The following is a 65,593-nucleotide window of genomic DNA, read 5'->3' as shown; positions in this document are numbered from 1 at the left end:
CAAAGTGCGAAGTTATAAAATTTGCGGATGACACAAAACTCTCCGGTAGGGTTAGATCTGTAGAGGAATGTAAAGAACTTCAAAGGGACCTGAACAAACTGAGTGAGTGGACAAATAAATGGCAAATGAGCTTCAATGTAGAGAAATGCAAAGTCATGCACATAGGGAAAGGAAACCTGATGTACAACTACACGATGGGGGGGATGATATTGGGGGAAGGCAACCTAGAAAAGGTTTTGGTGGATATAACAATGAAACCGGTGGCACAATGCGCAGCGGCCTCGAAAAAGGTGAACAGAATGTTGGGAATTATCAAAAAAGGAACCAAGGACTACCAGAACCAAGGAAGTTATCCTCCCGCTGTATAGGGCGATGGTGCGACCCCATCTGGAGTACTGTGTTCAGTACTGGTCGCCGTACCTTAAGAAGGATATGGCGATACTCGAGAGGGTCCAGAGAAGAGCAACAAAAATGATAAAGGGCATGGAAAACCTTTCATATGCTGAGAGGCTGGAGAAGCTGGGGCTCTTTTCCCTGGAAAAGCTGAGACTTAGAGGAGATATGATAGAAACTTATAAGATCATGAAGGGTAGAGAGAAGGTAGAGAGGGACAGATTCTTCAGACTGGCGGGGGCAACAAAAACTAGAGGGCACTCAAAAAAATTGAAGGGAGATAGGTTCAGAACAAATGCTAGGAAGTTCTTCTTCACTCAGAGGGTGGTGGACACCTGGAATGCGCTTCCAGAGGAGGTGGTAGAGCAGAGTACGACTTTGGGTTTCAAAATGGGATTGGACAAGTTCCTGAGGGAAAAGGGGATTGAGGGATACAATTAGAGGGTTATATACAGTAATAGATCACTTACAGGTCATTGACCTGAGGGGCCGCCGCGTGAGTGGACTGCTGGGCATGATGGACCTATGGTCTGACTCGGCAGAGGCAATGCTTATGTGCTTATGTGACTGTCTATTGTATGTTAAAATGTACAGTGCTATAGAAATAATAAATAGGAGGAGGAGGAGGATGCTTGGTTGAAGTCTCTCTTTTCTAGAGTGCCTGAATAAGCGATGCCTTAAGAAGCATCGTGGCCCAGGATCATTGGGTCAGGGTCCTTGACAAGGGGTGTTCTGGGCAACATCGCCCCAGGGGGAACATAAGAGTTGCCATACTGGGTCAGACTGAAGGTGGCCCACCCAGGTCACAAGTACCTGGAAAGATTCCAAACAGCAAAAGAGATTTTATGCTGTTTATCCTAGAAATAAGCAGTGGATTTCCCCAAGCCTATCTTAATAATAGTTTATGGACCTTTTTCTCTTTTTTTAAGGAAATTATCCAAACCTTTTTAAAACCCTGGTAAGCTAATTGCTCTCACCACATTCTTTGGCAACGAATTCCAGAATTTAATTACATGTTGAGTGAAGAACTATTTTCTCTGATTTGTTTTAAATCTACTACTTAGTAGCTTCACTGCATGCCCCCTAGTCCTAGTATTTTTAGGAGGAGCAAATAAGCAATTCAGATCTACCCTTTCCATTCCACTCAGTATTTTATAAACCGCTATCAAATCTCCCCTGAGCTGTCTTTTCTCCAGGCTGAAGAACCCTAGCCACTTTAGCCTTCCTCACAAGGAAGTCATCCCATCCACTTTATCATTTTCAGTGCCCTTCCCTGTATCTTTTCTAGTTCCGCTCTATTTTCTTTGAGATGCAGTGACCAGAAATACACACAGTTTTCGAGGTGTGGCCACACCTTTGAGCAATACAAAAGTATTATAACATTCTCATTTTTGTTTTCCATTCCTTTCCTGATAATTCCTAAAATTCTATTTGTTTTCTTAGCAACCGTTGCACAATGAGTTTAGGGTTTCAACGTACCCTAAAGGATAACACTTAAGCCCAGATTCACTAAAGACAGCAACTCGATCACTGTTAGCTGATTCTTAAACAGCGATTGATTCACTATCAATTTTGCATGCAAATGATTTGCATGCAAATGATTTGCATGCAAACTCCCCGACTCAATCGCTATTGAGCATGGGGAGGGGCCTAAGGCCCTGATTGTCTCAAGCGCCTCGGGGATTCTCTTGCTATGATTAGCTGATGGGAAGGGATCAGGCACGATTCTCTAATCGGCACCTGTGACATGGGTGCCAGTTAGAGAATCAGGCCAGTTAGGAAAGATGCAATTCTGTATAGGACACAGGTGTACGATTCTCAGCCGCTTCTTAGGCAGCTGCAGAAACTGGCCTCCTATACAGAATTTTCCCTCCAAAGTAGATATTCAATTCATAAATGCTTGGGACCAGGGGAGGGGGCATCGATGCCGCTGAGTGCCATCACGGAGGGGGAGGGCGCCGATGCCGCTCAGTGCCATCGCGGGGGGGGCCTTGCCGATCTTGTTGCCAAAATCGGAAAGGTGAGGAAGGGAGAAAGATGGGCCTGTGGTGAATGGAGAGATTGAGAGAAGGGGACAGATGATGGAAGTGGGGGGAAAGAGAGAGAAGGGGTAGATGATGGAAGTGGGGAGAAGGGGGAGAGAGAAGAGGGCAGATGATGGAAGTGGGGGAAAAGAGAGAGAAGGGGCAGTTGAAGGAAGTGGGGAGAAGGGGCAGATGATGGAAATTGGGAGACGGGGCAGATGATGGAAGGAGGGAGGAAAGAGAGAGAAGGGGCAGATGATGGAAGTGGAGAGAAGGGGGATAGAGGAGGGCAGATGATGGAAGTGGGGGAAAGAGAGAGAAGGGGCAGATGATGGAAGTGGAGAGAAGGGGGAGAGAGAAGAGGACAGATGATGGAAGTGGGAGGAAAGAGAGAGAAGGGGCAGATGATGGAAGTGGGGAGAAGGGGCAGATGATGGAAGTGGGAGAAGTGGCAGATGATGGAAGGAGGGGGGAAAGAGAGAGAAGGGGCAGATGATGGAAGTGGAGAGAAGGGGGATAGAGAAGAAGGCAGATGATGGAAGTGGGGGAAAGAGAGAGAAGGGGCAGATGATGGAAGTGGAGAGAAGGGGGAGAGAGAAGAGGGCAGATGATGGAAGTGGGGGAAAGAGAGAGAAGGGGCAGATGATGGAAGTGGGGAGAAGGGGCAGATGATGGAAGTGGGGGAAGTGGCAGATGATGGAAGGAGGGGGGAAAGAGAGAGAAGGGGCAGATGATGGAAGTGGAGAGAAGGGGGATCAAGTTTCAAGTTTCAAGTTTAATATGTTTTTGATTAATCGCTTCATCTAAATTCGAAGCGATGTACAATATGATAAAATTACAATGTAAAAACAGAATCATAGAAGATAATACTAACAAGGTTAAAAAACAAATTTGACGAAACTGGAGACAAGAGGAAAATATGGGGAAGAAGTTACATTTTAAATAAAAAAGATTATACATAAAGGGAAAGCACATAAGGGAGGGATAATGATAATAATTTTAAAAAGATAAAATTTAGTAGGAGAGTAAAATTGGAAATGAGACTTGAAAGAAAACTTTATGAGATTCTCATGATTATTTAAAAAGACACTTAGAAGCATAGTTAGTTTAAGAATGCGTCATTAAACAGGAATGTTTTTAGTTTACATTTAAATTTTTCTAAATTAGATTCTTCCCTTATAAAGCTCGGTAGAGAATTCCAAGTCTGGGGTGCAGTGACTGAAAAAATAAACTGACGACGCGTATTTATTATTTTTAGCGATGGAATCGTTAGAAGATGCTGTGCGGCAGATCTTAAAGTTCTATTAGCTGTATAAGGGATAAGCAGTTTATGAATGAAAGCCGGAGTTTTATAGAGAAGTGATTTAAAGGTGAGCAAGCAGAGTTTATATATTATTCGATGACCCACCGGAAGCCAATGGGCTTCCTTAAGGAGCGGCGTTACGTGATCAAATTTTTTTGCTTTATAGATAAGTTTAATGGATGTATTTTGTATTATCTGTAAGCGTTTTATTTCCTTTTGTGCTATACCTTTGAATAGGGCATTACAGTAATCTATCTTTGAAATGACAAGTGAATGAATGAGGATATTTAGAGAATTGGCATTAAGGAACTGTGATACTGAGCGGATTTGTCGAAGCCTGAAGAATGAGGACTTTATAACATTACTAATATGGTCATGGAAGGAGAGAGAGTGATCGAAAGTAACTCCGAGTATTTTAATATTGTTTACCTCTTGTAAAGGATGACCCTTAATAGAAATTGGGAGGCTTAGTTTGGGGTTATCCTTCCAGGGAAAAAGTAGTACATTAGATTTAGAAATGTTCAATGCAAGTTTATTATTGTTTAACCAATTATGTATTTGTTCTAATTTTGTATTGATTACTGATATGTCAGAAGGATTATTGGTATCAATGGGGTGCAGGAGTTGGATATCGTCGGCATAAGCAAAGACATTAAAGCCGATAGATTGACATAAAGTTAACAAAGGTGCAAGAAATATATTAAATAGAAGAGGAGAAAGTATAGAACCTTGTGGGACACCGTTTGAAGAGGGGAAAGTATTGGAAGTTGAATTATTGAAAAAAACAGATGAAGAACGATCAGAAAAGTAAGAGTGAAACCAAGATAGAACTTGGTCTGTGATACCAATTGACTGGAGCCTAGTTAGTAATAGCTCATGATCAATTGTGTCGAAAGCCGCCGAAAGATCCAAAGAAACTAAGAGAACTGATTGATGATGGTCTAGAAAGTAGTGAATAATGGTAGTCATGCCTATTAGTGAATGTTCTGTAGAATGATGTTGCCGAAAGCCAGTCTGATTGGGGTGAAGAATATTAGTTTTTTCAATAAAATCTGAAATCTGGTTAAACACCACCTTCTCAGTTAGTTTAGATAAAAATGGGATATTGGCTATCGGTCTGTAGTTCGACATATCTTCAGGACTAATTTTGTGATTTTTAATGATCGGATGAATAATTGAGTGTTTCCAAACCGTAGGAATGATACCTTTTTTTAGACTGTTACTAACCAGGGTAAGAATTGCTGGTCCGAAAATCTTAAAGAATCGCTTAAGGAGGAAGGGAGGAATAGAATCAGTTTGGGAACCTTTTAAATTAATAGTTTTTAAAGTAGCTTCAATCTCTGCTAAAGTAGGAATATTAAATAAAGAACATTTTGAAGAAAATGAGCTAAGCTCCGTTAGTACTTGATCAGATTTAACTAATGAGTTTATAGTGAATGTGGATCTGATATTGTCAATTTTTTCGATGAAATAAGTAGCGAGTTCTTGAGAAGTGAGTTTAATTTCAGTATCTTGTTTTTTACGTTGATTAAAATGAGTAATTGAATTTAATATACGATAAAGAGTGGAGGAATTTGTGGCTTTCTGAATTAATCCTGAGTAAAATTTTGTTTTTGCAAGATTTATTTTTGATTTATAGAATTTAGAGTGTTCTTTAAATAGTTCTGAGTTAACTACAGATTTATCTTTCCTCCATTTACGCTCCAAGGATCTTACTTGCTTTTTGATGAGTTTGAGTTCTGCAGTATACCAAGGATTAATAGATTTTCTTCCAGAGATGATTTTTGATTGTTGAGGAGCTAGTGTATCCAATAGTTGACGGGTGTTTTTGATCCAACATTTGATTGAGTCTTCTAATGATGTACAATTTAAGTCAAAGAAATCTGAAGGAAGTGCGGCCGCAATATTTTCGAAAGAAAGATTATTGAAATCTCTGAATTTGATTATTTTTTTGGTAGATGTGGATGCTTTGAAATTAAGAGTATATGACATTGATATCAGGAAATGATCCGACCAGGGAACTGGTTGGCAGAAATTCAAAGTGTAGTTATCGATTTGAAATGATGGGATAAGTGCCATATCAATAGTATGCCCTAAATTGTGTGTAGGTTCCAGTATGAGAGGATGCATGTCTAAATGATCAATGTGTGTTAGAATAGTTTTAGTTTGAGAATCGTTAGGAATATCGAAATGGATGTTAAAGTCTCCTAAGATTAAAGGGTTTAAAGTAGAGGAACCGAAGTCAAAGAGCAAAGATTGTAGTAGAATTAAATTTTCACTATTAACTGGAGGAGGTAAATAAAGGAGTAGAGCGTCAAGTTTAGGCTTAGTATGAAAAGAGAATTGTAAAAATTCAATAGGAGAATTAGACGGAGAGTAATCTATAGCTGTTATTAATGATGTACGGAAAATGATGGCTAGACCTCCGCCGCGTTTGTACTGACGATGATTGAAGAAATATGAGAATCCAGAGGGACAACTGTAGGAGAGGTAAGCTTCCTCTCCATCAGCTAGCCAAGTTTCGGTTAAGCATATGACATCAAAAGAGTGTTGTGAAATTAAATCTTTGATTAAGTGATGTTTAGTTTTAACTGATCGAACATTTATTAATCCTATATTGAGATGCAGATTTTCGGTACTTTTGGGAGAGGATACAATAATTTCAGAACGTACAGGCAGATGGGGATTTGTTATGAAGTTAGCTGTTTTGCAAGGCCTATGTCCCCAGAAAACAGGGATAGAAGTAACAGAGTTATCCATATTAAGTATGATGATGGAAGTGGGGAGAAGGGGGAGAGAGAAGAGGGCAGAGAGAAGAGGGCAGATGATGGAAGTGGGGGAAAAGAGAGAGAAGGGGCAGTTGAAGGAAGTGGGGAGAAGGGGCAGATGATGGAAATTGGGAGACGGGGCAGATGATGGAAGGAGGGAGGAAAGAGAGAGAAGGGGCAGATGATGGAAGTGGAGAGAAGGGGGATAGAGGAGGGCAGATGATGGAAGTGGGGGAAAGAGAGAGAAGGGGCAGATGATGGAAGTGGAGAGAAGGGGGAGAGAGAAGAGGACAGATGATGGAAGTGGGAGGAAAGAGAGAGAAGGGGCAGATGATGGAAGTGGGGAGAAGGGGCAGATGATGGAAGTGGGAGAAGTGGCAGATGATGGAAGGAGGGGGGAAAGAGAGAGAAGGGGCAGATGATGGAAGTGGAGAGAAGGGGGATAGAGAAGAAGGCAGATGATGGAAGTGGGGGAAAGAGAGAGAAGGGGCAGATGATGGAAGTGGAGAGAAGGGGGAGAGAGAAGAGGGCAGATGATGGAAGTGGGGGGAAGAGAGAGAAGGGGCAGATGATGGAAGTGGAGAGAAGGGGGAAAGAGAAGAAGGCAGATGATGGAAGTGGGGGAAAGAGAGAGAAGGGGCAGATGATGGAAGTGGAGAGAAGGGGGAGAGAGAAGAGGGCAGATGATGGAAGTGGGGGAAAGAGAGAGAAGGGGCAGATGATGAAAGTGGGGGATAGAGAGAGAAGGGGCAGATGATGGAAGTGGGGAGAAGGGGCAGATGATGGAAGGAGGGGGAAAGAGAGAGAAGGGGAAGATGATGGAAGTGGGGAGAAGGGGCAGATGATGGAAGTGGAGAGAAGGAAGAGAGAGAAGAGGGCAGATGATGGAAGGAGGGGATAAATAAAAGGAGGGCACATGATGAGGGAAAAGGATTGAGTTAGGGAAATACTGGAGGGGGTGAGGGAAAGAGGTGGCAAGCTGTAGGTAGACAGTAAAAAAGGAAATTGATGAGAGGATAGTAAGAACGTAATCTAGATGGATGCAGAAAATAAATTGAAAAGGAAAATCAGGGAAGAAAGGGATTGCAGAAGAGAGGTATGGGAGAGGAGAGAGATGCCAGACCAATGGGGGTGAAAGGAGAGATGGAAGGGGGAGGCATTCAGTTTCTGGAAGGGGCATAGAAGGAGAAAAGATGCTATATAGGGGCAGAGAGATGGCAGACAGTGGATGGAAGGAAGAGAGTAACAAGAAGATGAGGAAAGCAGAAACCAGAGAAGACAAAGGTAGAACAAAAATTTTCTATTTATTTATTGCTTTAGGAGACATGTGTCACTGTTTCTGTGGTGTTGCATTGTATGCAGAGTCCAGCTTCTTGCTGGTTCAATTTAACCTTTGTCTATGTATTTCTATTTTATCCCCCCTTTTTCAAAACTGGAGCGTTTTTTAGCGCCAGCTGTGGTGGTAGCAACTCTGATACTCAGAACTCTTTGAGCATCAGAGCTGTTACCACCATGGCTAAAATCCACACTACAGTTTTGTAAAAGGGGGAGGGGTTAGTTTGTGATGACATATTCCATACTAGGCAAAGGTGTTTTCTGTGTTCTGTGTGTTCGAAAGACATGGTTTTCTGTTAGGATTGACTGCAGGATTGATCTGTACTGATCTGGCTTGTTTAGTTTTACAATGGGTGTATTAATGTTGTACTTCTCTGCAATATGTAAGATGCTGCCTTTTCCTAGGTACTCGTGTGTAACGTGTGGCTTGTTACTAAAAATCATGTTTTTTGTACAGATGGGGGGGGGTGCCAAAATATGATGGGCCCCGGGTGTCACATATGCTAGGTACGCCACTGCTTGGGACAAGTGTGTTGGAGGTCTAAGGGAGAAGAGGGGAAAGTAGATGGCATGGTTAGGTAGACTAGATCAGTGGTCCTCAACCTTTTTGACACCAAGGACATTATAAGAAGTTTTTGGATATTTGGGAGCCATTGACAAAATATTGCAAAGAGTGATTGTTGATTTTGCCCCTTGATCATGCACGTGAGGGGATGGGAGGGGAGGTTGGAATATATTTTTTTATCTTTAATTTGAGTGCAATTTTTGAAGTTGAATATGGGGGTGATATATATATTTGTCATAGATTACAATTTGATTAAATTTAGGTGCTATTATATTGTAATATGATTGTATAATATGTTGCACTTATTTTTGGCTTCAAAATGAATTAGGATATTAAAAAAAAAGAAGCAAATTTTTCCAAGGACCGTTGGGGGGGAGGATTTATGGCGGGTTCATAGGGCAGTTTTATACTCAATATACATTACATTTCTATTATTATTAATTAATAATATCATAATAGAAATTATACAATTTACCATAATGCAGAATCAGTGCCCTGAGCTTGTTTTCCTGGGGACGACGGAAGACAGTGACATGCGTGCAGCAGAACCCTGATGACCCTCCAACTGTGAGGACACGACATACCTCCGTTCTGAAAAGCAGCAGCAGCGGCAACACTGAACAGGCTGCTTCGCTGCCTACCCCACCAGGCAGGACAGGATTAATTCATCAAGGACCCCTAGGCACACAAGTTCACTGAGCCCCCTGCCCCCCCCCCCCCATTTATTTAGTCTTCTTTTTTACTTCTTTATTTCTACTTGATTTCTCTTTTTTGTTTATTTTAAAATTCAAAACAACAAAGATTACCATACCAGTGCCAGTGTACAGTTTTTCTTCTATGCAGCCTCCAAACTTCTCTGAACAAATCCCCCCTTCCTAGAGGAAGAGATCTTCAGCTGGCGGGGCTTTGGGAAGTCCACCAATTTATATTTTACATTTGGGTAGAAGGCATTGCGGGAAGAAAATTTAGTGCCTGCCATTTTATTGGGCTAATACATTTTTCAATTAGCTTTCAGAGGTTAAAACCTCTTTCTTCAGGCCAGTAAACTATACTGCTGTTACAGTATCCCTGGCCTGACCTAAGGAAGGGAGTTTTGGTCTCTGAATTATTTAAAAAAAAAAAAAAAAAAAGTATTACAATTAGTCCAATAAAAAGGATCACCTTATTTCCATTTTCTATTAATAAACGATCAGCACAACTAAATAATACTTTATCCTAAAGCAAAAAAATAAATAAAACAAATATAATTTTTTTTTCTACCTTTGTTGTCTGGTTTCTGCTTTCCTCATCATTTTCTTCCTTCCATCCACTGTTTGCCCTCTCTCTGCCTCTTCCATACTGCATCTGCTCTCTTTCTATGCCTCTTCCAGAAACTGACTGCTTCTCCCTTCCATCTCTCCCTCCTCCCTCCCCCCCCCCCACAGGTCTGGTATCCATCTACTTCTCTCTGCTTCCCCAATGGTGTGGCATAAGTGTTCTTCCCTTCCATCCATCCCTTCCAGAAGATTTTAGCATCTCTTTTTCTTCCCTTCTTCTCCTCAGTTCTGGTATTTGTCTTCTTTCTCCTTTCCTCCTTCCAGGTCTGGTATCTGTTTCCTCCCACTCCCCCCATGCTCTGGCATCTCTCTCTCTCCTCTCCCTTCCTCCTTTTCTTCCTTGGTCTTCCTTCTCAATTTATATTCTGTCTCTGTTTAAATTCTTTCTTACTATTCAGTCCTCAATTTCCCTCTTTCATTGTGTCTACCTATAGCTTGCTACCTTTTTCCCTCACCCCTTCTAGTATCTAACTATCCTCTTCACCCAATCCAGCATGTGCCTTTTTTTTTCTCGTCCTCACTTCCTCCTAGCGTCTATTCCTCTCTCTCATCCCCCCTTCCATTCAATATCTTCCCCCCACTTCCATTCAGCATCTGTGCCCCTTTCTCACCTCCCCCCCACTTCCATTCAGCATCTGTGCCCCTCTCTCACCCCCACATTTCCATTCAGCATCTGTGCCCCTCTTTCACCCCCACACTTCCATTCAATGTCTGTGCCCCTCTCTCAGCCCCCCCCCACACTTCCATTCAGCGTCTGTCCTAAACCTAAAGCACCTCTTCCTGTTATTGGGCCATCTCCCTCCTTTCCCCTCACCTTCGCGGAAGCTTTCTATAAGCAAAGTTTTCTCTTAGACCTCCCCTGAGAAGGGTAAGCCATTGTCATTAGTAGTGGTGGGGAGCATGGGGAGGAGGTCGGAACTAGATCTCGAATATCCCTGGCCCACTCCACTTCTCTCCTCCCAGCATCAGCTCAGGCTCTGTCCACCTGGTGCTGCGGAGACCAGTATAATTGCTAGCGACAGGAAGTGAGTGGCTGCCAGACCAAACTCGGGGGGCATGTGCAGTGGGGTAGTTTGGGGGGGTCAGGGTAGTTTGTGGGGCGTCAGTTGTGGGTTGGGTAGTTTTTGGCTGTGGGATCATTCATTCAATTTTCTATACTGTTCTCCCAGGGGAGTTCAGAACAGTTTACTTGAATTTATTCAGGTACTCAAGTATTTTTCCCTGTCTGTCCTGGTGGGCTCACAATCTATCTAATGTTCCTGGGGCAATGGGGGGATTAAGTGACTTGCCCAGGGTCACAAGGAGCAGTGTGGGTTTGCACCTACAACCCCAGGGTGCTGAGGCTGTAGCTTTAACTACTATCCCTCTTTATATGATGATAGAGTAGGTTTATTAAATGTATGTTGGTATGCTATGGCTTGTCAGATGAGACATATTAATGATTGGTTTAGAGGAACATCTGATTTTTCTGCTACACCACTGGAGTTATCGTTGCTGGCTCCGTTCCATGTGAGCTATTTTCTACATGTGGCAGATCCGAGGATGCGTCCTTTGGTGTCTCATTACCCCATTTTTACGTCAGCCAAATTGTCTTCTAGGGTGTCTTTATATTTGCCTATACTGGGCAATGGAGCTTTCCAGCCGGGCATGCAAAATGCCACCTTTCTTAGGTGGCAAGCACAAGGTCTACAATATCTTTTTCACCTGTTTTCGGAGGAGGGGAGCCTGGTCACATTTGCCGAGCTGCAACAAACTTTTGACCTACAGGCTAATGATCTCTTCGCCTATTACCAGATCCGTCACTATGTTCAGTCCCTCCCAGTGGCTGCCCTTACTGAAGTCTGCAGGGAGGCGCTTTCGGAACTCTTCAGCCTTTCAGCCCAACAGAGGATTCCTCTACGATTTCATATTGTGGGGATCCGGGATTGCCAACCAAGTACGAATCTGGATATATTAGCGACAGCGTGGGCTGAAGACTTGCATTGCCAGTTAACTGCTCAACAGTTACAACGGGTCCTGAAGAACATTCAGAAGGTGTCACCCAATATTACTCACTGGGAAATGCAATTAAAAATTGTTCTTAGACTTTACATTCCACCGGAACGTGCAGCCCGGATGGGGATTACTGCGTTTCATTCTTGCCCGAAATGCAATCAGGCTCACGCATCTTTGAGTCACATGTTTTGGGCCTGCCCCGCAATCCAACAGTTTTGGAGACATCTTGGCCTATATACCACATCGCTTTGGGGAAGGAGATGGCTTCCGCAACCGAGGGCGTTATTTGGATTTTATAATATAGCCTCGCCCAAACCCAGGGGAATGTCAGCATTTATCTCCAGAGCCCTTTTGATGGGAAAAAAAGCCATCCTCACCAACTGGCTCTCCCGTGATCCCCCGTCATATGCACAATGGAGATCCCTAATGATAGTGTACGCAACACTGGAGAGACGCATGGTGGGAGATTTGACTCTTGGCCCGGGTCGCAAATTTTGTCAGGTGTGGGAGCACTTCTGGCAGGACCTCACACCGCGTGCTCGCAGTAGACTTTTGAATCTTTAAGATTTTATTCCCACTCTCAGCTGTTGGACTGGCCATGGATTCTTGGGGAGGGGAGGGGAGGGGGGATGGGAGGGGAACTGATTATATTGTTGAAAATGTTATTTCCTGAATGGTACTACTGTTTGTATTTGCTTCTTACTGCTGGAATAATAAAAATCATTTAAACATATGATGATAGAGTAGTTGTGGAGGTTTAATTTTTTGGAGGTGGGGTACTAGTTGCAGGGGTAGTTTGTAGGGTGGTGAGATAGTTAAAGGGAGTAGTTTGAGGAAATTGGGCAGTTTATATAATGGCATGAAAACTGGGGATAGCTTATAGAGTGGGGCAATTTGAGGGATCATTTTAGGACAGTGGTCTTTGCTAATTTTTAAGTGAGGGCGATTTTGGGGCCAGGATGCCAATAATGCTTCTCCTACCAGAACACCTGGCCTTGGTCACACGATCACAAACTAAAAGTCCTAATATATACAACTGAAACATATGATGCCAGACTGCATGCAGTACACCCCTAGAGAAATAGAGAGAAATGCATTTATTCCTGAACAGTGCAAAATATAGACAGCAGATATAATTTTCAAAACTGACATATTTCAATCACTGAATTGAAAATAAAATAAATTTTCCTACTTTTGTTGTCTGGTGATTTTATTTTTCTAAACATATTTTCTCATTCTCTGGCTGCACTTCCTTCTGTCTGTGCTCTTGTTTTCAGTTCCCATTTATCCATTTGCTGTTTTTCTCTCCTTCACTTTCTGCCCTACATCCATTTTTGGCATTAACTTTTAACATTCAATTTTCTTCCATTTTTCTACTTCCTTCTCAATTTGTCTACTTTTCCACGTCTTCCCCTCATCTCCATCCATGTGCACCATCTTCTCCTTCACTCCGCCCTTTTTCTCCTCTCCATCCACATGCACTATCTCCTCTCTCTCTGCCCTTCCCTTTCTCTCCATCCATGCGCACCATTTCCTCCCTCTCTCTGCCCTTCCCCTCTTCTCCATACATGTGTACCATCTCCATCCTCTCCTTCCCTTCCCATTTTCCCATGGTCTGGTATCTCTCCCCTCTTTCCCTTCCCTCATCCCCCCTCTCGCCTCCTGTGATTGATCTCTCCTCTTTCCTCTTCCCCCTTCTGTAATCTGTAATCTCTCTCTCCTCCTTCCCTCCTCCCCCCTATTGTGGTCTGGCATCTCTCTCTCCTTCCTTCTCTCCCTCTACCTCTCCCCCTCCCCTGACATCTCCCTCCTTCTCTTCACTCCTTCCCATGGCCTGCTACCTCTCTCGGCAGTCTGGCATATCTGTCTCCCTTCCTTTCCTGCTCTGCATCTCTCTTTCTCCCTTCCCCCTCTTGTGATCTGTGTGGCATTTCTGTCCTCCCCTTCCCTCTTCCCACAGATGTCTGGCATCTTCTTACCCTTTCCTCCCCTCCTCCACAGTCCAGTATCCCTATACTACCCTCTCCCCCTCACCCCTGACAGAATCTGGCACTTTTTATTCTTTTTTTAGGAGATGGGGAAGTTTGAGGGTTGTATTGCAATTGAAGGGGATATTTTGGGGGTATAGGGATAGTCTCTTGGTATTTGTCCTCCAACAAAAGTAAGAATTCAGAAAATTGATGCCCACCAGCACCTTTTAAAACTGACTTTTCTATCATCCATATTTCCGAAGACACAGGCAAAACAACTTTCTCCTGGATAGAATTTGTCATCAGCTTAGGCCACAAGCTTGGATCTTTGAGAAAGCATAACCTTGACAGTGTTTTTTTTGTTAAGCCTGCTTCTGAAAGTAATGGTGTTATTAACTGATTATCTTTTGAAAGCATTAGACTGGAGTCACAGATGCATCTGGAAGCTTGTCTTACATCATCAGGGGACAAAATAGTGTGTATTAAAATAATTCCCTTGCTTTTCTTCATCTCCTTCCCAGTTGAGTGTATTGTCTGAGGCTGATTGCAGAAATGCTTTGTCTGTTTTGAAATTGATTGGTGTTTTTTTATTTGTTCACTTCTTACATTTTGGGCTGCATGCTTTGAATTTATAGGCTTAAACCAAAAAACAGTAGAGTTGAGTTTTGCAATCTTGTGGTATTTGGATCCCTCTTATTTGCACATTGAATTTATAGGCAGCCATAGGGAGGGGGTGTGAAAGAAGGAGAAATGTCCTTGCCTAACCCTATTGTCTTTCTTCTTAGTCCAATATGCAAAGAACCAGACGTTACTCTGCTCACTTTCAGGCCTCTAAATCTTCCCAGTGATACTGGCAGTTGCCATTGTCCTTGATAGTCTGGGATCAATGGCAGTCCTTCATTTATATAATGCATCGTCTTTACTCTCTAGATATATGCATGTGGAATTCTGAGATTTACAGTTCCTAAGAAAGCATTTGATGTGTGTTAACATAAATTTTCCTGTCTCTCAAACTACAAGTCCAAGAATTAATTGTTCAAGAACACTCTCTTCTGGCCAGCAAGCTCACTATTGAAAATGCTCCCGACCCTGCTTGGCTCCAGAAAATCTAATCTACTCTGGGATTTATGAGTCGCACTATGCCTAAATAGGTTCACGGTGACTTACAGTACAATTTAAAGAGATAAAATTTAGTACAGTACAAGAATGCTACAGGAGAAACATGATGGCAGGTAAAGGCCAAATGGCCCATCTAGTCTGCCCATCCATAGTAACCATTATCTCTTCCTCTCTCTGAGATCCCACATGCCTATCTCATGCTTTCTTGAATTCAGACACAGTCTCTGTCTCTATCACCTCTTCTGGGAGACTGTTCCACGCATCTACCACCCTTTCTGTAAAAATGTATTTCCTTAGACTACTCCTGATCCTGTCACCTCTTAACTTCTTCCTATGCCCTCTCATTCCAGAGCTTCTTTTCAAATGAGACTTGACTCATGCGCATTTACATCACATTAGTATTTAAACTTCCCTCTCCCGGTTTCCTCCAAAGTATATAGATTGAGATCTTTAAGTCTGTCCCCATATGCCTTATGACAAAGACCACACACCATTTTAGTAGTCTTCCTCAGGACCGACTCCATCCTATTTATATCTTTTTGAAAGTGCGACCTCCATAATTGTACACAATATTCTAAATGAGGGCCCACCAAAGTCTTATACAGGGGCATCAATACCTCTTTTTCCTACTGGCCATACCTCTCCCTATTCAACCTAGCATCGTTCTAGCTTTCACTGTCACCTTTTCAACCTGTTTGGCCACTTTAAGATCATCACATACAATCACACCCAAGACCCGCTCTTCTGTCGTGCACATAAGTTCTTCACCTCCTAAACTGTACCGTTCCCTTGTGTTTTTGCAGCCCAAATGCGTAACCTTGCATTTCTTAGCATTAAATTTTAGCAGCCAAATTTCAGACCATTCAAGCTTCGCTAGATCTTTTTTCATGTTATTCACACCATCCGTGGTGTCAATTGCAGATTTGGGTATCATCCGCAAACAGGCAAATGTTACCCAACAGCCCTTCAGCAATATCGCTTATAAAAATGTTAAAAAGAACAGGCCCAGGAGATATATTACAAAACAGTTTGAAAGGTGGCACAATACATGAAGAGACAAACTAGTACTGTTTAAAGAGTGATGTTGTGAGGTGAATGGTGGAGGAAACTTATAATCCCAAGTCAAGTGGATGACAGTGTGCGCAGTGTCATAGTGGTTGCAAGATGTTTGATAGGTTCAAGGATCAGTTTTCTGTGGTGGATATGGTGTTGAAGAAATAAGTCTTTAGTTTCTTTTGGAACGTAAGGTAGTTCAGTTCAGATCTGATGGTTGTTGGGAGGTTGTTCCATATCTTTGTTCCCATATACATAAACCTGCGGCCTCTTTTACAAAGCCGCACTAGCAACATCCCCAAAGCCCTTTAAATCTCTATGGGCTTTGGGGCCACTAGCGCGGCTTTGTAAAAGAGGCCGATAGTGTTGAAAATACGTTTGTATCTGAGGCCTTTTGTTGAGGGGTAGTTCATCAGAAGCTTACTAAGATTTCTGGTCGAGGTGGACCATGAGGAAGTCAATAAATTTATGAGTGGCATGGTAGTTTCCATGTAGAATGTGGAAAATTATGTGGGAGATTTTGAAGTTTATTCGAATAGTGACAAGTAGACAATGCAACTGTTTGAGATAGGTAAAGATTAGGTCATATTTTTTTTTGCTTGAAAATAAGTCTAATTGCTGTGTTTTGGATTAGTTGTAATTTGTAAGTTAATATTGTGTTGATGCCCAAGTAGAAGGAGTTGCCATAATCGAGCTGCGACAAAATTAGCATTTTATATAAGTATGCTGAACTGTTGTTTGTGGAAGTAGGATATTAGGAGTCTCAGCTGTCTCAAGGAAAAGAAGGTTTTATTCCAAAGATTTGAGATCTGTGGTTCAAGGGATAGTATGGAGTCCAGTATAACACCCAGTACCTTGGAGGATTCCGCTATGTCTATTTTAGCTCTGGATGGCAGGATAATGCAAGTGGGAGCTGTTTGTTGTAGGGGCGTGGAACCAGAGAATTTTGGTTGTGGTTGTGTTCAGTTTGAGTTTATTGATTTTGGCCCATGATTGTATCTTGTCGATGTTATCGGTGATTTTTTTTTTCTGATACATCTAGTCGATTGTCTGTAATGGGAATGAGGAGAAGAATGTTATCCGTGTATGATAACACCTACACAAATCTATCCAATGCATGTTTACTAGTGGTCATCCTAAAATCCAACCCATTTGCAGTTCTTAAGGACTGGTAGTGAGGCAGTGTTCCCGCTAAGCTGCGCTGGCCAGCGCTCGCGCACAAAATATTACATCGCAGCGCAAAGTTTCTCTTCACAGCGCACACACGCGTCGGTAAGGTAAGGGGACGCATTGGGGGGATTGCACTTCCCCACAATTGCCATGCTTCGGTTCCTCTTCTTCCTTCCTTCCTCCCCCCCCCCCCCCCCGCGGGACCCTGCGGCACCATCAACTCTTACTCCCTCTAATGTCGGCCCTGCAGCTCCAGACTTCCTCGCACCTTCTCCCCTCCCCCTTTGGATCGCTATTATTTTAAATGTTATAGCCGCGGAGCTGTATCCATCAGTGGAGATGTCTAACCTCGGCCTGCCCCGGAACTCTTACTGCAACAGTGACTTCCTGTTCCTGCCTAGACGGGCGGCTGCTGCAGTAAGAGTTCCGGGGCAGGCCGAGGTTAGACATCTCCACTGATGGATACAGCTCCGCGGCTATAACATTTAAAATAATAGCGATCCAAAGGGGGAGGGGAGAAGGTGCGAGGAAGTCTGGAGCTGCAGGGCCGACATTAGAGGGAGTAAGAGTTGATGGTGCCGCAGGGTCCCGCGGGGGGGGGGGGAGGAAGGAAGGAAGAAGAGGAACCGAAGCATGGCAATTGTGGGGAAGTGCAGAGCTGCAGGGAAGAGTGTTGCGGTACCCAGCTGGAGGGAGAAGGAAGATGAGGGAGGGAATTAAAGGAGATGCCAGGGCTTGGAGCGTAGGAGGAAGGTATGCCAGTCTAAGGGAAAAGGAAGGGGGAGATGTGAGAGCATGGAGGGGGAGCGAAAGATGGAAGAAAAGGAAAGGAGAGAGATGCCAGAGAATCAGGGAAGGGGAGATACCAGACTATGAGGAGAGGTGTGGGAGAGGGAAGGCGAGGAGAGAGATGCCAGACCAATGGGGTGAAAGGAGAGATGGAAGGGGGAGGCATACAGTTTCTGGAAGGGGCATAGAAGGAGAGAAGATGCCATATAGGGGAAGAGAGACGGCAGACAGTGGATGGAAGGAAGAGAGTTACAAGAAGATGAGGAAAGGAGAAACCACAGAAGACAAAGGTAGAAAAAAATTTCTATTTATTTATTGCTTTAGGAGACATGTGTCACTGTTTCTGTGAAGCATTGTATGCAGAGTCCAGCTGGTTCAATTTAACCTTTGTCTATGTATTTTTATTTTATCCCCCCTTTTACAAAACTGTGAAGCGTTTTTAGCACCAGCCTTGGTGGTAGCAGCTCTGATGCTCAGAATTTTATGAGCATCAGAGCTGTTACCTCCGTAGCTAAAATCCACACTACAGTTTTGTAAAAGAGGGAGGGGTTAGTTTGTGATTACATATTCCTTACTAGGCGAAGGTGTTTTCTGTGTTCTGTGTGTTCGAAAGACATGGTTTTCTGTTAGGATTGACGGTGTAGGATTGATCTGTGCTGGTCTGGCTTGTTTAGTTTTACAATGGGTGTATTGATGTACTGCTCACTGCAATATGTAAGATGCTGCCTTTTCCTAGGTACTCATGTGTGACGTGTGGTTTGTTACTAAAAATCATGTTTTTCTTACAGATGGGGGGGGGGTGCCAAAAAATGATGGGCCCCGGATGTTACATATGCTAGGTACGCCACTGTATGTAAAGATACCAGAAAGCTGGCGTAGCAAAAACTTCTAAGTTTTGAGTATTTAACCCTCCCACAATCTCACGGGCACTCGTTTCAAGTTTATTGAGATTTTGATTTAAACGCAATATCAAATATTTTCAATGCGTATAACAAAAATAAATTTGGGGAAATAAATAAAACCATTTGAACCAGTGTTCCCGCTAAGCTGCGCTGGCGCACAAAATATTACATCGCAGCGCACACGTTTCTCGTCACAGCGCACGATCGGAAGAGGCGTACGGCAGATGGCAGGGCGGCGAGAGGAGAATCGGGCGAGTTGGCTCATAACTTGCTGGCGCCCGATATTTTTGGCTCACGGTGAAAAAAGTTTGCTCACAACACCCACCCGCTTAGAGGGAACACTGAGTATCATTGCTTAAATAAGACAAAACTTTCTAAAAATGTCCTCAAGCATGACCTAGAATTTAGCTGTAATTCTTACATATCATGGCAGCTGAGTTGCAGCCTTGGCGGGATCCTTCCCCTCCTAGATCTCCAGCCCCTGGTATATTATATTTTTTCTCTCTCTTTGCATGGAGGCTCTGGATGGAGGCAGTGGAAGTGAAAATAGTAATGGAAATGAAGAAAGCCCAGAAAAAACACAGGATCCGGCTGTGAAGAGGTGAAGGGAAAGAGAGACATCAACCCGGTGTTTATCTATCCTGATGCTTGATGCTACTGTCCAATCGTGAACAAATGAATTATGAGCATATGTGAAAGCTGCATGAGTGGTGAGTAGTCAGGGTTGAAGCCTTGATAACTGGTACCACAGTGCACAAGTTTCAGACTTGTACTAATGCAACCCTTTTTTGAGAGAAGGTGAGAAGAAATGTAGTGATTAATTTGCAGCACTTAACATACAGTCAAACCCTCAAATATATTTTCTATGCTTACAATCAGAAGATGAACATTTACAATGCCTAAGAAATGCCTAAGAAATATTTAGTTCAATAGAAGCATGATGAGTTACTATCAGAGGATTCTATATATGGGTGTCTCCTTATAGGTAATCCAATGCAGTGAGGTAAGCACCTATTCCATGATGGCATCTGGGCATCCACATTTCATTATAGAATACTAAAGTAAATCAATAATGATGAACCTTACCATTACAGGGGCATTTTCAATATGACGCCTAAATCTGAGTTTAAACATTTTGCAGGACGCGCACAAAAATCCAGTAGCAAACATGACCATTTTCAAAACTGCAAAACGTCTATCTTGGGTTTTTGCTCTGTGCACCTGTCCGTTGTGTGTCTAGCTTTTTGAACCATTAAAAAAAACCCAACCCATATTCAAATGAAAACCACACAGAACAAGCCTTTGAAATGCAGTAGGGGCCGGTATTTGTACTAGACTAGCTACACAGACATCCCAGCAAAGCAGTGGGGCACTCTAGGGAATTTCACATAAAAGGTCCCAATTATATATCTCACCATAACCCCCTTATGATGTATGGTGAGCCCTCCAAAACCCTCTGGACCCAACTGTACACCACTCCAATAGCCCTTATGCCTGCCGGTGACACCTCACATGTGGGTTTCGAGTGGAGTTTAGAAGGCTCAAAGATTCCACTATAAGTATAGTGCTTAGAGTGGGATATGGGCCTGAATCCCCATCTCTGTGGTTGACTATACTGCCTGCAGGCAACTACAGGAACCTTCCTGTTGATCTACTAGGGGAGAAGGCCAAAAGTAGCAGATGAGTTTACTGCATTCCAGTGCGACTACAACCACTGGGCAATTTGCTTGGCTGAGAATCCTTATGGAATTGATTTTCACAATTGGTTTGTTTGTAACAGGATATGTATGGACTCCTGATGCAGGCGTTTTAGCCAAAACACGTTGCGTGTCGAGTCTGATGACTTGTCAGATGTTTTTTTTAGACTGACTGATTGACTTAAATTGCGCTTTTGATTGATATTAAAGTTTGAAGATTTGGATCTTTCTGCGCTTGCTTGTTGGATTTCGTTTGTGCAGAGGTGTCTGTCTCCTTTGCTTTTTGTCTTTACTAGGACTAGCCATGACATCTGAAGCTGTCATCTAGGCCAGTGTTCTTCAACCACCAGTCCGTGGACCGGTACCGGTCCACAGAAATGTCCTGCCAGTCCACAGGGCCAGCACGTGCATCAGGCCCAAAACAGTGTTCTTCATCCGCTGGTCCACGGTGCGATCGACGCGGCGTTATCTTCGAGCCAGTTCCCTCTTCCTCACTGATTCAGTGCACAAAGCCACGGGCAGTGGCTTCTACGTGCGTCCTGTGCTTGAACCGGAAGCCTTCTCTCTGACATCGCCACGTCAGAGGGAAGGCTTCCAGATGAGGCGCGGGATGCGCAAGGAGCCACTGCCCACAGCTTTGTGCACTTCATCAGTGAGGAAGAGGGAGCCGGCCTGAAGATAACACCGGGGGCAGCATAAAATGGCCAGGCGGGACCAGGCCAGTAGGTAAGGCATAGCGTGGAGGGAGGGAGATAACAAAGGTAGGAGGGAATGATTTTATCTTTGAATTTAGTGATTGAATTATGTCAATTTTGAGAATTTACATCTGCTGTCAGTTTAATTTTGTGGTTAACCATTATCTATTGTTTATAAGATTATATTGTGTGTATCTATTAAAAATGAATGGAAAAAATAGTGTTACAATTAATACTATTATGGGAGCGGGGTCTGGGGTGGAGATTGGGTAGAGATGGGTGGGGTCTGGCCCACGACTTAGCCCAGTGTTCTTCAACAGCCGGTCCACGGACCAATGCCGGTCCACAGAATAATTCTTTTATTTCTGCCGGTCCATAGGTGTAAAAAGGTTGAAAACCACTGATCTAGGCAGTTATGTACTGTTTCATTCATATCTTTGGAGGGTGGTTAGTGACCATTAGGAGGGTGTGGGGGGAGTCATGCTTACATCCCTTGAGTGGTTATCTGGTCAGTTTGGGCACCTTTCTAGTACTTATTCTTTATTAAAGCAGATCTAGCCCCAAGTGTCTAACATGTGCCCTGAATGTATTCAAAAAATGTTTGATTATGGCAGAAAAACGTCCAAGTCATAAGCTCGCTGTAGTCCTACCCAAACTATGCCTCTACCATACTCCCTTGAGATTTAAATGGATTGCAGATGAATAGCATAGATATCCATAGGGTTACTAGACGTCTGGAAAAACCCGGACACATCCTCTTTTTAGAGGACTGTCCAGGCTCCCAGATGGACTTTCCAAATCCCATCATTTGTCTGGGTTTGGAAAGCCCCCACAGGCTCCAGCTGCATCTGGAGGGCCTCTGAGCATGCGCAGATAACGTCACACGCCTCCAGACACGGCCAAAACTCATAGCAAAGAGAGGAGGCTTTCTGGGAGGCGGAGCTGGAGGCAGAACTGGGCAGGGCTCGGGTGGAACTGGGCAGGGCTCGGGTGGAACTGGGCAGGGCTGGAGGCAGAACAGAGCAGGTTATGAGCCCAGGGTTTTCTTTTTTTAAATATGATAACCCTAGATATCAATCTAGAATATGTTTCAAAAATAGCAGATCGGAAGGGTTTGGCGAGAAAACCATCTAACTGGCCTTTCATGCCGTTTTTTAGACGTGTATCTTTTTTGAAAATGAGCCCCTTAGTCTCCTGCAGTTACACCAGTACAGACCTGGTATAACTGCAGGTACCTAAATGCAATAAAGATGCACGTAACTTACTGTATTTGTTAGGATGCTTATGTAACTGGAATCTTCCTATGCCCTCCCCCCCCCCCCTTCATAGCAGCACACAATAGCATGTAAGCACCCCCTTATGGAAATGTGATAGAACGTGCTTTCTCTTAATTCTAGTACACACATAGTCATATGACAACTCTTCCTTCTCCAGCTTCAGGCAGAGGTGCAGCAGAAAAGTCAAGTGCTGGAAAGGCAGACCTTCCATTAAAATCCAGGACCCCAACCGTGTGCAGGGAAGCCTATGAATATAGGCCCAACCATGTGCAAAGTTTGTTCTATGAATATAAAAGAAGGCAGCAGCCTGACACTTCGCTCCGTTCTTATTACATTGTTTTATATTTAAAACAGCAACATCAGTCCAGAATCAGAAATGTCTCAGTAAAAGGCAATGCCAATGTAGGTGGGGGAAAATATCAAGTTATACCGATGTGAGAACAAGATGTAGAGAGGCACAATGAACTGTGGGACAGCAATTAGTAAATTATTTGTATCTTACAGCATGGAAGCTGAAACAGCCTCCACCTTTTGATTTTAAGTTTTAAGAAATTTTAATCTGCTGGCACACTCTATAATTATACTGAAGCTTGAGAATGAATCTGACATACAGTAAGTTATGAAAGAACCACAGCCTGCAAATGCCATTGCAACTTACAACGCTACACCATAGTGCCATCTTGTGGGGAATACTTGTAAGCTTATTGGTTACTGTTGCAGGTATAGTAAAACCTTGGTTTGCGAGCATAATTCGTTCCGAAACCATGCTTGTAATCCAAAACACTCATATCAAAGCAAATTTCCCCATAAGAAATAATGGAAACTCAGACGATTCGTTCCACAACCCAAAAACTTTCATACAAAATATTGTATGTACTTGTATTGCAAGACATCGCTTGTATATTAAGTTAAAATTTAATACAATGTTTTGCTTGTCTTGCAAAACATTTGCATACCAAGTTATTTGCAATCCAAGGTTTTACTGTAGTTCCCAATTTTTTGTGCCTGTGACCCCAAGAGTGAAGCCAAATAAAATCATATGAGCCCTTGGAGATGCAGTATTAATGATGGCAGAATAGAAATCCCTAATGTAATGTAATGTACCTGTGGAGAGCCCAAAAGCAAGCTATGTGCCTCACTACCCCCAGTTTGGAATGCTCTGTTGTAGAAGTCTCTTGGCTCAAATATTGCAAAAGCAATTTCAGTAGTGCAACAGTTTGTACAGTATATTCATCACTATCACTGCAAAGTCAACATCACAGATACAGTATAATATTATATATATGTATATGCTAATATTATCGATTGCCCATAATTATTCCCATATATGATTATAGGCAATTAAAAATATTTCAATGTGTATTTACACTTTACCCTGGATTCTATATATGGCATCCAGAATTGAGTGAGATGTACACATTCTGATTGGTTGAGTAGGGCTGCAGATTAATATGTTAATAGCGCAATTAACATGCTAAATCTTTAACGCCAGTTTAAAAAAATGTAATTGTTATTAACACAATTGCATGGTCTTCCTGGCTCGGGACCCTGCTTCTCCTGCTCTAAAAGCGAATGCAGTGTCAGTGCTGCCTCTAGCTCTGCCTGACCCAGAAAAAGGAAGTTATTGATGTAACTTCCTGTTCTTGAGTCAGGCAGAACTAGCAGCAGCACAGATGTACTAATGCCGAGTACGCTACATACCCTCTGTGCTGCCTGTGCTAAGCAGGTACTAGAAGATAAATGAGCCCCCCCCCCCCTCCTCGTAGATGGGAGTTGGAGACATGGACCCCAGGGCCAGTTTTAGTCATAATGGGGCCCAGGTCAGAAATTGAGGAGGCTCCTCTCCTTCCTATCCATCTCACAATTTCCCCACCCACCTTTAAATGACTTCTTCACACACAAAACACAGACAGACCTTCACCAAATATACACAAATGGATCACAGATTAGAAATATGAATACTAAAACTGAACTGGAAACCCCAAAAAGTTCAACTCTGCCAGTACTTCATTTTGTTCTGAACACAATCAGTGGCATAACCATGAGGGGAGGCTGAGCTTTCCACTTTGAGCTTTAGGCCCCCTTAAATTGAACATCTCCCTTGATGTAGCTGATGGGGATCCCCAAGCCTCATCAGCTGATGACATCCTCCCCCCTCCTCAGGTCCACCGACCAGAACTTTCAAAGTTCTGTAGCTGGCAGCAGTATTACAGGCTCGCTGCCTTCCCTCCTTCACCCCCCTCCCCCCTCCCCCCTGCTTGGGTCTCATGCACTGGCAGTTTGAGAATATTGCCACTAGATGCAAAGCTTGGAGACTTCTGGTTACCAGATCAGACAAAGAGATCTTCAGTTGCCATGGCATTTATATTTTGCATTCAGATGGGGAGAAAATGTGATGCCCATCTACCCATTTTGGACTCCAGCTCTTTCCCCCAAATCAGCTATATAGCTACAACACTGAATATAATACAAAAATATTTGTGACTAGTCTTTAAACCTGTTACATTAATGGGTGCTAGAATAGATGTGTGTGTATGTCTTTCTGTCTCTCTCTCTCCTTGGCTGTCCACCACCACCCCCTTGCCTGCTCCCCCTGTCCAGCAGCAGCCCTTCTCCCTTCATTTTACCTCCCCCCTGACCAGCAGCACCTCTTCCCTGCTCCTCTTGTCCAGCAGGCCTTCTCCCTTCCTTTACCGCCACCCCTGTCCAGCAGCACCTCTTTCCTGCTCCCCCTGTCCAGTAGTACCTTCTCATTTTCCTGTTAGCCTGAGCAGCCCCGGGGCTTTTGCTAGGCTGGCCCACCTCGCATTATCGAAGTGGGCCGGCCTAGCAAATGCCCCGCAACTGCTGCGTTTGCTGGTCCAGGGGTGAGAAGAGGCATAGCGGCAGCGCAGAAGTCAAAAAGCCACCACTGCTCAAATCTCTCCACGCACCGCAAGCCACCCCACAAGCTGCCCCATATGCCGCAAATCAAATTCGGCATGGAGGCAGACAGCACGGTGGCAGGGATCACGAAACCCTATGCGCACATGCGCGCTGTGGGACCGGGATCCTGGCGAGGCCTCGTAGCTCCACAGAATCCCAGTCTTGGTGCAAGCGTAACCGTGGTGGACCACAGCTGGCCTGGTGCCTCCCATAAACTGCACACCACACTGGCCGGGTTTTGTCCAAATATTTTACTTTTATTTCTCCACAAGGAAAGTTTCAAACAAAAAGGTCAAAATTTGGCATTCAAAGTAAAAACCCAAAAACATTCCAATTTTCTCTTGTTCTGCTTTCTTTCTCTTATGTGCCAGTTCTTTTCACTGCACCCTCAGTGCTAGCCAATTCAAGTTCACAAATTAAGAACATAACATACAGTTCATATTAGGTGTCATTTCCCCAAGCAGTGCTAGAACCGTAGCTGCCTTGGCAATAGTTAGACTACCTGGTTCTAGGCACTAATTCAGCTTCTGGTAGATTTGAGTGGCAGTTCCCTTTCACTAGGAGCAGAGGGACTTGTACTCCCACAGGTGTGGCCACTGTTCCACTCAGCTAACTTACAAGTAAATTCAGCAGCTTCCAGCCCCAGCTTGAAACACGGTTACAAAATCCTTCACAAAACATAAACCCCAAAAAGGAAGAAACAAAAAACCCTTTCACCAAGGAAAAAGGGACATTCAGGCTTTCCTAAACCTATTCCCATTCCATAGGGTGTTCTTCCTCAGAAGACATAGCATTATTCTCTAACCAGTCCATGTCACAAACCTCAGATTGGGTCTCAAGGTTTTGCATTTCCCTATCCTGGTGAGAACTTTTCAAGGCTGGCCAAAAGTTAGCTGCTTTAGCTGGGTTCTTTCTCAGCTTCCCCTGAGCTTCCAGTCCCAGCTGTCCCTCCCCTCTATCTGACAAGGGAACCTCAGAAAAAGGGAGACTCGGCCCATAACCACGCCCCCTTACAGCAGCTTTAGCTAATTCCTTAAAGAGCCCTGTCCTTCCAGTTCCAGCCTGAGCTCTGTGAGCTTTTAAAGGGACAGGCTCTCTCTTAACCTTGTGCTCAGGATTTTCCCTATACTCAGGATATTTCTTCTCCTTAGTCCCTGGAACATTATTAATGCTTCCCTGAGCTTTTCCCTGGGCTTTATTAGGACTAGCCAGATCCCTGTCACAGCGCTTAGGGTTTTATTATAGAGGATGCACATATCCCAAAGATAACATATTCCAGTTAATAAATTCAAAATAAAACACTTTTCTACCTTCTTGTCTGGATGTTTTGGTTTTCCATCATCTTGGTCCCAATGTCTTTCTGCTTTTTGTCTGTCTTCTACTAATTCTCTTTCCAACATCTGCTGTCCATTTTTTTTTCTCCTCTCATGCTTCATTTCCCTCACTATTCCAGTCTCCAACATATAGATTTTTCCCTTGCAACTTTCCTTTTCTTTTCTGCCTCTGTCCACTCAAGTCTCACCCTTCTTTTTTAAAATGTTCAGCTATCAAATTTCCATCTCTTCTCAGTCCCTAGCTCTCCCATCTCACTCCTTCTCCAGCCTCCTATTTCCTCATATCTATTCCCCATTACCACATTTCTACCACTGTACTCACTCATCTTTGTCATCTCCCTTTTGACCTCTTCCACATGGCTCACCTCTTCCACAATCCCCCCCTCCCTTTCTCACTCACCAGGCTATAGCTCCCTGTCTCTTTCTCTCCATCCCCTAGCACTGGGGGGGGGGGGCGCAAACTTTTTCACTCATGAGCCACAAGAGGTTCTTAAATTTGACAAAGGGGCCAGACCAAGAGCATTTTTCTATTCCTCCCTCCCATCTCCCTGTGCAGAACCCTTGAGCAGCTTCCCCCATTGTGCAGCCGAACCCCTGCTGACCCTCCATCCTTCCCTCCCATCTGAACCCCGCTGGCCGCAAGCCCCATATACCTCCCTCCAGTGCAGCATTGGGTCAGCAGCACTCTAAATAGGCTGCTTCACAGCCTTCCATGTGCCACATTACTGATGACATCATCAGTGATGCAGCATAGGGGATTCCCTGAAAGGCCGCAAAGCAGACTGTTTATAGTGCTGCTGGCCCGATGCTGCTCTGGAGGGAGGTATGTAGGGCTCAGGGTTGAAGGGCCAGATTAAAAAACTAAACGGGCTGGATATGGCCCGCAGGCCGTAGTTTGCCCATTACTGCCCTAGCATCTTATCCCATTTCTCTTCCCTTCTGCCCTCCCATGGATTCAACTCTCCTCCTCTACCCCCATGGTTCAACATTTGGCTCCCTTTTCTATTATTGTTCTTCCCTTCCCCCTTATGGAGGAAAAATATATGCTGTATCTCTCTCTCTTCCTTCCACTCTCAGACCTAACAATATTCCCCAGGTCCACCCTCTCTTCCCAACAATTCTTCCTTCAAGTATCTTTCCCCCTTCCTCCACCCCATTGCACACCATCTCTCTTTTACTCATTGCTCCTGACCTGTATTTTGATTAATTTATAGCTGTACCAGCAGTCATGGCACATGTCATTTGCATTAAGATGCTTTGTAGCTAATTGGAAGCAAAAATATAATTACAAAAATAAATATTTGTGCTTTATATAAATTTTGGTGCAAATATCTCAACTATACATCATCCAATTTTTTTTATTTTTATATCACTTTAAAGAGCATATTTTTTTTTTTGCCACTAAAGCCCATCTGTTTAATATCTGACCCGGCCTTGCTTTGGCCAGAAGTTAGGTCTCAAATACATGCATACTTGCAATGGTAAAAAAGGGCATCTTTGGCATCCTATTGTGTAATATGCAAATTAGCTAGAGGTGTGAAATTGCACAGTGCAGCTAAGCTTACTGGGTTTGCCATGCTAACTCAGGTTACATCCACTGCTTTCACATACTCTTGTAAATGGCCCATCAAAATTGACATTTAGTTGTTGGCGATTCATCATTGCAAGTTCAATAAAGATTCCTAGCTGCATATCTCCAATTTTAATAAAATTTAGTGACACAGCCCATGGCCCAAAACCTAACTGGCCAGCTTATTAGGTATCAATTCACTTTGGTTTACATATTAATATAGTCAAAATAATCTTATGATTCAAAATTAACATCCACAAGGCTCAAGGCCATGCTCAACCCTTTCATTGGTCCATTAAAAGATACTGTATGGGTTTCAGAGGAATAGTTCTTGAAGCACCAATGACAACCTCAACAGGAAGGCAATACAGCTATTCAAGACAAGTTCTGTACTCAGGCTAGCTGCATGAGTAGCATTTGAAATGATTGTAAAGCACAATTTGTCTTTGAAATTGTTACTCTTTTCTTATCATCCTGTTCTTTGATCACCTAATTTTTCATCCTAATAAAATTTTAGTTATTAGAAAGCCACATATTTCTAATTCAAAGTTTATCTCATTATTCCAGTGCCATATTTTAACAATAAGCACAGGTTGAAACCATGCACTTTCAGGCTTATTTTAAGCTATTGGGAAGAGGGTCAAAAATGTGGATTGGTGAGTTTTATAGCCAAAAAATTGCTTTTTCAAATGGTGCAAGAAAGAGATTGGGGATGTACAGCTGTGATATGACGTTAAATATAGGTAAATTTTTTAACAGATTTATCTCATAAAAGAAAAGCCTAAATGTTTATGGGGTGGTAACTGACCATCACCTCTTCCAGTTCCTAAAATCTGAGCCTTATTGTACTTTCTGTACAGGAGCTATGTCAGGTCAAATATTTGCCTGTGCATTCCACAACAAGCTTTTTCATCAACTTTGTGGTCCCCCCAGTGATACACCAAAGCATGCTTCAATGTTCTGCATGGTATATTTGGATTCTGCACAAGTGTTGTACTACAAATATGACTTTTAGCTTGGTCAATCAACTATCCTTCCCACCACCTGAACCAAAAGTTGACGTATTTTCACTATCTTCCATGGAACGAAAAAGGAGGCCCCAATATTGAGGCCTCTAATTTTGGAAGAAGTTGAGATCCTACTCTAAGACTATGAACATATTCATTGCATGTCCTTTTGTACTTCCAGTAAAAATATGCCCATCTCAGTTGATTAGATTTTACTGGAAGCACAATATAATATGCAATGAAAATGTGCAAAGTCTTATTGCAGGGTCTCAACTTCTTCCAAAGTTAGGGGCCTGGACATGAAATGGCCCACACCCAACACGTCCCCTGGATATCTGTAGTATCTCAGCAATTGTTTTAGCCAATATTTTCCAATCTGCCAAAATTAGGTCATAGACATGATTAACAAGTTCAGTTGACACCATTTGAGGCCTTCCAGACCTTGATGCATATTTGGTCTCAATCTCTACGCTGAAAGTTTGCACACTTCTTCACGTAGAGTATGATGGGCATTTATCACTCAATGTTTGCATTATACATTCATGGATTTCCTTAGGAGCTATCTTCTGCAAGAATAGGAACTTCAAGACAGCTCAGCTTCCCACACTTAAAAATTCCACTTTTTGATGACATGGTTCAATCAATGATCTGAAACAATGTCAAAACATAGCATTGCAATTCTGCAAACTAGCACTTTGCAAAATAAAATAACACTCTTCAGCTCCAGTGGCAAAATAGCACTCAGAATTTAGGAAGTTGGTTAGGCTGAGAACTTTTCAGCAGCCCTATTTAGCCATTGTTTAGAGCACAGGTGTCAAACTCAAGGCCCACGGGCTGAATCCAGCCCACCTGGCCATTTTATGTGGCCCCCGGTGTTATCTTCTGGCCAGCTCCTTCCTCCTCCGTTTCTCTGGGGTTGTACTGCATGCAGTCTTGAATCTTAGGGGTTTCATTTGTATATATTAGTACTTTTCGTATTTGGTTCTGTATTTGAATAGGGGTTATCTGTGTTCTGGTAGAAATGAATGTTGAGAAGCATAGTGTGCTTTGTGTAGTTTAATTTTGTGGTTAACCATTGTATGTTGTTAAGATTATATTGTGTGTATCTGAAAAATGAATGGAAAAAATGGTGTTACAATTAGTATTATGTGGGCAGGGTCTGGCCCATGACTTAACCTGTTTTGGATTTCAGCCCCTTAATGTGATTGAGTTTGACGCCCCTGGTTTAGAAGTTAGTATGTTGTTGAAGTCATTCACCCAAACATTTTGAACACCTGTTGATTAACCAAGACTGCAACATTTTATAAAAGTTTGAACCAGCATGTTGATGGCCAGATCCTTTGCTCTATCGTCTGGTTCCCAATCTGTCAAAAGATAACCAATGTGAAGACTACTATGCAAAAAAATGGCACAACTGAACTAAACTAAATTTGTGGGTGACAAAACTCAATGTACAGTCCTTAATCCTTTAGCCTGCCATTTTTCCCAACTAACGTTATCTAATATAATAAAACCCTAAGCCAAGCATGCGCACTCCCACCTGCGTGCATCCATTTTCCATGAGATGTAGGCACCGCAGGTAGGAGTGCGCATGTGCGCGAATCTCTCTCTCTCTGGCCGGCAGAGAATCTATACACGGGACTCCCTGCCCTTCAGCTCCTCCAGCCAGTAGATCAAACAGGACCCAATCGCGGAACAGTTTTCGTCGTCGTCTTCGCTCCTCTCCCCAACACACCCGAACCCCCATTCAGCCTCCCATCCGACCCTACCTTCGGCTCCCTTAGTCCCTTGCCGCCGCTCCTCTTCTCTTCCCGCCCTACGGTCCCGACAAATGTCCTTACTCCAGCAGGGGCTGCAGCACTCTAAACATGCTGCTTCGTGGCCTGCTACTGCCCTGATTTGCTCTGCCCGACAAGGCAGAGCAAATCAGGCCAGTAGAAGGCTGCAAAGCAGCGTGTTTACAGTGCTGCGGCCCCTGCTGGAGTAAGGACATTTGTCGGGACCACGGGAAGGGGGCAGCAAGGGACTAAGGGAGCCAGCCACACCGCGGGATGGGAGGGAAAGGGGGCTGCTTTGGGGGAGGGGTGTGCTGGGAGGCAGACAGCTTTGCTTGGGGGGGGAGACAGAAGAGGGGCCACGGACAGTCAGGGAAGAACTGGAGGGGGAGAGGGAAAGGGGGCTGCTTTGGAGGAGGGGTGTGCTGGGAGGCAGACAGCTTTGCTTGGGGGAGAGACAGAAGGGGGCCACGGAGACACAGTCAGGGAGGAACTGGAGGGGGAGAGGGAAAGGGGGCTGCTTTCTAGCACCCGTTAATGTAACGGGCTTTAACACTAGTTAAATATATTAGTATTATTCCATATTGGCAGCTTGACAGAGAACGTTGAATCAAGCTTTTGTTCTAGAATACAAAAGACCATAAGAATGATGTACTAGATTAGTATTTCTCAACCCTCTCCTAGAGGCACACCTAGCCAGTTGTCTTTTCAGGATTATCTCAATGAATAGGCATGAAAAATTTGCATATAGTAGGACCTTTAAATGCAATCTTTTTAATACATATTCATTGTGGTGATCTTGAAAATCTAATTGGCTAGCTGTGTCTCCAAGAGAAGCACTTCACTAGGCTACTAGTTTCATGTACTGTATTTAATAGCCTTGTGTAGGAGCCAAGATTATAACCACACAATCCTCCCCACTCTGTTCATACAAGCCAAAGTGTTATGTCTTCCCACACTTCCAGTGTTTAAAAGATCTATAACATTTTTCAGGGAGATTTTAAGTATAACATCTTATGTAAAGTAATTTAATTATTTATTATGAAGGGGTAGGAAGGGAGGGAGATAAGATTTTATTATTGGTATTATTGTTGTTGAATATTAAGTGATATTCTCAATGTGCAAATGTGTTTATGTATTATCACACTTATTGTACGTATAAAAATGAATAAAGATTTACAAAAAAAAAAAAAAAAAAAAAAAAAGATCTATAACATATAGACATAGATCTTCACAGGCCAGTGCAATTACCGTACTATCCTTGGCTCCTATGGACCTTAATGCCAATTTGGTCCCAACAGGTTTATTTTCTTCTCTTATTTCTATTAGCCAGTATACAGCAATTAAAGATAGTTTTAAGATCAGATCAGAGAATTTGCCATTGAATTAGTTTCCATCCCAACATACAAGTCTCAATTCCAGCCTTTGTGTTTTATGTAAAATGGGGTTTCACTGTCTTACCCTAAATTGAAACTTTGCGCAAATAATAATGGAGGCTGGCATCTCTATGATGAAAGCAATGCATCTGTCATGATAGTTCCCGTGCAAAAAGTGCAGTATACTGTACTAGATAGATCCTGACATTGGCCAGTGTTTTACTATGATCTGTGTCAGAGAAAAACAATGTTAAAAGTTTGTTACAAAATATGTCTCCTTTCGAAAACTATTTCTTCATCTGCAGTAGATGTAGTGGAGTTAGTCTTGGGCAAAACATAATACTTCACTTAAATTTAGATTGATAACGGATATGGATTTTTCTTAATTACTTTCTCTGTTTCTATACAAACTCTGCTTGCTTGTATATCTGGAAAATTTCTTAAATAACATTTTTTTAAAAATTCATTTAATAACACAACTAATGAAAACATCACACAAGACGCAGAGAAACCAGGGCTCAAATCTCGACACTCCTTATGATCTTTGAGTAATCATTTAACTCTCCATTGCCTCAGGTATAAATTAAAAATTATAAGCCCTCCCTGGAGACAGGGAAATAGCTTCGATATCTGAATGACATTAATCTTGAGCCACTATTGAAAAGGGGGTAGGGGGTGAGTAAATCAAAAAATAAATAAATGCAAAACAGTTACGGCTCCTTTTAACGAAGCCACGTTAGCGGCTTTATCGCATGCACCTTTTTAGCGCGCGCTAACCCCCGCACTAGCCGAAAAACTACCACCTGCTTAAGAGGAGGCGATAGCGGCCGGCAAATTAGCGCGTGCTATTACACGCGTTAAACCGCTAACGCGGCTTCGTAAAAGGAGCCCTTAGAGTACTATTCAGAGAATGTTCTGATATTTTTTAACTTTCCTAACAGTGGAAGTAGCAGTTTTGATCCTGTGTGCCTAGTGTGTATTTTAAGATTCCCAGAGGTTAGACACAGGGTCAGACAACCCAGAAAATTATGTTATATAGAAGGAATCAAGTTAGAAAGCTGTTATACAGCTGGCCATTTTCACTTATTTGATCAGATCACCGTTCTGATATTAAAAAAAAGATTGTTTCCTATTACAAATTATGATTTGTCAATATTTGAAGCCTTTACCAGTTATAGTGATGTCCTGTGGTGTTTATATAAACAAAGATGTCTCTGTAAGCCAACCTGCAATCCCTGATCATCATAAAAATCAATTTAATGATGATGTGTCAATTTGAATAAACAAATGCTTCCTATCAAACAATATTTTAATGATTTGTTTCATTTAATCTGGCAAATGTTCATGCTTTCTTGGATGCCTCCTTCTGGAGTTTCTTAAGTTCATGCTTGATGATCTTGTTCCTCTGTGAAAAAAAATACACACAAAATGCATTTTAGTGTTGGTAATTTTGAAAGTGTCAAAATTGTTGTTACTAAATTCTGAATATCCAAAGCTAAAATATCCTGAGCACATTTCTACGGACCATTTTCTTTGCATATATATTAGTCAACTTCATCATTATTAGGGCTATGATTCTAAGGATCTAGAAATTATAAACCTTTAAGTTAATAAGGTACTCTAGGAATGTACTAGGATTACTAGATATTATCTTTTGTGTCATAAAATTACAATTTTAGACAATTTAGGTGGTTTATATTTTTACCATGTCCCTGGACATTTATTTGTACTCTTTAACAAAGTCTCTAGCTTTGGTGCCCCTGGCTTGTTTTCGGGTTCAATTTGTCTTGTACTCATTCTGTGGTCTTAGAAACAAACACAGAAACAGAAAAATGAAGGCAAATACAGACATATGGTCTATCCAGTCTGCCCATCCTCAGTGAGGGTATAGTAAGGAGATTCTGAGACATAGAGCAAAGAGTTTTGTATGGGTTATATGGAATAAGAAGTCTGTCGATAAACTCGGGCTGGTTACTTTTACGGATTTTAAATGTAAGGAGTAGGATTTTGTAACTGATTCTGTATTCTATGAGTCTGGGAAAGGGAAGGTCCACTAAACCACCAGAGATTATTTTTGCGGTCTCTAAAAGAGGGGACCCACTTGGGCCAAAAGGAATTATGAGCCACCTGAAGTGACCCTTTCGCTCCCAGCTGCATACACTTCCCCCTCCCCATTCGCAGTTTCGGCAATCACGATTTCACATATTCGTGATTTTTTGGGGAGGGGGGAAAAAAGAAAAGAAAAACAGTTAGCCTTCCCCCCGGCATCCCGGCCTTACCTGGTGGTCTAGCGGGCTTTAGGGGGAGGAGCGATCTTCCTACACTCCTGCCCCTTGTAGATCGCCAATAGGAAATGGCTGTGGGGAGTTCCCGTCGTAGTCTCGAGAGACTACAGGAAGTCACGGCAGCTATTTCCTATTGGCGATCTGCATGGGGCAAGAGCATAGGAAGATCACTCCTGCCCCGAAAGCCTGCTAGACCACAGGTAAGGCCGGGAAGGCAGGAGGGAAGCGGGGGTGGGTCAGAGCTGGACCAGAAGATATTTGCGGTATTTCACCATTCACGGTCTGGCTCTGCCCCTATCCCCTGCGAATCCAGAGGGAGAAGTGTATTTAATTTTTGCTTTGAACTTGCAAGGGTTTTTTCTTTCCTTATCAGGGCTGGTAGCAGGTTCCAAATTTGATGAGCAGTAACAGAAAAGTGTGTTTCGCCTAGTGTTGATTATTCGTAGGGATGGAATTGTGAGATTTTTATCCTCTGATCATAGAGTATGGAAAGGATTATAAGGGATAATGACTCTATCCAGGAATAGTGGGGCTTTGGATATTAGGACTTTAAATGTTTAAAGATTCAGTGTAAGGGAAGAATAAAAGACCGTGTAAGGTTCAAGTGTGGGCTCAGCACCTGAAAAATATAAAAACTACAAAAACTGAAACATTCTTGGGGGGAGGGGGCAACAGCAGGAGTGTATATGCAGCTAAAAGATAGCAATGATATTACAAAAGACAACAAAAAAACACACAAAATGATGTAATCTCACCATTTTCTTTGCTTTCATGACCTTGTAACGATCAAAATCTGTCATCTTGGCTTTCTGATAGAAGAAAAAAAAATTATCACAATATAGCCATTTTTAGAGCTTATGTTTAAAAGATTATTGACACACAAATAAAAATACAAGCAACCAAAGACTCATGTTCAAGTTTTTACAATATCATCCCTCTCCCTCAACTTCCTTACCCCCACTCAACCCCATTTAAATCAACCAATAAACAAAGTTCCAGTGTAACATCTTCCTGGATTCCAATCCCCCTCCCCCTAAGATACAAGGTAAAGCAAATTGTGTAGGAAAACAGAAAAGATCTGAGACCCCAAGAGGTTTGACTCTTACAAATCTCATATCAGCCAATTCCTTAATAGCCTACCCCCAGCATATTCTGCCATTTTTAGAGCTTAATAATGTAAGTTTAAACATTTAATACTGCCATAAGATCTCAAATTTTAAAGGGGCCATTCCCTCAAGTGCATAAAGAACTTTTTACCTTAAGCTTGTAATTGTGGGTCAAATGCATGACCTTTGTATGTATTATTTACTTGCTATTCTTTCCATCCCAAGAGAACTTGGAAATTATTATACAAATATTTTCTAAAATGTCTGTTCATCCAATGACAAAAATCACTCTTGGGAAAATTTAGCAGAATGGGATGAAACTAGTCAACAAGGAAAAAGCAGTCAGTACAAAGTTCAAAAACAGGCTAAAATGAACATGGGATTCTAGCTTCTGTAGAACAGAAAAAAAATAAAGAAACTGGATGAAACTTGGCACGTGGGAAAGAACAGTAAAAAGATACCAGCAGTGAAAATATGCCATATTGGTTTCAGAAAAATAAGCCTCCTAAAATATGACCCAATGCATTTCTGTAGAAAACTTTAAGTGTGAAATGTAGCAATTAGCGAACAGAACAAGAAATTGTTTCAGATCACTGATTGAACTATGTCAATGAAAATTGTGGAATTTTCAAAAGAGAAACTCCGAGCCATCATGAATTTCCTTTTCCTGCAGAAGAAAACTCCAAGGAAATACATGAATGTATGATGCAAACACTGAGTGACAAATACCCATCATACTCTACAGTAAAGAAGTGGTGTGCAAACTTTCAGCGTGGAGATAGAGACCAAAGATGCAGCAAGATATGGGAGGCCTCAAACGGTGTCAACTCATGAAACTGTTGACCATGTCCATGATCTGATTTTGGCAAATCGGCAAATATCAGCTAAAACAATAGCTGAAGACACTATAGATATCCAGGGGACATTTTAGGTGTATAATCCACAAGCAGCTGGGTATGAAGAAGCTGCCAGTCAAGTGGATGTCCAAATGTTTGAATGCTGACTAGAAACATTGAATGGACACTTCCAAGATGATTTTGCAGCATTTTCAGTGAGCTGATGTCAACGTTTTGGAACAACTAGCTACTGTTGATGAAAAATGATTACACCTCTATGATCCTGAGACAAAACAACAGTCAATGCAATAGCAGCACTCAGATTCTCCAAGGCCAAGGAAATTCAAGACCCAAAAGTCAGCAGGATAGGTCATGGCCACAGTGTTTTGGAAACAAGGTGTTGTAATGACTATCTTCCAAGGGGCCAAACAGTTAATGCAGAATACTACTGTAACTTACCATTCCAATTAAAGGAGGCATTGAAAGACAAAAGGAGAGGGAAGCTGTGGAAAAGAAGTTCTCTTTTTGCAAGACAATGCAGGCGCTCACAAAGCTGGCAAAACAACAGATGTTTTGACGCAGTTGAGGTTTGAATGCATAGACCATCCACCCTACTCACCAGATCTTGCGCCATCTGACTATTTTCTGTTTCAAAACCTTAAAGAGTTTGAAAGGGTGACAATTTTCAAGTGACTCAGAGGCAACTGCAGCAGCGGAGCAGTATTTCAGTGGTCAGAGTATTTTTGGAGGGCTTACAGAAACTTCAGACACAACGTGCCAAGTGTGTTGAACCAATATAATTGATTCAAAAGAGGATTAACCCGGTCATTTTTTTTGTTCTAAAAATCAAATGTACAGCCGTATTCTTAAACAGTTGCAGCCTTCTTTTCAAATTTAATGTAATACTACAATATAATGAGTTGCACTAATCCAACTGAAGCAATATGATAGTTTTCAAATGGTGGTAAGAGCTATCTAAAGATAAACCATAATGTATTGCCTGCAGTTGGCGCAAACAAAAAAAAACAACCCAACCCTCTTTACCAAGCCATTTATGTCAAACCATAATCCAAAATAATGCTCAAACACCTAGATTTATCTTCTATCATAAGAATCTCACCTGTATTCAATACTATTTTCTTACCAATAAACCCACTTGGATTACCAAAACAAACTAATTTGGGTTGTTTTTCTTTGTTTATTCAGCTTTAAAAAATTATTGGCTGCCCAATTATCCACTAATGCCTTTACCCCAAACTACCTCCTATAAGACACAATTACCACATCCCCAAAACTAGCCCCCTGCAACTGCCCCACCACCCCATATTGCCCTGCCCCAAACTGCCCTCACCAATAAAACTACCCACACCACCAAAATCTGCCTCAACACAAAATAACACCCTACAAAATGCCACATACCCCAAAATGATCCATGTCACAAAATGCTTGTACCCCAGAACTACCCCCTGAAAGCCACAAATTACCACATCCTCAAAACTAACCCCCAGCAACTTCCCCATAGTCCAAACTACCATCTTCCTCTTAAACTTGCCACCTAAGTGCTCCCTCCTCAAAATTTCAATGTGAAATTTTAAAGCTTTATTAGTTGAATCTATCTATGTTTATGTGTCAAGTAGAATGAAATTATCTTAAAATATGACAAAGTTACAGATTTTTTAGCATGACCGCCCAGTGATTTTTGCATGCTCAAGAACAGTTGCAACTGTAAAATTACTATTTAGGGAAATCACAGTGTAACAGCTTACTGTTGATAGCATTACAGTGACATCGACTTTTGTCTGGGGAGCATTTTGGAGGCCTATCACAAGCTCCACCCAAAGCTGAACAATTGCTGAATTCAAGAAATGCTGTAGATGACCTGGGACAGCCTGCTTTAGGGATCAATCAACAAGGCTGGTAAGAATTTCCCAAAGCGACTGAAGGCCTGTGTTAAAGCTGGAGGTGGACACTTTGAGCATTCTCAAAACTGCAAAAATCTGACACATTATTAATTGTATTATTTGAATGTTATTTTATTCTGTTTTAGAACAAACATTTTTATACATGCAAAAATCACTTGGCAGTAACACTAGAGCAGGGGTGTTAAAGTCCCTCCTCGAGGGCCGCAATCCAGTCGGGTTTTCAGGATTTCCCCAATGAATATGCATGAGATCTATTTGTATGCACTGCTTTCATTGTATGCTAAGAGCTCATGCATATTCATTGGGGAAATCCTGAAAACCCAACTGGATTGCGGCCCTCGAGGAGGGACTTTGATACCCCTGCACTAGAGAATGACAGAGGGAAAAAATTTGTCCCGTCTCCACCCACCGTGAGCTCGTCCCCTTACCACAAGCTCCATCCCCATCCTGTCACCGCGAGCTCAGTCCCTGTCCCCGCCCCCAAATATATTCAGCGAATGTATCTGTTCCTCTCCATTGGTTGAATAGTAAATGCCGCCCAAAATCAATACACACTATAAAGGAAGTAACCCCCAAACCGAAGTAACCCCCCAAAAAATTATAATAATCCTGCAGCGGGTCTTCAAAAGTAACCTAATTTGACAGAAAACCTGTCCAACTGGGAATATTACATGATATTTCTGTTCTACAGGTTGGGTTAGCTGCTACCCCCCTTCAGCACCCTTCGCCTGGTCCAGCAGCTCCCTCCCTCCCCTGACTTACTTTAATTTTCTCTTTAACAAGCAACCGGAGGTGAGCCTTGAAGTTGTGTGCAGCTGTCGGAAAGTCCTCTTCAGATGTAACTTCCTGTTTCCGATTGCGTCAGAGGAGGATTTTCCGGCTACCGCACGTGACTTCAAGGCTCGCCTCCAGCTGCTTGTTAAAGAGAAAATTAAAGTAAGCCAGGAAGGGAAGGAGGGAGGGAGCTGCCCGGACCGCGATTGTGAGGCAGGAGGCAGCTAGACCGCACGATCCTCAGTTAACTGCTCCACGGGGCGGTGAATGGCCTTCCCCCCGTCTAAGTAACACTAAAATGTCAGTATCATCAACATAGTTTAAGACAATTGTTTAGTAGTCATACATAAGTATGACAACTAAATACATAAAATATCTTACTCTAGGGCAGGGGTGTCAAAGTCCCTCCTTGAGGGCCACAATCCAGTTGGATTTTCAGGATTTCCCCAATGAATATGCATGAGATCTATTAGAATACAATGAAAGCAGCGCATGCAAATACATCTCACGCATATTCATTGTGGAAATCCTGAAAACCCGACTGGATTGTGGCCCTCAAGGAGGGACTTTGACACCTCTGCTCTAGGGGGTTACTATATTTTGCCTCACCTTGTACTCTGAAACTATTTCAAGAATTGGTTTTCTTATTGGCTGCTATACATATTGCCAAGCAACATCTGTTAACTCAGATTGCCAACTGAATGGCTTTTATCAGAAGTCAACAAAATTTTGCATTAATGTTCAGAAAGTACAATGGATAGGTATTAAGTATGGAGATTTTTCAGAGTTTCAGTCTCCATCTACTACCCCCTCCACCCACCATGAGCCAGCCCTGCCCGTACCTAGCAGCAGAAACCGCAAGTAGGATCCACCCAATGTGAAGGCAATGGAGACCGAGAACTGAAAGGCAGCTCTAGTCACAGGTAGGAAGGAGGTGATCTGGAGGAAATTTGTGCTGTCGAAGTGAAATTTCTGCATCTGGTCAGAAGTAGATTAAGGTACTGCACCTTTTAAAATGCCTCCCCCTCATCTTTTCTCCTTACCAAATACACAGAAAAATACACATACATGTTCAAACACATTAATATGTGCCCACCCACCACAACCACCCATAAGTATGAAGGATTTCCATGAACCATGTTCTGCACGTTTTCCTCACTTGTTTGTGAACTGCTTTGGGCAGAATTATAGTTTAAGGAAAGGAAAGCAGAAATATAAATTAACATCTTATATAAGAAATATTTGTACATAAGCAACAGTTATATACCTTTTCTCTTGCTTCAATTTTCTTTGCCCATCTTGTATTTGCCCACTTCTCGTTGATATTGTCTTTCTCCCACGCAATTCGCACATACTTGTGACGGGCGCTAAAGTCAAAACACAGAGCAGTCACCCACAGTTCCACACCACATAATTAAAAATCATTTTTTTTTTTTAAATCGAGTAACATTATGGAGTAACCTAGTGCAGTGGCCTGAGAACCTGGGAAATGGGGCTCAATTCCCACTGCAGCTCCATTGCCCCAGGTACAAAATAAGTAAGGTAAGAGTCATGGATTTGATATACCGCATTTCTGTGAACATAACTTGAAGCAGTTTACATATATTATATGCAGGAACTTTTCTGTCCCTAGTGGAAGTGCCTGTAAACCGCTTCCTTGTGACCCTGAGCAACACACTTAATTCTCCATTGCCCACCGTCCCTCACAAAAATATAGTATGTAAGTTCAGTTCCCATTTGATTATAAGCACAGAAAGGCAATATATCTCCTTTCCCCTACTAAAGGTTAAAAATCTTACACAGCCAAAATAAGGAATTGAGGGCAGTCCTCCATCAATGCTCCCTCTAAGGATTGGCTGGGTGGATGCAAATGTTTTTTCATGTGAGACACAAGTTCTAAAAAATTTTTTCATATGACCAATAAGTTCTAAAAACCAAACATTTTCCAGATTTGCAAGTATCTTTGTGTGTGATCATGTAAAATCTGTGAGCTACGCTCCTAGAATGTATGAGTGATTGCACTTGTGCTCAGCTTAGAGGGAACATAGGTCCTCATTACACCAAGGTGATAATTCAAGCTGCACAGATAGGTAATTAAATTTACACAACAAAGGATGTTCCTCCATATACAGAACACCCTATTTTGTTCTTGTTTTATGACACCAAGGTGATCATATACTAGCTGTTAATCTGTTTCTTTTATTTTTTTTTGCCATAGAGCTAAAATTATATGCAATGAGTCCTACAGCAAATAATGTGCACCAATGACATTAACAATTGCTGTTAGTAAATGATTCTGAAAATGAATAAGCTCATAAGTCATGCCACATTTTTGATGGACCCACTGTTTTCTGCAGTGTAGAACTAAAACTGCAAGCAATCTTTGGGGCATTATTTAGAAAATTTGACAGAATGAGTACAGTAAATCCATGGAGTTCTACAAAGTAATTAGTCTATTGTACCCAAACACTAGAAAAATAATGATGAACCTAAAGATGTTTATTAATGAATTCCGCTGAAAATGCTGTGAATGTGACTTTTAACAACACTTTATTAATAGTTGATCTGGTGGTATGTATGCTTGTTTGTTCGTGGGAGGAGGGGGGAGTTGAAGGGAAGGGACAGGTGAGGATGTGGGATGGTGAATTGGGCCTGCTTTCTCATAAACTAGTACATTTCTTTTTGAATGCATTTTTTTTTTTTTTTTGTAATATCACGTTTATTGAGGCAGAGAAGAACCAGGTACAACGCTAAGTCAACAACGCTCCTCCAGAGTCTGTTATAGGGGAAAACACCCTCCAGGGATTCAAGACAAAGTTGGACAAGTTCCTGCTAAACTGGGACGTACAAAGGTTAGGCTGGACTCATTTAGAGCACTGGTCTTTGACCTGGGGGCCGCCGCAAGAGTGGACTGCTGGGCACGATGAACCACTGTCTGACCCAGCAGCGGCAATTCTTATGTTCTTATCCAAAGTCAACTAGCATGTGGATGTACAAAGGAACGAGCTGGAACCAAGACCTATACAAAAAGCTAGGTGGAACATAGGATGCGGACAGAGCTTCAGGAGTGTACAACGTATATCCGGTTCCCGTACAAGAAAAAGAAATCAAAAATAGAACCAAATAAATAAGAAGGAAAGAAGAAAAAACAGAGAGAACAAATGCAACCATACGGAAGAAAACAGCTAAATCAGTTGGGAGCACGGCGTGCCCATCCAGAAAGCAGAAGTCGACGTGCACCTCTGGTATCGCTGTCAATTTTCCAAAATTCGAAGAGAATCCCCAAACGATTCCTACCAGCCAAAACTCCATACACACCACGAACACAGCAGGCACTCACAGACACATGCACACAGACAAACCATACATTCCAACCAAGCCTCAGGTGGGTGACGGCAGCTCAGCATAGCACTGTGTAGAATGGAACCAATAAAGTCAAAAAATCTCAACCTCAAGAGATGCATGGAGAGCATCACAGGGGACGGCAAGCAGTCCACAATCCACAATACGCTTTCCAAGAGTCCTGTGGGCGGGAAGAGTAGGAGTCCAGTTCATAACGGGCCTTTGCTACCAAACTGATTTAGTAGGTCATCAGGCGGCTCAGTGGTACAAATTGATTTCTGGATTTTTGAATAAAAAGCCAAAAATAGTCTTACAGACATCTGGGGCATCGAGATAAAACAGTATATTTCTGTGTCTCGTTGGCCACAAATTTGGACTTGGAGATTGAAATGTACAGTGTCAGCATCTATGAGACAAACATGCTTATTTTTATTACATAGGACCCCAGTTCGATTAAATAAAATAGATAGTTCTAAGTCTAATAGATGCTGACATTGTCATACTGGTATAGGGACTTTGGATCATCTGTTGTATTTTTGTCCGTTTATATAAATATATTGAAAGTCAATTTGGGGACAAATAAATTTAGTACTAGATTCAAATGTTCCAATGTCATATGAGGCTATAATTTGTGGAACAATTTTACTCTAGATAAATATAAGAGTCATCTATTTATGATCCTAACAGGTATAGCCATTCAATTGATTACAAGTAATTGGAAAAACCATGATATAATTAATTATACATTTTGGTGGGTGAATGTGTGTACTACATACAGATACGAACAAATTAACGCAGAATGTAGGGGTTTTAGTGATGTATTTAATAAAATTTGGAGCCCATTGACTAAATTTGTAAAAACATAATATATTTTCATCATATCTCTTCTTTTCTTTGGTTTATTTATCTTTACACATCCAGGGGGGTGGGGGGTTGGAGGGAGGGGAATAAATATTGATAGTGATATTTGGGTAACTTTATTCTTTATTTGTATTGTATTTAGGATATATTATGATATTATATGTAGGAAAATGAAATTATTGAATATTTATGTTACCTGTAAAGATAATAGTGCAATATGTGGAATATCTTTTGTTCTTTCATTTGTATGACACTGTTTTTGATTAAAAATCAATAAAGAATTAAAAAAAAAAAAAGACAGAGGTTAGTGTATCCGAGACCTGGTAAGGTAGGCTCGGTGTAGTATTTTAAATTGGGTTTCCTGAAGGGAAGCGGCTTTAATATGCAGATAAAGGGAATGAAAAAACAGATGGAGATCATGGATAGTGACCTCCAACCCCAAGTCAGAGGACTATTCCTGCGCCAGTGGTAACAACCAAGGCTCCCCCAGACTCACCTTGCCCGCATTATACCACGTGGAAATTCGGTTGGAAGAAGCAGGTGTAGATAGAAAGATCTCGTCCAATTTACCCAAATTCCAGCATTCCCTGTGAGCTCTAAGCACCGATCGATAGTAGTGGCGAATTTGGGTATAGGTGTATGAATGGGCAGGAGGTAAATCCCAAGCGTCTCTCAACTGCGGTAAAGAGGGAAAGAGGCCCCCGCCCACGGCAAGGACGGCAACCAAGACCAATCCCTCAACCCTGTAAGGCCATGCAACCCAGGAGCAAAATCAGGATTACGAACGAGGAATAAGAAGGGAGAGGCAGTGGGCACCCGACCCTGCTGCAGACACCACCATCTCCAGGCCTTCCGAAAGGGCAACAAAAAAGGAAAGAAAATCGCCCCAGCCCCTCAGGAGTTCAGACTACTGCGATGGAGAAAGTAGGAAAAAGAAAACGGCAGACAGCAGTCAGCAAAGAGAGCTGGGGGAGAGTAATGCCGGGTGGACACCAACTGTTCATGAGTGGTAGAAAACTGGAACGCTCCTCCAGAGTTTGTTATAGGGGAAAACACCCTCCAGGGATTCAAGACAAAGTTGGACAAGTTCCTGCTAAACTGGGACGTACAAAGGTGAGGCTGGACTCATTTAGAGCACTGGTCTTTGACCTGGGGGCTGCCACAAAAGTAGACTGCTGGGCACGATGAACCACTGGTCTGACCCAGCAGCGGCAATTCTTATGTTCTTATCCAACGAAGCAGCGCTGCAGCATTATAAGCGCAAATATCTGGGAGACCGAGGCCACCCCACTCCCTACTCCGAGACAGTTTCAGAAAGCTGATATGAGCGGCTCCCCCCCAAATAAAAGTCCGAATGACCGACCTATAAAGCAGCTCATCAGCACACGTTAGCCACACCGGGATAGTCTGCAAAGGATATAATAGTTTCGGAAACAGAACCATCTTAACTAGGGCAACCCGGCCCAGGAGGGAGAAAGGCAATGAGCGCCATTTGTGACAGAGAGTTTTAATTTTCCCAATAATGACAGTAATGTTGGCGGCATACACCTTACCAGCCCATTTGATCTTCATGAATAAGCATTGAGACGGGTGGCCAGGATACTCGCCAGCAGTTTAACATCTTGATTCAAGAGAGAAATAGGCCGATAGGATCCCAAGGCATCCAAAGATCTACCAGGTTTCGGTAAAATGATGATGTGCGCCCGATTATGAGTATCCCAGGGCGGGGTCTCCGTACGGAGTCCTATAAAATAAGTTTGTAAGGGCAAAAACGCCCCGGGGTCTAGAAGGTTTTAGAACTCGGGGCCTAACCCATCAGGGCCCAGGGTCTTGGCCAATTTAAGAGACTTTATAGCTGCTTGAATCTCCTCCCCCGAAATAGGGCCATTAAGGACCTCCCGCTGAACATCGGTCAACTGTGGCATGTCTAGGTCACGTAGAAAAGATGCCCTGGCCCCGGCAGCATCTGGCTGTGCAGAATAGAGATCAGTATAAAATTACACAAATTGTTGAGTAACGGCCTGGGAGTCAGTTTGAAGCTGGCCGTTTATCTTTAATAGAAGTAATAATGTGTCTAGCTTTGGGAGGCCGTACCAAATTAGCTAGGAGGCATCCCGATTTGTCTCCCCGGCGATACAACTTATAATTATAGCAATACATGCTGCGATTAGCAAGTTGAGTCAGCAAGTCATTGATTTGAGTCCTTAACAGACCCATAGTACGCCGGGTGGCATCATCCAAACCTGCGACGTGAGTTCTGTGTAAAGCATGTAATTCGTCAGATAAAAACAGGCGTTTTTGATTGTGGCTCTTCCGTTGCACTGCGGAATAAGCTAGGATATGACCGCGCATCACAGCTTTGGCAGCCTCCCAATATATGACCGGGCCGACTTCGTCCACCGAGTTAGTCTGAACATAGTCCTCCCATTTTCCCCGGAGATAAGACTGAAAGCTAGCATCCTGGTAAAGGTGCGGGGACATCCTCCATATTCAAGTAGCAGGTGAGGAACTGTATTGCAAAGATAGGCCTAAGAGAGCATGATCCGAGACCAAAGGCTCCAGAATATGTGTCATGGACAATTTTGGAAAAAGTGCTTCCGAGATGAGAAGATAGTCGATACGGGAGTATACCGCATGGGGGTGTGAATAAAAGGAATAATCATATTCGGTCGGATGTAGGATGCACCAGTAGTCCCAAGCTCTTTCATCAGGAAGTTTACTCCTTTTGTAAAATGACCCTTTTGCGGAGATTTGGCAGGCTTGCAGTCTCGAGAAGGGTCAACCACGACGTTAAAATCTCCCCCCACTATAAGGGAATGGGATCCCAACGGGGCTAAAAGACCCACTAAAGAGGAGAAAACCCCATGGGAGTAAATGTTGGGGGCATAGGTATTGTAAAGTACAAGCGGATGACCCCCAGAGCTCCCCCACCAAAATGATATACCTACCCTGGGGGTCTGCGATTTGTTGATGGATGTGGAAGGGGATATTTTTGTGCACGAGAATGGGCACCCCACTTTTACGAGCTGTGAAAGAAGCGTATCCCACCTGCCCCACCCAGTCCCTCCTGAGCTTAGCATGTTCACTGGGAGTCAAGTGGTTCTCCTGTAAAAATGCGATATCAGTACGTTCTCGCTTAAGTTAAGCTAAAATCTTGGTTCTTTTAACAGGGGATTGGATCCCATCTACGTTTAGAGATTTAACATTCAATTGTACCATAACATGTCAGCATACACAAATATCAAAAACCAACAACATCGACCATAGTATGGAGCGGAGGAGGCCGTCCCAGGAAATGCCTCCTCCAACCCACAAGCATGAGCCACCATCAACCCAAAAAGGAGAACGAAGGTTAGAACATCACCCAGAGACAGAAACCCACACACAAACTACAAACATACAACCATACAATCCCCCAGTCATTCTTCCCCCACCCCCTCCCAAACCCTGAACCCAGCAGTGAAACCATGCAAAACCGTAATAAATCCAAAACTTCACCTCACTTGTGTAAGAAAAGGAAAAAGATTTTTTTCAGCTACATCACAAATATGATGTGCCAAGACATCCACATATGATATGTTGTATGTCCTTAATACAAAGTTCATTCCGTCATCTTCCACTTATTTCAGAAGTAAGACAAAATAATTATATCTGGTAATCCATTCATTTATTCATCCTTAATAATGCAGAAATACTAGCAGCGGTTGTTGAGGGCTTTGTTGGAAAATATCGTGGAGTAGTGATTTTTGTGGGTTTCTGGCTAGATCTCAGTATCAGAGGCTTTGTCATCTTTGGTAGATTTGAAGCAACTGTGGGGCACTTTCCCAATTTGTGTTGAGCGATGGATTCCTTTCGTTACCTCGGTATACAACTTACAGTTTCCATGAGCCAGCTTTACTCTGTTAAAATCAATCAGCTACTGCACCATACGAAGGTTCAGTTGGATAGATAGCGAGATTTACCATTGATTCTTTTGGGTATAATAGCCTTGATCCAAATGGTTTTATGTATTGCAAATGCTACAACTTAAGTTGTTAAAGAAAGATCTCGGTCGTTTAGCTCACCTGCTGTCCTGTTTTGTTGGAATCGCTGTAAGCCTAAGCTTAGATATACTTATCTTATTGGGGGCTGGTCTCAGGGAAGCCTTGGTATTCCAAATCTGGGTCTTTATCATATGGCCAGTTTGTTAAGACACTTAAAGGACTGGCTATTGGGAGAGCAACAATTTACATCAGTCACACTTGAATCTGCTTTATATGCCCCGCTCTCCTTACTGGCATTACTCCATGTGCTGAAGAGCACGCTGCCATTAGGTCTGCGGAGTAATGTATTACTGAAATATTTGTAGAAATCCTGGAGATTTCTTTTGCAGAGGTCTAGGGGAGACCCTGGTGTCACAAACCAACTCCCTTTGCGAGGGAACCCAAATTGAATGGATAGCCCTGCCTTTCTAGCCTGGGAACAGAAAGGCTTTACTCTGATAGAACATCTTTAAGATAATACTGGCCAGATGTTGCCTTTAGAGGTTCCATGCCAGAAATTAGGTCATTGTTAGGATGACACCTTTGCATACTGTCAAGATTAAGCACTATATTCATTCCCTTCCACGTACATCTCTGGTTGTGCTTTTAGGGCAAAGTGCCTGTGCATTCTTTGCAGGCATTTCATGCCTTCCTTTCCCCTTTGAATGTGGTAGGAATCTGCACCATGTGTGAAGGGGTTGAGAAGTGGAACTTCATAAAATATTTGGACAGTGGAATATTTTAGTCAATTTTAGGGGGATAACAGACTATTTGGGGGTGCAATACTGCGGGTGTGTTATGCTCAGGTATTGTACAGAGCCTATTTTACTCAAGTGCAACTACATAAAATAGGTGGTATTGAATCTCCCCTTTGTCCCAAATGTGGTCAGGAACCCAATATTTTTTCTCATTCTTTTTGGGGTTGCTGGCAAATTAAGAGGTTTTGGTCTGCCATAGTACAATATTTGCAGAAACTTTTGGGATACATTGCAAATACAGTGGAGCAACTGGTGCTAGATGTGCCAGGGGAATCATATTGTGTCGTAAGGTGTGTCTCCTGGCTCGCAAATGTATACTGTAGTCCTGGATCTCTCCAGAACACCCATTTTTTTGGCACCTGAAGGCTCAGATTCATGCTTTTATTACTAATGAGGCACAAGCAGTGGTGGGTCACCCTCGACGTCATAAATATTTTCTGCTCACATGGGATGCTTATTTGGTTTCTTTAACCCCACTTGGTCAAAGTTTGCTTTTGAATACACTTTGCTAGTGGAATTTCTCTAGCTCAATTATAAGCTGAGACCCCAATTTTGGGGAGGCCCAAAAATCTTGGATAATATTAAGAGTATGTACAGTAAATCGCCCTGCCATAAAAAATTTGGCTTGACTACAGTTAGAAGGTGTGATGTGTTGACTAGGGCTGTACATCAATTAAAATCTTTAATCACACAATTAATCACATAAAGCGCCCCCTCACATTTTCTCCAGTACAATGCAATAGAGATAGCAGATATACTTTTCAATTACTAAACTAAAAGTAAAATCATTTCTTATCTGGTATTTTTAATTTTCTAATAATCTTGTTCTCTGAATCTGGTTCTGCTTCCCTGTGCTCTAAACTCTGTTTCCAGGGCCTCTTGACTTTTCACTATTTCTTTTTTTTCTTCCTCATTCACTTCCTGCCCTTTATTTATCTTTCATTTTAAACTTTCTTCCATATTTCTTCCTCCTTCTCAAATCTCTCTTTTTTCCCTTCCCCTCCATCCATGGGCACCATCTCCCCTCTCAAACCATGAGCACCTTCTCCTCCATCTACGGTTCACCATTTCTTCTCCTCCATCCCTGCTTTCCCTCCCCTCCACATTCACCATTTTTCCCTCTCTACCCTCCATGGTCAACATCTCTCTTCTTTTTGCCCCATCTCCTATTTCCAGCATCTATCCCTCGCAAATATCTCCCCCCACTCCAAATCTCTCTATATATACCCCTTTCTTCATTCATTAACATCTCCCCCAAACAACAACATTTTCTCACTCTCATGCTCCTTCTAACTGCCCCTCTGAGCCCTCTCATCTTATTTTTTACGCTGCAGTGCTTAAGGCATGCTGTGTCACTTACCCCCATCCAAAGCCTCTCTCTGTAGCATTCCACCCAGAAACAGGAAGTTCTATCAAAGGAGGCAGGACGCTACAGAGAAGGTTTAGGCCAGTAAAAAAGGCAGCATGTCTTCAGCACCAGAGACAAGGTCAGGTAGGAAAATAATGAGAATGCAGACCACAAGCAAGGGCTGTGGCCCTCCACTCTAATAGGCCACTAAGCTGCTGCTGCCCAGAGCTTCTTTTGCCTTACCCTGACCCAAGGTGCCATGAGCTTGTACCTCCACTCTTACTTCTAGGTTGAGGGTGCGTGGCTTCACCATCCCCAAACTGCCGGCAGTCACCTCTCCTCACAGAAGCAGGGCCAACCCAGAACCTGGCAGCCAGTCTCTGCAGCCCAGGTGATCCCTAAATTTTAATTTAGTATATGTGAGGAGGAAAATGGAGCAATGTTGGATGGTTGTGGGCGAGAAACCTGATATTAACATACATTATAATTTTTTATGTATGTTAAATGTACAGTCCTAATATCGATTGATCAAGGTCAAAATAACCAACCTATGTGGAAACTTGAGAACAAAGTCAGTAAGCTGCATGCACTTGAATGGCATTGCCTGTCGTCTTACACCAGTGCAGGGGCCATCAACAAGTGCCTGAAAACAACAAGAAAAATAGTTAAAAGCAGTTTCATTAATCTTTTAAAATTATTTCTTCAGTGCATTTTCAAACATTACAAAAAAAAGACACCTGGATCTAACATTTCTTCACTGATGGGGGTCATTTACTAACACAGGCTGTTCTACTAAGCTGCAGCATTTAGGCTTAGGACATCCTTGCACAGAATCTTTCCCACAATCTAAGGCCGTTTTTATCATAGCAATAAAAAGAACTTTTTTTTTAATTATGGCCATACACTCAATTTCCTTTGTGCCATACATTAACTACAATTCCTTCAGCACACAGGTAAGCCTGTGCAAATTCATTAGAAAATGTAATTGGCATTATTCTTCAAAAATTGGACCACAGACACAAAATACTATGCATAATAAACCATCCACATGGAGCCTTACAGAGACTATGGACCCACATTTACACGTATTTCAACATTTGGTAGATGAAGGGTTGAATCAAAATATGATATCAGAACAATCACTGGCAACTGATTCATCTATTATTATCTGCCCCTATGACAAGGGGGGCAGGATTTTTAATTTGGACACAAATACGTGGCTGAAGCTGCTCGTCAACTCATATATACTGATTATTATCAGGAGCTGTTCAGAGATGACTTATGACATCCTTCTTCAGGCTTTGGGAAATCAAGTTATTTCAGAACATGAGTATAAATATTTGAAACAAGATCATCCTGTTTTCCCAGTAATTTATTTTGTGCCAAAAACACACAAGAATTTTGAGGATCCTCCTGGTAGGCTCTATTTTAGATCCAATATCAGATCTTGTGGATTTGCATTTGAAACAGATGTACCTAAAACACAGCTGTTCAATCAGATGCCTATTTGGCCACACTAGATACAGCTGTCCTGTATATTGACATTGCTAAAGCCCATGCAATTGAGGTGATTTGATACCATTTGCAGGCACTATTTTTGTCCAGTCATCAAACTGAATTTTTGGTGGCCAAAATAGCCCTCGGTAAAAATTATTTTTTATTTGATCACAAATTCTATGTGCAAGTGAAAGGCACTATGATGGGGGCAACTATGGCCCCTACCACTGCCTGTTTGTTTGCAAGTGTTTTTGATGAAAAGTATTGAACTTCTTTCTTTTTTTTTTTCCCCATGAAAATTTATTGAAAGTTTTACAAAATACAAATGCAAAAGGGAAAGTGGTACACAAGAAAAGTACAATAGTCAATAATGTACAAAGTATTGGTGTCATATGAAAAGTACATCAATGTAAGTGAGGAAGGGGTATAAAATATAATACTCAATAAGTCACAGTTTTTTGAATATGTATACATTTGGAAACATTTTATCAATTACTTTTTTTTTGTTTGGACTCAATCTGAGGAGCTGTTTTCATTGTTTGTACAGTGGAAATGATTAGTAGTACTAGTAGTGTTGCCATCATCTACCAAAAACCTACAGATCTTAACAATTTGCTACAATTTGACAGCTTTCATCCTAAGCACCTCAGGCTGAATTTGCCTATAGGATAATATCTGAGATTGTGCACGACACCGATTACAAAGAACAAGTGAAAGACATTTGGCAAAGATTTATTGATTAAGATTACCCAGTGTGCGATTAAGAGGGTGTATAAACGGGCACTTTTATGCACATAAATCATTGCTTTTTCAAAATTTGTCATCTCAGAAGCAACAGCTCTGGTATACATTTTACTTTATTCAGGCATTCCAAATCAAGCAGACTATAAAGAATTGTTACAGTACCATGAGGTACTTCAAAGCTTGCTCTGGTTTGCTTTCCATTGAGGCAGAAATCTGCAGGAATTGTGGACTCAAATTATAAAATTTCAGACAACTCTAAAGCAGCGGGTCACACCACTTGTGGACGTTGCTCAATATGAAGTCATGCCATCATTGCAAGGCCTATTACTCATCCCCGCCTGCAGTGGGATTTTACATTACAGACTAGAACGGATTGTAATACAACTAGGGTCGTATACCTTATCAGACGTTCGCACCCTTTATTTAACATAGGGCGCATCACCAGGTCAATCCACACTAAGATGGAAAACATCTGAGCAACATTCGTTGGGGTGATGGTGCTGCCCCACCAGTACACTGGAGTGAGAAACAGCATACAATTACAGAATTACAATTTTGGAAAAAAAAAAACCCCCATTTTACAGCAAAAGGGTAACATGTCAGCTTTAATGTAGAAGAAAGAAAAGTGGATTTACCACTGATAGACGACCACCCCACTTGGCCTCAGTCGTGAGACTGAGTGGTGGGCTTTCTTGCATTGATTTTTTTACTGGGATACATGTTTTCTTTTACAGCGATTTTTGTTTAGTGCTTTTTTGAGTTTTTACTTAGTGCTCTGTATTTTTAAATCCCCCTAGCCCATTTCTCTGTTTTCAATAGTGGCCAATCCAGGTCACAAATACCTGGCAGAAATAGTAGCAACATTCCATACTACCAATCCAGAGCAAGCAGTGGCTTCCCCATGTCTGTCTCAATAGCAAACTATGGACTTTTCCTCCAAGAACTTATTCCAACCTTTCTTAAATCCAGCTGCTATGTTAACTGCTGTAACAAGTTCCAGAGCTTAACTATTCTTTGAGTGAAAAAAATATTTCCCTCTTTTTGTTTTAAAAGTATTTTCATATAATTTCATTGAGTGTTCCCTGGTTTTTGTACTTTTTGAAAGGGTGAAAAATTGATTCACTCTCATACGCTCAAAAACTTATTCATTAGGGATATCATGAAAACCCAGCAGGTTTGTGGCCCTCAAGGAGTGAGCTTGGGTACTCCTACTCTAGGACACTTGTATCGGTCTGATTGCTGAATCCCTCTCTCCTGGTCATGTTTCCCATTCAAACCCAATAATCTAATCCATAATCTAACAAAGCTTCAAAATAGACAATTCTTCTTAGCAGAGCTATTGTACCAGAGTCACCAGATATTCTGGAGCATCAAATTAAAATACGACTAAGAATACAAACATTACAATTCTTAGACATCCCAATTCAGAGAGATGAACTCACTTTTAGCTGTAATGCAAATTTCATTCAAAAACAACAACAAAAAAACCACCTAAACTATTATGCAATAAGGTATACAACAATATCATTTTTATATGCATCAATCTTTAACTTTACATTGGAGTGCTCTTATGTGTCACTCTCTTCTGCCCATAAATGAAAAAGTCTGGCCAAGTGTTATTTTTAAGGCACAAATTTCTTGAAATTTCACATACCCTGTTCTGGTCGATAACATCAACAATTGCCACCAGCTTGCCTGCATGAGGTCCAAAGGAAATATAAACAACCCGGCCAATCTGGACGTAGCGCTTAAATACCTGCAAAGAAAACACTGCTTGGTAAGATTATTATTATCAACCCCTATGTGCTGATAAAGTATGACAAAGATTTTCAAATGTGTGTGGGGAAGTATCTTTCTAGCAAGTTTTGTGTGAAGCCCATTTTGCACTAGAGTTCATGTAACTAAATCCTCCATTGCCCCAGGTACAAAATAAGTACCTGTATATATGTAAACTGCTTTGAATGTATAACCACAAAAAGGTGTATACATGTCCCATCCCTTTAACTACTATATAAATGAGCTGCTGCAAATGTACGTACAGCAGTTCATTGCTATAGCTATTTAAAAAAATGAATTTCTGAGAAAGGCTCTGTGGACCCTTCTTCACCAACTGTCTCCCCCGCCCCCCTCAAAAAAAAAACCTGTATCTCAAGATATCTAGTTATTTTTCCTCAGGGCATAGAGCAAGCTTTATGCAAGTTGTATTCAAAAAGACTGCTTGCCCAGATTTAGAGTATCCACCTATGCAAGGGAGCTTCCAATCCCTGCTGGAGCACAAGCCCCTCACTCACCCACCCTGGCACATAGCAGCCTATACCCCCCACACATCTCTCCACTGCCCCCTCCCCCTAAAGGACCTCTCTCCCTGAGTAAAAAGATGCTCTATTCTACTTTCTGCAAAATGATCTAGGATTCTCTAGATCCCTCAGCTGCATAATGTATTTCTTCAGTTGAGGGTTATGACAATTCTCATTCACTCCTGCCTTGTGACAGTCACCTTATCCAATAATATCTCCCAACCCTCAGCAGTACATCAGAGGCAAATACTGCAGCAAATGTGTACAGTTTTTCAGTTTAGTTCATCGGGTCATACATAATTTGTATTTCAACATATCTCATAACAATTCATACCTAAAACAATTAGAGCTCCTCTGCCACCGGGAGCTGCCTGCACATCTCTTCCGACCTCGGGCCGCGTGGGAGCCCTGCTCCGCCCCCCGAAACCCCAGCGTTTTGCCTGCCTTACTCTAAAAGCAGCTCCTCTGCCACCGGGAGCTGCCTGCACATCTCTTCCGACCTCGGGCCGCGTGGGAGCCCTGCTCCGCCCCCCGAAACCCCAGCGTTTTGCCTGCCTTACTCTAAAAGCAGCTCCTCTGCCACCGGGAGCTGCCTGCACATCTCTTCCGACCTCGGGCCGCGTGGGAGCCCTGCTCCGCCCCCCGAAACCCCAGCGTTTTGCCTGCCTTACTCTAAAAGCAGCTCCTCTGCCACCGGGAGCTGCCTGCACATCTCTTCCGACCTCGGGCCGCGTGGGAGCCCTGCTCCGCCCCCCGAAACCCCAGCGTTTTGCCTGCCTTACTCTAAAAGCAGCTCCTCTGCCACCGGGAGCTGCCTGCACATCTCTTCCGACCTCGGGCCGCGTGGGAGCCCTGCTCCGCCCCCCGAAACCCCAGCGTTTTGCCTGCCTTACTCTAAAAGCAGCTCCTCTGCCACCGGGAGCTGCCTGCACATCTCTTCCGACCTCGGGCCGCGTGGGAGCCCTGCTCCGCCCCCCGAAACCCCAGCGTTTTGCCTGCCTTACTCTAAAAGCAGCTCCTCTGCCACCGGGAGCTGCCTGCACATCTCTTCCGACCTCGGGCCGCGTGGGAGCCCTGCTCCGCCCCCCGAAACCCCAGCGCTTTGCCTGCCTTCCTCTGTTTGGTTTTTACTTTAATTACACTCTCGGGCAGCTCCATTGAATCCGGAGCTACCCCATCACTGTCCGACCCTCCGGCTGCAGGGACGAAGCTTCAGGACGCGTGGGAGTCCAGCTCCGCCTCCCGAAACCCCCTGCAACCAATCTCTCTCCAGCGCTACTCTACAGGGCAGCACCATCGATACCGGGAGCTGCCCCAACGCGAGACTCGTCCCTCAGCTGCAGGGAGAGAACCTCGGGCCGCGTGGGAGCCCAGCTCTGTCACCCGAGGCCTCCTGCGGCTTAACCTTTGTTTGGTTTTTACATTAATTACTTTGTTTGGTTTTTACGTTAATTACTTTGTTTGGTTTTTACATTAATTACTTTGTTTGGTTTTTACGTTAATTACACTCTCGGGCAGCTCCATTGAATCCGGAGCTACCCCATCACTGTCCGACCCTCCGGCTGCAGGGACGAAGCTTCGGGACGCGTGGGAGCCCTGCTCCGCCCCCCGAAACCCCAGCGTTTTGCCTGCCTTACTCTAAAAGCAGCTCCTCTGCCACCGGGAGCTGCCTGCACATCTCTTCCGACCTCGGGCCGCGTGGGAGCCCTGCTCCGCCCCCCGAAACCCCAGCGTTTTGCCTGCCTTACTCTAAAAGCAGCTCCTCTGCCACCGGGAGCTGCCTGCACATCTCTTCCGACCTCGGGCCGCGTGGGAGCCCTGCTCCGCCCCCCGAAACCCCAGCGTTTTGCCTGCCTTACTCTAAAAGCAGCTCCTCTGCCACCGGGAGCTGCCTGCACATCTCTTCCGACCTCGGGCCGCGTGGGAGCCCTGCTCCGCCCCCCGAAACCCCAGCGTTTTGCCTGCCTTACTCTAAAAGCAGCTCCTCTGCCACCGGGAGCTGCCTGCACATCTCTTCCGACCTCGGGCCGCGTGGGAGCCCTGCTCCGCCCCCCGAAACCCCAGCGTTTTGCCTGCCTTACTCTAAAAGCAGCTCCTCTGCCACCGGGAGCTGCCTGCACATCTCTTCCGACCTCGGGCCGCGTGGGAGCCCTGCTCCGCCCCCCGAAACCCCAGCGCTTTGCCTGCCTTCCTCTGTTTGGTTTTTACTTTAATTACACTCTCGGGCAGCTCCATTGAATCCGGAGCTACCCCATCACTGTCCGACCCTCCGGCTGCAGGGACGAAGCTTCAGGACGCGTGGGAGTCCAGCTCCGCCTCCCGAAACCCCCTGCAACCAATCTCTCTCCAGCGCTACTCTACAGGGCAGCACCATCGATACCGGGAGCTGCCCCAACGCGAGACTCGTCCCTCAGCTGCAGGGAGAGAACCTCGGGCCGCGTGGGAGCCCAGCTCTGTCACCCGAGGCCTCCTGCGGCTTAACCTTTGTTTGGTTTTTACATTAATTACTTTGTTTGGTTTTTACGTTAATTACTTTGTTTGGTTTTTACATTAATTACTTTGTTTGGTTTTTACGTTAATTACACTCTCGGGCAGCTCCATTGAATCCGGAGCTACCCCATCACTGTCCGACCCTCCGGCTGCAGGGACGAAGCTTCGGGACGCGTGGGAGTCCAGCTCCGCCTCCCGAAACCCCCTGCAACCAAGCTCTCTCCAGCGCTACTCTACAGGGCAGCACCATCGATACCGGGAGCTGCCCCAACGCGAGACTCGTCCCTCAGCTGCAGAGAGAGAACCTCGGGCCGCGTGGGAGTCCAGCTCCGTCACCCAAGGCCACCTGCAGCTCAAACTTCTTGATCTTATTCCTATCAAGTCTCACCACACTTGTCAAGTTTCATCCTACCCTAGTCCACAATCACTACTCAACCCTGACTCTGTACACTGTTTAAATCCACCAAGGATTACCTGTTTTTCTTCAACTGTTTCTCCCCCCCCCCCCCCCCCCCGATCCAGCAGGAGGACATTTTACCACAGCGCACAGCACCAACACGAGCCAGCCAGATCGGGCCGGCGTGGGAGCCCTGCTCCGCCCCCCCTGATCCAGCAGGAGGACATTTTACCTTAAAAAAGCCAGCGCACAACACCAACTCGAGCCAGCCAGATCGGGCCGGTGTGGGAGCCCTGCTCCGCCCCCCCAATCCAGCCGGAGGACATATTACATTTAAAAACGACCCAGCGCACCACTTCACAGAAGCCAGCCAGATCGGGCCAGCGTGGGAGCCCTGCTCCGCCCCCCCGAACCAGACATCAAAAATGAAGCTCTCCCTGCACACACACACACTAGCCACCCTTTTGATAATCCTCCTCATTTCTAGTTGGAAAGCAGCAGCAAACAACTTACCCACCACTACCACATCCTCCAGTACAACCAACTTCCAACTTCCCAACAGAAGAATACTCACATCAAGAAACTCGAACCACCACGCCAGCACTCAACACTCCATCACTGTTACCTGGAGAAGAAGATCAACACTTCCGAAAACAAAATCTCATCCATCTCCCACAACACTCATATACCCGGAAACAACTCACACTCCCCAGACTGACACGACCTCCCTTACATGTGCCTATGTCAACATCAGAGCACTAGGACCCAAAACAGAAAACATAAAAAATTGGATAAAAACAGAAAAACTTGACTGCCTATTCCTCACTGAAACCTGGTTAACCTCAGACACAGACCCTAGAATAAAAGAAGTATGCCCGCCAGGATACAAAATAACAGTAACCTGCAGAGAGAAAAAAAGAGGAGGAGGACTAGCAATAATATTCAAGAACTCCCTAACTCTAAACATACTTGAGAAAACATCCACTCCACAAATGGATTTCCTAGCGTGTCAACTCACAAACCCAACACTAAAAAATTCTCTAAACTGCTTGCTTTGCTACATAACACCAGGAAACTGGACCACAGTGAGACCTGAATTTGAAAACTTCATCTACCAAAACTCACTAACAGCTGAATATAACCTCATCCTAGGAGACCTTAACCTACACCTAGAAGACACAACCTCCACACCAGCAAATAACTGTCTATCCTTCCTCAATGCCTTATCCTTCCAGATCCTAAACCCACAAACCACTCATGAAAAAGGTCATCAACTGGACATTGCTGCATTCATGTCTCACCAACCATCCAATCCAGCAATCCAAACTCCTAACGGAACATGGTCCCCATCCCTATGGTCAGACCACTACATTTATAACTTCAACATCAATTGGACCAAGACCAAACACACACCTCAATCAAAAAAAACCACATATACCTCACGCAAACATATCGACCCAACCATTTTCTGGTCAAAGGTAGACGAAACTATCCAAGACTGCGACCCAAAAAACTTCATCTCCCACTGGAAAAATGTATCCACCAACATCCTTGATGATCTGGCACCCCTACAAACCAAAACCAGAACCAGAAGGAAATCAGACCAATGGTTTGATAATGAATTACTTCAACTCAAAAGACAGTGTAGAAGATTAGAAAGAAAATGGAGAAAAAAGAACCAAGATCAAACAAAAACCGATTGGAAAAAAATCAACAAACAATACAAAAATCTACTAAAAGATAAGAGGAAAAGCTACTATACTAATCTCATAGGCACGGAAACCCAAGATTCCAAAAAAATATTCCAAATCCTGAAAGAATTAACAGACACCAAACCATACACTACCTCCTCGAACACACCTCCACCATCACCCACCCTCTTAGCAGAACACTTCAAGAACAAAATCAACCAACACCAGAGCCACACTCATCCTAAACCCATCCCATCAAAATCCAATCACAATCCACCCTACAGGAAAAGAGGCAATCGCAGCAGACAGAATTTGGACTCAATTCCCTAACATACAATGGTCAGAATTCAACAAATGCTACAAAAAATACAGCCATGCCTCCTGTGACCTCAACCATTGCCCCTCATATCTCCTTACCACCTCTAGTGTAAAATTCCGCACCATAACTCTACAATGGATCCAATTCACGCTCACAGAAGGCACATTCCCTGCTGACCTCAGCGAAATTGTCATCACCCCAATCCAAAAAGACCCAAAAGCACCACAAAACCTCCCATCTAACTTTAGACCTATAGCCTCAATTCCGCTATATGTCAAAATTATAGAAGGCCTAGTAGCCAAACTACTCACCAATTACATAGAGGACCATAACCTACTCCACCCCATGCAATCAGGCTTCAGAACAAACTTCAGCACAGAGACACTACTAGGCTCCCTTATGGATACCGTCAGACAACAACTTAGTACAGGGAAAAAAATGCTACTCATACAACTGGACCTATCGGCGGCATTCGACCTAGTAGACCACAACATCCTTCTACAGATCTTAGATGCAATAGGCATCTCAGATAAAGTATACTCCTGGTTTGAAGGATTCCTAAAACTCAGAACCTACAGTGTAAAATCAAACAAAGAAAAGTCAGAATCCTGGTCAAACCCCTGCGGCGTACCACAAGGATCTCCACTATCCCCCACCCTCTTCAATCTCTACACTGCTTCTCTAGGAACGCATCTGGATAATCTAGGCATAACCTCCTATAGTTATGCGGATGACATCACCATCCTCGTCCCATATGACCATTCTAAACCTACCATGACAGACAAACTTCACCAAACACTTGAAGCAGTCACAACCTGGATGAAAAATCACAAACTTAAACTCAACCAAGACAAAACCAAATTCATCCTCCTAGAAAATGACAAGATCCAAACCACAACCAACCTAGACATAAACGCAACCAAATATCCCATCCAAACCACCATAAAACTACTAGGCATGACCATAGACAGATGCTGCACAATGCAACCGCAAATAAACAAAACAATTCAAAAATCATTCGCAATCATGAGAAACCTGAGACAAGTCCGAAAATTCTTTGAAAGAACACAATTCCAACTTATAGTACAATCACTAATACTAGGTATATTGGACTACTGTAACATACTCTTCCTTCCATGTCCTGCAACTACGATAAAACAACTCCAAACAATCCAAAATACAGCTTTGAGACTCATCTTCTCATTGAAAAAACATGACCACATCACTGAAGCCTTCATCAACTCACACTGGCTCCCAATCCAAGAAAGAATCCATTTCAAATTCTACTGCATATTATTTAAAACCCTACACGGAGACAGCCCATCATACCTGAACAATCGCCTCATCCAAGCACCCAGTACCAGACACAGAAAAACGCACTCCCCATTCATACCCCCCCCCAATCAAAGAAGTAAAAAGAACAAAACTACACGACGGCCTCCTAGCCACTCAAGCCGCAAGACTGGACAACCAGATCTCCAACCTTCTGATGACCACCCCAGACTATAAGACATTCAGAAAAGAAATAAAAACCACACTTTTCAAAAAATTCCTGAAACAGCAATAACAACACGACCTCTAAATGCCCTTAAGATCTACAACTTACCTCTCTAGATAATCATTGTAATTCTGTCCTTTTTAAATTAACCTTTTGTAATCCGCCTTGAACCGCAAGGTAATGGCGGAATAGAAACCCCTAATGTAATGTAATGTAATGTAATATATATTTTTAGGGCACATGAATATATCAACTTCTTATACAAAGCCACAGAGAAGGCAATTTTATAACATGGAGTCTAGGTTATCTGGACATGATGAGAGGGTTTTGCCCATATTTTATACATAAACACACTCGAGAAATGGGCCATGACATGGCAAATGAGGTTTAACTTGGATAAGTGTAAGGTGATGCATGTTGCTAACAAAAATCTTATACAGGATGTCCGGTGAAGTACTTGGAGAGACCCCCTAGGAAAGAGACTTAGGAGTACTGGTCGACAAGTCAATGAAGCCATCCGCGCAATGCGCAGCGAAAAGAATACTAGGAATGATTAAGAAGGGAATCACGAACAGATCAAAGAAGGTTTTCATGCCGCTGTACCGAGCCATGGTACGCCTTCACCTGGAATACTGCATCAAGCATTGGTCGCCGTACTACTCGAAAGGGTCCAGAGAAGAGCGACTAAAATGGTTAAGGGGCTGGAGGAGTTGCCATACAGTGAGAGATTAGAGAAACTGGGCCTCTTCTCCCATGAAAAGAGAAGACTGAGAGGGGATATGATCGAAACATTCAAAATAATGAAGGGAATAGACTTAGTAGAGAAAGAGAGATTGTTCACCCTCTCCAAGGTAGAGAGAACGAGAAGGCACTCTCTAAAGTTAAAAGGGGATAGATTCCGTGGTAGAAATCTGGATCACTCTTCTGGAGACTGTTATAGGGGATTCAAGACAGAGTTAGACAAGTTCCTGATGAACCAAAACGTACGCAAGTAAGGCAATTAGGGCACTGGTCTTTGACCTTAGGCAGGGATGTCAAAGTCCCTCCTCAAGGGCTGCAATCCAATTGGGTTTTCAGGATTTCCCCAATTAATATGCATGAGATCTATTTGCATGCACTGCTTTCATTGTATGCTAATAGATCTCATGCATATTCATTGGGGAAATTCTGAAAACCCGACTGGATTGCGGCTCTTGAGGAGGGACTTTAACACCCCTGACCTAAGGGCTCTGGAGGTATAGTTTCCCAGGGGGAAAAATATTTCTGCACAGGGGCAGCCAAATTTAAAGGCACTGATGCCCTCGCTCCCTGGTGGTTAATGAATCCAGTGCAGGACACTTATAGACCCTACACTCTCCCTTTCAAAAGAATCTCTGCTCATTAATTTAATTAGAATGTCAAAGCCAGCTCCCTGTGAATCTCGGAGTGAATTGAGGTTCCTAAAAAAAAGAAAGGAAATGGGACTTGCTTTTATGCCTTTCTGTGGCTACAATCAAAGTTTATATACTGTACTATATTATATGCAGGTACACATTTTGTACCTGGAGCAATGGAGGTTTAGGTGACTTAGTTGCACTACCAGATGAATGACCTCAAATTCATTTAAGGTGTGGGTCTTAAAATTTCCATGCACTGCTTCTGAGAGGGGGGGAGCTTTAGCCACCTCCAATCCACCCATGAGAGATCTACTGTACATGTCAGCTACTTCAGCCATGAAGCAGCTATTTCTCCCACACTGCCACTTACACACAAGAAAATCCCATGAATTGTAGCTCATTTGCATCCCATAAGTTCAAAGCTCCTTCACAACCCCTGATCATTTTTATGGGAAAAGTATGACACCCCATTATTCACGTGTTGAAAAAATATATATATATACAGTTCAGAATTTGCTCCATTAGTCATTCGCGGGTTTTATTTCTTCTTTGTCCTGCTGCTATTGAGAAGGGCCGGCGCTCAGGTGAACATGGAGGTCACGGTTCCCATCGCCTGGTGCCATGGCCCCCTTTTACTAAACTGCAGTGGCGTTTTTTAGCGCAGGGAGCCTATGATCGTTGAGAGCAACGCAGGGCATTCAGCGTAGCTCCCTGCACTAAAACCGCCACTGCGGTTTAGTAAAAGGGGGCCATAGCACCGGGCAATGGGAACCGTGTCCTCCATGTTCATCTGAGCGCCGGCCCTTCTCAAAAGCAGCAGGACGAAGAAGAAACCGGGAGGGGGTATATTTGTATATTTCTGTATAGTTGTTTCTGAGGTGACATTGCATATTTTAAAGTCATCTGACTTGACCTGTTTGAAAACCCCCCCAAATATAAATGATAATTAACATTTTCTATGCGTACAGTGTGCTTTGTGGGTTTTTTAAAATTTTATTGTTGGTAGATCATTTTGACTTAACATAAGAATTGCTGCTGCTGGGTCAGACCAGTGGTCCATCAGGCCCAGCAGTCTGCTCACACGGCAACCCTCTGGTCAAAGACCAGCACCCTAACCGAGACTAGCCCTATCAGCGCACGTTCTTGTTCAGCAAGAACTTGTCTAACTTTGTCTTGAATCCCTGGAGGGTGTTTCCCCTATAACAGCCTACAGAAGAGTGTTCCAGCTTTCTACCACTCTCTGGATGAAGAAGAATTTCCTTACATTTGTACGGAATCTATCCCCTTTCAACTTTAGAGAGTGCCCTCTCGTTCTCCCTGCCTTAAAGATGGTGAACAACCTGTTCTTATCTACTAAGTCTATCCCCTTCAGTACCTTGAATGTTTCGATCATGTCCCCTCTCAATCTCCTCTGTTCGAGGGAGAAGAGACCCAGTTTCTCTAATTTTTCGCTGTACGGCAACTCCTCCAATCCCTTAACCATCTTAGTCGTTCTTCTCTGGACCCTTTCGAGTAGTACCGTGTCCTTCTTCATGTACAGCGACCAGTGCTGGACGCAGTACTCCAGGTGAGGGGGCACCATTGCCCGGTACAGCGGCACGATAACCTTCTCTGATCTGTTCGTGATCTCCTTCTTTATCATTCCTAGCATTCTGTTTGCCCTTTTTGCTGCCGCCGCACATTGCATAGTCGGCTTCATCGACTTGATCAAAACTCCCTATCCTGGGAGGTCTCTCCAAGTACCGCCCCAGGCATCCTGTATTCGTGCATGAGAATTTTGTTACCGACATGCATCACTTTACACTTATCCACGTTGAACCTCATCTGCCATGTCGATGCCCATTCCTCGAGCCTGATTATGTCACGTTGGTCATTTTAAAAGTAGCTCGCAAGCCAAAAAAGTGTAGGCACCCCTGGCTCTACCATAATCCCCCCAACCCTGTAATGTCCTGTCTAAATTAGATTGTAAGCTCTTCTGAGCAGGGACTGTCTATTGTTTGTTAAAATGTACAGCGCTGCGTACGCCTTTTCAGCGCTATAGAAATAATAAATAGTAGTAACTCCCAGCAAAGAAAGGAAACTTGAGAAAACTCCCCCTCTTTAGGGCAGGCATCCCACCGAACCCCCCCAACCAACTGATACCGCAACTATAGGCTATCTTCCGCGGAGCAGCAGCAAGGAGAATCGCAGGCCGCGTCCAGGCGCAACATCATCTTGCAGCAGCAACAAGAAGTTTGAACGTAAGAGAGACCTCGTGACTGGCGCGCGACCATTCCCCATGGCGGGGGGGGGAGATCAACGCCGGCAAACCCGCACCCCTAACGTTTCAGACCCGTACGTTCAAACCGTGTTTTACTACACTGTTCAGCGCTTTCCACTTCTGCGCCCTCCTCAGTTGCCGCTATCCGCTCTCCAGAGCCCGATTCCACCCCCACACTCACCATGATGGCGGTCCGAACAGAAGAGAGCGATGTACTTCCGCTCTAGCCAGAGAACCTCTCGGCTACTGCCTAGTACGCATGCGCCCGACCCTAGGAGCCGGAAGTAAGCGCTGAGAGGAAAATGATTGGATTGTGTGTGGAGGAGTAGTGCGCCTGCGTCTAGTGGGCCCCATAAGAGCAATGTTGGGGCTGCGCATATGGAACTGGGTAAACCACGGATCTTAACCGCACGCCCTTAAAAATCTGCCCGCAAGAGTTAAAACAAGGATCTTTGCGGACCCCACGTCAGGGCCTCTTTCTTTTTTAAGGCCGTCAGCCTTAGGTCCGTGGGGCCTCCAGGTAGAAGGCATTTGGAACAGGGAGGGGGAGGCAGAAGAGCTGGGCACAACAAAAGGGAGAACTAGGGTGAGACTCCAGTATTCAGTTCCAGCAATCCCAACCAAGTTTCAAGTACCTGGGGCTATGGAGGGCTTAGTGACTTGCCCAGGATCACAAGGAGCAGCGTGGGATTTTATCTGGGCATTTTATTGAAGTCAGTTTATTTTTGTTGCATTTCAACTCTTTCTGACTTCCCTTTTTCTCAATTATTATCCCTGAGTTCTCTGAAGGAAACAAATTTATAACTGGTGCATGGCAACCAGTGACGTAGTGAGGGTGAAAGGTGCCAGGGGCAGTCGAATCCCTACCCCACCCTCTTCTCTGCCCCACCTGCACACACTCCTTCCCTTCCCCCTCCTGCCATGCACACACTGCTTCTCGTTCAGGATACCTCTGTAACATTCCTGGCGCAAGCAGCAACCCCCAATCTGCTGTTACGCATCGGCTCTTCCTCTGACATCACTTCCTAGGCGCAGGTCCAGGAAGTGACATCAGAGGAAGAGCTTGCACAACAGCAGGTTGGGGGTTGTTGCTCATGTCAGAAACATTACGAGGGGCGTGTGGCCAGGAGGGGCGGAGAGGACAGGTACCTATGCCCTCATCAAGACGACACCCAGGGCAGACTGCCCCTGCCCCCCCTTACTACACTACTGATGGCAGCATTTTGGGGGGAAGAGCTTTCACTATGGTCTGTCCAAGGATGTCCAAGCCTTTCTTAAAACCAGCCACCTTAACTGCTCTTACCACAACCTCTGGCCACGTGTCCAGAGCTTAACTATTCTCTTGAGTGAAAAAAATATTTCCTCCTATTGGTTTTGAAAGTATTTCCCTGTAACTTCGAGTGTCCCCTAGT

General features: G+C 43.4%; 1 protein-coding gene across 2 annotated transcripts; it reads right to left on the bottom strand.

Annotated features, from left to right (window-relative positions):
* Positions 1-33,590: 33,590 nt before the first annotated feature.
* Positions 33,591-65,186, bottom strand: RPL14 (ribosomal protein L14). Of its 2 annotated transcripts, none has more exons than XM_033930068.1 (6): positions 65,132-65,186; positions 53,508-53,609; positions 50,161-50,255; positions 40,549-40,648; positions 35,399-35,452; positions 33,591-33,763 (listed from the first exon to the last, which is right to left on the bottom strand). In XM_033930068.1, exons 1-6 carry the CDS (start codon positions 65,180-65,182, stop codon positions 33,701-33,703), a joined length of 465 nt encoding a protein of 154 aa, XP_033785959.1. In that variant the 5' UTR covers positions 65,183-65,186; the 3' UTR covers positions 33,591-33,700. The 2 variants fall into 2 exon arrangements, with proteins under 2 accessions (XP_033785959.1, XP_033785960.1); XM_033930069.1 differs by lacking the exon at positions 65,132-65,186 and adding an exon at positions 64,363-64,411.
* Between the last annotated feature and the right edge of the window lie 407 nt (positions 65,187-65,593).

Source organism: Geotrypetes seraphini, chromosome 2 (assembly GCF_902459505.1).
Source record: "Geotrypetes seraphini chromosome 2, aGeoSer1.1, whole genome shotgun sequence".
Classification (NCBI taxonomy): Eukaryota; Metazoa; Chordata; class Amphibia; order Gymnophiona; family Dermophiidae; genus Geotrypetes; species Geotrypetes seraphini.
This window is presented reverse-complemented; position numbering and strand designations above follow the sequence as displayed.

What these genes read in the sequence shown, in the direction of transcription:
- RPL14 (XM_033930068.1), bottom strand. Translation starts at nt 65,182, where the DNA reads ATGCGTAACAGCAGATTGGGGGTTGCTGCTTGCGCCAGGAATGTTACA. An exon ending in GCGCCAGGAATGTTACAGAG is followed by an intron (nt 53,610 to 65,131) that starts GTATCCTGAACG and finishes TTTTCTTTGCAG; the next exon opens with GTATTTAAGCGCTACGTCCA. An exon ending in ATGTTATCGACCAGAACAGG is followed by an intron (nt 50,256 to 53,507) that starts GTATGTGAAATT and finishes TGTTGTTTTCAG; the next exon opens with GCACTTGTTGATGGCCCCTG.